At 35.6% G+C, this 72,089-nt stretch overlaps 3 protein-coding genes across 5 annotated transcripts in view; 2 read left to right on the top strand and 1 right to left on the bottom strand.

The window, feature by feature from the left end:
• The window catches only part of Vha100-1 (V-type ATPase subunit a family protein Vha100-1), a 91,160-nt gene extending 87,245 nt beyond the window's left edge, over positions 1-3,915 (top strand). For all 3 annotated transcript variants that reach the window (XM_089099343.1, XM_089099345.1, XM_089099344.1), the window contains exon 16: positions 3,612-3,915. In XM_089099343.1, coding sequence (XP_088955469.1) covers positions 3,612-3,705 — 94 coding nt within the window. In that variant the 3' untranslated portion in view covers positions 3,706-3,915. The remainder of the gene's footprint in view (positions 1-3,611) is intronic.
• Positions 3,916-9,558: 5,643 nt separating this feature from the next.
• Positions 9,559-50,232, bottom strand: LOC148945257 (RCC1-like G exchanging factor-like protein; the record flags this gene model as incomplete). Its single annotated transcript, XM_089098687.1, has 7 exons — positions 9,559-14,123; positions 16,763-16,924; positions 18,449-18,621; positions 21,816-22,107; positions 38,054-38,156; positions 39,184-39,356; positions 50,133-50,232. Coding segments are annotated over 7 exons (1,341 nt in total), but the record flags the coding sequence as incomplete, so codon positions are not given.
• Positions 50,233-64,672: 14,440 nt separating this feature from the next.
• Positions 64,673-69,536, top strand: LOC148945258 (uncharacterized). The gene is made up of 2 exons (XM_089098688.1): positions 64,673-64,772; positions 66,813-69,536. The coding sequence occupies exon 2, from the start codon at positions 67,103-67,105 to the stop codon at positions 67,541-67,543; it is 441 nt and encodes a 146-aa protein (XP_088954814.1). The 5' UTR covers positions 64,673-64,772; positions 66,813-67,102; the 3' UTR covers positions 67,544-69,536.
• The last annotated feature ends 2,553 nt before the right edge of the window (positions 69,537-72,089 follow it).

A 72,089-nucleotide genomic window follows, 5' to 3' on the forward strand; every position in this document is an offset into this window, starting at 1 on the left:
ATGACAAGCTATTCCATGCGAAGTGACCTTGTGAAAATAAAAATAATCACAGAAGACTTATTGCTCTTTACTCAGGCAGCGCTACTAGCGCCGATTTTGCATCGACAAAAGATACTTTTAACCTTCACACTGAAGTGCCTATGTGCAAAAAGCATCTTTTGAAATTTTGGATATCCTTTCAGAAAAAAAATCTAAATGCGCACTGTCATCGCGTATGTTCTAAAACTCACTTATCACTAATGATTTTCAACCGTTTGTTATAATTTGCATTCAAAGACAATACTACTACTAAAAACTCACTGAAAAATCAAGCCGCATTAGGCCAACATACCTACGCACGCTCCTCCTTCGTCTCAATCTATTCAAAGGCCCTCTCTTTACACCATGGGCGCCCATATGTGGGGGCTCTCGCCCCCCCCCCTGGCTGAATGATGCTATTTTTATATTTGTGTCCGGAGATTTCTATTATATAGCATTAAAAGTGCCAATTAGACGAGGTTTGCCCCCCCCCCTGGAATTCAGCTTATGGGCGCCCATGCTTTACACCGTCCCAAGAAATTCTCATTTCCCATGAATATTTTCTTACGAAATCCTCCCACCCCATTTGAGGACGACCTGTTTTTCATTTGACCCAAACGGTTGGCCGACTTGGACAATATGTCATCCTTCATCCGCACAACGTATCCTAGCCATCTCATCCTTTCTCTCATGATAGCCTTAGAAAGCGGGATTGGACCTCATTTTTAGAACAGCGTACTGTTTGAGATACGGTCAGTCAGTGGGGTACCCAAAACAATCTGTATTCAATTTCTCTAGAAAACATCTAACAAATCATCCTCCGTTTTAAGAGCGCCCACACTTCAGAACCATACTTGACCACTGTCATCACCTTAGCTTCCAATATTCTAATCTTGGTTCGCAGAATTACCTTCATATTCTTCCAAACCTGTTTCAACACTGAGAAAACACCCTGGGTCTTGGCTATTCTACTTTTAACGTCTTAAATACACCCACCGTTTTTACTAATAATGTTACCTAGGTAAGTGAACTTGTCCACTTGATCCATCTTCTTGTTTCCCAAATTCATCTCTTCCCTTTAATTTTTTTTAGTCTTAACGACTTAGTCTTTTTAACATTAATTGTTAAACCAATTCTTGCACTCTGAACTCGCAAAACCTCAAAAATTTATTCATTTTCATCTAGGACGCTCAAATCATCAACATAACCTAAATCTAAGTTTACTTCCCCATTTCATTCCGTTATAAGGACTCGGGGATAAGGACTGATAAAGGATCTTTCTCCGTCTAACGACAATAGATATCTAAAATGATGGACGATTTGGACGTATTACTATGAGTGCTGAAGTGACAACTATGTTAGCCCCTTGTATGTATTAAATAAAAAAAACAGGTTTTTTAAACTGAAAGTAAGGAGCGACATTAAAACTTAAAACGAACAGAAATTATTCCTTATATAAAGGGGGCTGTCCCCTCCTCAACGCCTCACTCTTTACGCTGAAGTTTGACTCTGTCTCACAACTTTGTTTTTTAAAACAATAAAAAACTTTAGACTAAAGAGTAAAGCGTTGAGGAGGGGACAGCCACTTTCATATACGGAATAATTTCTGTTCGTTTTATGTTTTGATGTCGCTCCTTACTTTCAGATTAAAAAACTTGTTTTTTTATTTAATTTCTGATCGTTTTTTAGTTAATGCAGCTTTTGTTTTGGCTCGCCGTCATTGAATAAGTAAACAAAATTTGCATAAAAATTTTACTTTTCTTTTGCTAAATGGCTGTCTCTAAATTAGGTTCTGACGTACAAAAAAAAAAATTAGGTTATTAGTAATAAATATACGTAACTTAGAATTAACTTACGTAACGAACTTCTATATTCATAAATTTTTAACACGTATATTAGGGGGTTCGCCCCTAGTCAATACCCTGCTCTTTAAACTATAGTTCGAATTTTTTTTTCCAGTTCTTTAAAAATGACCTCTTAATCACAATCAGTTGATCAGTTGAAAAACTTGTTTTTTTTTATTTAATTCCTGATCTTTCTCTTTAATAATGCTGGGCAATCCGGCGCCCCCGTCATAGCAATGTCCCGTCCCCCATGAAAACGTCCTTCATGGAAAGATCCTTCCATATAGCCCCCCACCCTCTCCTTCCCCCACCTACCAGAAAAAATCTCCTCTGAAAAAGTCTGTATTCTTCCCAATAACCTATACTATATTTTAACATTGAGTAAAGTTCATAACTTTCAGCCCTCCCCCTGGGGACTTTGGGGGATCAAGTCATCCTAAAAGACATTTTTATCATATTTTCGACCATGCTGAACAAAATGGCTATCTCAAAATTTTGATCGGGTGACTTTGGGAAAAAAATGAGCGTGGGAGGGGGCCTAGTTGCCCTCCATTTTTTTTGGTCACTTAAAAAGGGCACTAGAACTTTTAATTTCCCTTCCAATGAGCCCTCCCACGATATTCTAGGACCACTGGGTCGATACGATCACCCCTGGGAGAAAAAAAAAAAAAAAAAAAAAAAAACAAACAAACAAATAAAAACACGCATCCGGGATCTTTCTTCTGGCAAAAAATGGAAAATTCCACATTTTTGTAGATAGGAGCTTGAAACCTCTACAGGAGAGTTCTGTGATACGCTGAATATGATGGTGTGATTTTCATTAAGGTTCTATAACTGTTAGGGGGTCTTTCCCCCTTTTTTCGAAAATCAGCCAAATTTTCTCAGGCACGTAACTTTTGATGGGTAAGATTAAACTTAATGAAACTTATATATTTGAAATCAGAATTAAAATCTGATTCTTTTGATGTATCTATTGGTATCAAAATCCCGTTTTTTAGAGTTTCGGTTACCATTGAGCCGGGTCGCTCCTTACTTACAGTTCGTTACCACGAACTGTTTGATTATAGTAATTTTAGTAGCTAAACTTGTTGTTATCTTCCATTTTAGATTGAAGGTAATAATTATAAATGATCGGCCAATAAAGATAATTGAATTCTGGAACATACCTATATATATATATATATATATATATATATATATATATATATATATATATATATATATATATATATATATATATATATATATAATATATATATATATATATATATATATATATATATATATATATATATATATATATATATATATATATATATATATATATATATATATATAGTAGAGAATATATATATATAGATATATAGAAACATATATATATATATATATATATATATATATATATATATATATATATATATATATATATATATATATATATATATATATATATATATATATATATATATATATATATATATATATATATATATATATATATATATGTTCCCTCTACTGTTTAGTTACGCCACTGATGGCATGTCAACTCTAGGCATTTGTGTTATTCGATCACTCAGCCAAGCATCCAAGAGAGAGAGAGATGCCTCGTTGATTAGCATAATGTACATAAAAACATATAGAACTGCTTAGTAAGTCTTTCAAAAATAGTTATGGCTGTAACAAAGGAGGATACCTACAGCTTTAAATCTGTATTCAACAGCAAATTAATATACTTTGTTCTTGTTTCAGGGTGGAATTCCAGAGTAAATTTTACGAAGGCGCTGGCTATATTTTTACACCATTTTCATTCGATAAACTGGCTGAAAGTTCAGAAGCAGAATAAAGTAAACTACCACAATTTTTATTTTTAATTAGTTTCGCTTAGCGGCAATGTCCGTGGCTTCTAGACTAAAATTAGGATGAAATCTTTGCATCCAGTTTGTTTCTTTGCTAAGTTATTAATGACATTATAAATTTTTTGCTGTGGTGTCATAAACAGTTCCATTTTAATGTTGTCGTTTTTGTTTGTCGTAAATATAAAGAATGAAATGAGTTACTTCATTTTTGTTAGTTTTGATTTGACGAGACTGTGCTTGCTTAGGTAACAAAGCTTGTTGATAGGAACTTGTTGGAGTATCTTTAAAGTTCTTGATTTCATCTTCGAATTGTTAAGCATAGGTATTATTTTTTTTTATTTACATGTGTCAAAAAAAGAGAAAAAGTTTCATTTCATAGCCATAACAAGATCATAGTTGATTTTTATTGAGATTCGCTCCTCCCAATAAAATCCTTCTTTCTCTTGAAAAGAAGCCAATACAATTTTAGCTATGTGCATCATTGGCTTACAAGATTTATAAATGTTTAATAACAATTAGCCTTTATTCCAATCGAATAGAATGTTCGAAAAAGTGCATGATTGATCACGTTCATTTATAGATGCACGAATATTGTCCGTGACTGAGCATTGCAATTAGAGAAGCTCCAGGATACGAAAACTCCTTCTTTTGTGACGGGTAATGAGACTTGCCACTTTACATATGATTCTGAAACTAAACCTAAATTCTGAATTTAGGTTTAGTTTCACCAGATAACATAATAACAAAAAGTTTACGTACAGTTCACTTATAATTATCCATAAATGATAATTCTAGAAATAAGTTCAAAGGTCTAGAAATAATGTCTTTGAGGATGACAACCCCCAGCCCTCAGAGCAAAGGTTGTAAGTTATGCTCAGGGCATATAAGGTTTTTATGGAACGGGTAGTTGTATATAAACTTTGGATCGGATGGAGCTCATTTGATTTGAAGTCGGAAGTTTTAGTGCCCTTTTTAAGAGGCAGAAGTGAATAGAGGGATGTCTGCCTCTCCCTTTCCCTAAAACATATCCGATCTAAATTTTAAGAGAACTATTTCGTTCAGCATTGTTGAAAGGTCCAGTATTGGGGATGTCAACCTCCTAACAGTCCTCAGGACAAGGGCTGTAAGTTAGGCAATTCGTTCATTGTTTACATATAGTTTATGATATTGAGAAAGGTATGCATGTTTGAGCTTAACTTTTGAAGGAGACGAAGGGTATTCAGCTGATCCTTTTAGAGAATTTTGAGCGGATTGTTGAACTAAATCAAAACACGCTATGTGTATACGGATTGTCAAAAGGGTACAACACAGGAATAACTGAGTATATTAATTTGGAAAATTCAGGAAATGATAAGGGAGATGGTCAAAAAGGCAATATTTGCGTGCTATCAATACTATTACAACCACCACCAGTACTACTGCCACTCCATTTACAGTAGTAAGGGGTAATTTGAACTAAATCAAAAGTTGCTATGTCCAGGCACATTGTCAAAATAACGTATCTCAAGAATTGATTTGGATATTAAGCTAAAACTTTCAGAGAATACTTAAAGGGGAAGATCATCCCACCAAAAGGCAATATGTGCACACTACTGTTAGTACTACTGTTACTGCTACATTTACTACAATTACTACTACTTGTAGGGCTAAGAGCATTGAGATGAAAATTTCAAGAAGTATATGAAGATACAGGTTATCAACGGGACACATCAGGAATGTCATAGAAATGGCTAGTTGTATTAAGTTGAAACTTCCAGGATTTGATGAGAGGGATGTTCAACTGACCAAAAGGCAACATGTACTGCTGCTAGTAGTACCATCTACTAGCAGAAGGTGAAATTTTGAGCGGCGAAGATGAAATGAATTAGAACACGCCCTTTCAGTGTGCAGGATATCAAAAGGGTGTAAAAGCAATATCTTAGGACCAGTTTGGTGTGTGAAGTTAAAACTAACAGGACATGTTGTGAGGGATGTTGCACTAACCAAAAAAAATATTTGGATCTTAATGGTACTGCTTCTACTCATACTACTGCTACTGTTACTACTATTACTACTTCTATTACTAATACTGCCATTAAAACTTAGGCTACTACAAGTAATTCTACAGCTACTACTACTACTGCTATTAAAACTTGGGATATTAAAGGGGAAATTTGGGATATATAGAAACTGTACGGAACTAAATCGAAACACACTATGCCCACACAGGTTGTCAAGCGGACGCATTAGAAATGTATCAGGAACCGTTAATGGTATGTATTAAGCTGAAACTTTCAGCGTGCGTTGAAGGGGATGTTGAAGAAACCAAAGGTGCTATGCGCATACTGATACTAATGCTGCTACAACTGTTGATATTGCGCAAGCTAAGGGTATTAAAGTGAAGCTTTTAAGGAATGTTTAGGCGGATGTTGAATTAAATGAAAAAAAAACTATGAGCATATGGACTTTCAAAAAGGTGATAAAGCAATATCTGAAGAACAACTTATTATAAATTTAGACCTTTAAGGGTAAGCTGTGGGGGATTTTGGACTAACCAGAAGGCACTATATGTATATTTTTAATACTACCACTACACTTAATGTAACTAATGACGCTAATGGTATTAAACTGAAACTTTTAGGGAACGTTTAGGAGGAATTTCAATTAAACGAGATAACTGTATGCATACAGGTTTTCAAAAGGGCACATAGGGAATATTATAGGTAGCACCACTATATAATAGCTAGAAATATAATTGAAACTTTTAAAGGAGCTAATTCAATTCAAAATTAAAAGTTCTGGTGCCCTTTTTAAGAGTAACAAGAGATTGGAGGGCAAGCAGCCCTTCTCTCAAGCCCCTTCATTTTCCAAACGCATCCTGTCAAAATTTTGAGACAACCATTTTACAGCATAGTAGAACGGTCCAGGAACTATGTCTTAAGGGATATTAGGCATGTGAACCCCCCACAGTTATACAATTGGCCTATTATGCTTTAACACTAAATGTTATTTTAAAATACATCAAAAGGCATTGTGTTCATAGAATAGAATATGATTTATTGGCTAAAATAGCAAAAAAGGTAGCATAAGCACGTCAGAATTACAATATCAAAACAGATGTTAGGGGATAAACATAAAACAAAAGTTATATCAATTATTAAAATGGAAAACAAAATAGGGGACAAAAGATTTTTTGTATCTCATGGTCAACATTTGGGGATACAGGTCCAGTTGAGTATTTGGAGCTCTACGAGCAATGAGTCTTGTATTAGGAAGGATTGGGGATTTTCTTTAAAGGGAGGAAGAAAATGTCGATGATAGTCAGAACTAAGGCGTTTCTGACCAAAGTTCAGGGTAAGGATGTGACGTCGTGATTCCAATGTAATAAGTTCAAGTCTAGCCAAACCTTCATCGTATGTAGTATAGGCCGTCCCCAGAATAACCTTTATTGCTCTTTTTTTAATACTTTCAATTTTAGAACATTGGTCTTTGGTCAACCAAGGGTGCCAGACAGGGCAAGCATATTCCACACAGGGTCTTATATAAGAACAATAAATTATTTTAAGGTTTTGGATTGATATGGAGAACCGTTTGAGAAGGGAGAAAGATTTCAGGAGAAAACTACCAGACTTAAATAAGTGGGAAATGTGCGAGTTCCATTTAGGGTCATTGTCCAACTGCACACCAAGCAGTTTAACCGTGTTTAAATTTGGTATGCAAAGGTAATTATTGATAGGGGGTATATTTAAAAAAAAAGAAAATAGCATGAAACTGCTTTTGGGTATGCTTAAATTGAGTTTAACATTGTCAAGATCATTCTTTAAATTGTTAATGAGTGAATCGAGTGTAAAATTCAAAGTATTAGATGTTTGACAAAGGTTCAGTAATGTCAAATCATCCGCAAATTTAAAAGAGTTGTCATAGCTTGGTTATTAAAAACAATTAAAATTGCTAAAGGACCTAACTTAGTCCCTTGAGGTGCTCCACAGGAAATCGAGGAAAAACCTAATGAATCCCCGTTAGGAAGGAATACACATTGCTCAAGGCCAGACAAAAAACTAGCTACCATACGTAAAACAAAATCTCTTGCAACTAAAGCCCTTGCATTATCTGTAACTGTTTGATGATCCAAATTGTCAGATGCTTAGCTAATATCAGCAAAAACAGCCTCAACGTAGGAACTATTCAACTCAAGATGTTTGAAAATAGTGTCAAGTATATAAATTAAACAATGCGTGGTGCTATGATTCGGCCTAAAGCCAAACTGATTTGGGTTGATTTTATCATGAATATCGTCAAAAAGGAAATGGTAAATAAAACTTTCATAGATTTTAGAGAAAATGGAGGTTTTTGATATTGGTCTTAAGTCAGAGGGAACTTTTGGGGTCTTAGTTTTCGGTATAGGAGATATAATAGCTCGTTTAAACACACTGGAAAAATACCATCTACAAAACATTAGTTAAAAATACCAGTTAGAGGTACACTTAAATACTGGGCACATTCCACAATCAATTTTGGTATGGATATCACCTGGGTATACAGACTTATTTGTGTCAAGAGTTTCGAGTTTAAGTTGAATCAGATGAATTTCAATCACAGGAATGTCACTCACTTCACTGTTGGCCGGCATATGCTGGTTGGCGGGTGAATTTTACAAATTGAAGCAAAATGATCATTTATGACATCCGCACCCACTGGGTCACCGTTACTGTCCAGTAAGAAAACTTTGAAGAGACCTGTCCCATGAGATCTCGGACATTTTTGTGGAATTTCTTAGGGTCCGAATACAATAACTTATTGAGCACATGCGCACCATGCTCCTTTCTTGCTTTACGGATTTCGCTAACAACGATGTTTCTAAGTTTTCGAGATTCTTGGAAAAATCCTTTCTTAAAGAGTTTATCACGTGCATTTGTTATGCACAAATTTGTTGTATTAATCCATGGTTTTCACTTAGAATTGCGAGTGAAATTTTTTACTGGAAAAGTGCCACAATGTAACTGGAAGAGTTCAGCTGAAAACTTAGAAGCCCTTTCATTACCATTGGCAAGACTTAGGGTATTGGTCCAAGATTTGGAACTAAGTTTGGAACTAAGCTGATCAATCGCTTAGGGGGAAAGGAAGATAAAGGGGTCCAAAAGATGCATAGATGGTCACTAGTCCCTAATTGAGGGGCTCTTTTGGGGACACAGTAGTAATCCTCTGTTGGGGTTTCAACCCATGTTTCTTTTCCTTTCAGATAAATGACATGTTTTCGTTTTTTTAATTACATTTGCTTATAGTATAATTTCAAAAGACAGGTTAAATTCCGTTACTAAGCGATTGTGGTTTTGCAATAGGTAAGCTTTGAACCAAGTTTATTTTTGTACTTGTGGGTTTGGGAGTCCTTGAAAAATAAATCTAAGAAGTTGAATTGAGTTTGAATGAGGATGTAGCTGATTGGCTGGGCCAAGCGGAGGTCCACCCATATGAACAATGGTGTGTAAAATATTATTTTGTGCTAGTCTGCGTTTTGACCCCGTTTGGGGAAGGATATTTCTGTTGTTATATGTGACCCTTTTGGAAGAATACAAGTAAGGTATTTTCTACAACTTTGTACTAGTTTCCGTAACCCAGGCAGGGTAGGAATAGAGCTACGAGGTACCGTCATTATTAAATTGACAGGGAGGTTTGTTACCTCCAAGGAGAGAGAAGAGATTTTCTAGCCGTAACCCAAGGCGGGTACATTTGACTATAGAAAGTGGCTATTTGATCCTTCGACCGCATTATTATACCCTGGGACCGGGTATACTTTAAATAAGGTTGTACCAAACCCGATATTTGCAGAACCGTTGGGGTTAGAACGGGAATCCCACTAATATTTGGGCCGACAAGGGGTTCACCGCTTTGAGTAAGTGGCATAGCAACCTTTTTGCGCCATTTTTGCACCAATAAGTGGCGACTCCCTTACTTACACATCCAATATCCTCAATATTGGTAAAATTTCAGTATAGGGTTTTATCATCGCGTGTAGGCGACTTGACCACTTGATCAAGGCTAAGAGCAGAGCTAAGCCACTTTTGATCTAGCTCATTAAAATCACAACATAATATAATTGCAGCATAAGGATAGTTGCAGCGAATTCTGTCAGTATAAAGTTGCAGATATGCCGTCAGCTCCTTCTTAAATCCACCACGAGGAGGGTAATAAATAATACAAAAATCATGCAAGATACTTCTTTTGGGAGGTTTTTGGGTCTGGTCCATAGCCATTAACTTCAGTTTTGGATTTGTTCACTATTTCAGAACATGAAAGAATCCGATTAGGATGGGTAGACCTAAAAAAAAAAAGCCACTCCCCCACCATGAAATAGAGGGATACGATCTTTGATACGAACATGGAGGTCTTCTGAATGGGTTTGTTCGGTGCCGTTGATAATTCGGATTCATGTCGCTTTTGAGGGCTGGTGGGAACAGTGGGCTGGTGTGGCCTTAGCGATATATCGAGAACGACTGGGGGTATTAAGTTGAAACTTTTGGGGATACTACTACTTCTGCTCTTACAATTTAAAGATAAATAGAGTGTAAGTGCATCCAGGTTGTCAAAGAGCATAGACAGAATATTTTGAGTGTGATATTAAGTTTTTTTTTTCAGGCCAACTTCAGAAGCTATAAAATTAAATAAAAAATATTGTTTGTTTCAGGATAAAAAACTGTTGAAAAAGTTTCTCCAACACGCAAATAGCAACCCATACTATGGATTCTTATAGAAAGAAACTGAAGAGATATAAAATGTTATTTTTCCATGAAAAAGAGTATGCCAATAAAAAAAAACAGAAATTAATTGAATCTTCTTTTCCCCACAAAACAGTTTTTCAAAGAAAATTAAAGAGCTCCAGTAAGTCAAGAAGGAGCAAAAATAAAACCAAATAATCTTCCAAGCGTAGAACTACCAAAAATCACCAACAATAAATAAATGAAACTGAAGAATAGGGCTAATAACCCCCATTCCTTCTCAAGACCAAAATACAATTTGCGCTTTACTGAAAATAAAATACGTTTGAAATGTTTTCACTTTTCTTACTTTCTTACTTTTTTTTTGTCAGTAAAGCGCAAATTGTTTTCTGGTCGTAAGAAGGCATGAGGTTTATAAGCCCTACTCTTGTTAATTTTTGTTCGTTTTGAGTTTGACTCGGTTATTTATTGTAATTTCTGTCCGTTTCGAGTTTCATTTATTTATTGATGGTGATTTGTGGTAGTTCTATGCTTGGAAGATTATTTGACTTTAGATAGATAGATAATTTATCAGCCACTGGGTCATACACAAACATTACAATGATTATATAAGACAACAACCAGCATACACTTAAATAAATGGTATAACTACTAACAATAAACAAAAACATTAAACCCATTATTTACATCTTTTTAAACCCTCTTTTATAAATCCAGTCACTGCTATAATCGTCGTCCGGGATGAAGATTTAAGGATCCTAGGAAAAAAAACACTTCCCCATCACCTAAATACTTCAATCCCAAATCTGAAAGCCCCTGGCACACCGTAAAAATGGAGCAAATTTTCTTCCTCCATACCACATAAAGAGCAAGTATAACATGATCTCGGGCCCTGAGCATTTCGTTCAAATACTTTTAATCTACTTTTTAAGTGAAAACCATTCGCACAGACCTAGAACCACAGACGCAAGTTTTCCGGTGGCAAATTCAGCTTAAAATAATATTCTAGTCCAAAAGACTCTTTCATCTTAGAATACTGGCGCAAGGTTTCAGATTGTCGAATCTGCTCATCCCAGAGTTGGATCTCTTGATCCTTCTTAACATGTTTTACCTTCCGATAAATTTCCTCTGGATCGCTTGTTGGACCAAGACCTATTTGACTTTATTTTTGCTCATTCTTGGCTTATTGGAGCTCTTTACTTTTCTTTGAAAAAAATGTTTTGTGGAATTTTTTTCTTAATTAATGCAATCATAAGCTGAGCCACCTTGGGGATGAGATAAAACTGTTTTGTATTAAAAGAAAAAAATAACACTCGACGAGAATTGCAAACATTACTGCAATCAGCAAGGGGGCTCGACTTACCCTCCCCCATGTGGAAAATCCCGAAGAATTCTCTCCAAAGGTAACATTGAGCAGTCAAAGGGAAATTCAGACAAATAAAACGAAGAAAAGTGTATAATTGTACATAAGCTATTACGAAGGAGGGTTGACGGGCCCCTGTAACGGTGTGGGGATTATTCAAATATTTCGTCCGTAAAATTTCAAAGATTAACAATCTGGTGATTTTCGAAGACAACTAAACATTGTAAGGAAAGCTAAACCTTCTTCAGCTGTTTGGTGGGATATGTTCTTAACATATTTTTGGGTTGATTTTTCAATCAAGTTTTTTTTTTGTTACTTAGCATTTGCAACAACCAAAACTTGCACAACTGCATATGGAGATCTTTCCACTGAAAACTGAATTACGCATCTTTTACAATTTTTTAAGATACATATGCTTGTGTAATTTTCCACTTAACGAATTTAAACAACCGGATTTCATTTTCACTGTCCTTGATACTTTAAACTGATGTTAATGTCAAAAAATCTCGTTATCCGAACCCAATTGGTCAGAATTTCATACTTTTCTGATGCATTTTCCAAAGCAGGAGTAACACATGACAGCCCAATAAAAATATTTCATACGACCTATCAGTCTTTAGTCCTGCTTAAGAATATTACTTGAAATTACCTTAAAAATGCTAAATTGAAACTTCTTAGAATAGAATATTTTACGGTTACATAACCAGCATGATTTCTGGAGAAAACAGGGTCAATTCGTGGAGGAAAAGCCAGGGCGGTGGTGGTTAGTAAAAGTACTAGGGGGAGCGGGGGGGCTTGGGTTGGACATCGGTCTTCTGTACTAGATATAGACAAAGAATATCATTTTACTAAGTTCGGTCATGTCATTAAGGTTAATGTTTCTTCTGAAACGGGCATTTTTACAAGTTTGCAGCTGTAAAAGATAATTCTAGTTTGGTGCTTGGACAGATATAATACTAATTAGACTTTTTCTAAGAAAATGATGCAAGCTTGCTTCAAGAATATGAAAATATACCTATTTTGTACGTTTTCAGCATATGGTTCGATCTAAAAAAAAAGGAAAAATGAAAAACAAATTTCTAAAATGTATCTCACTATATGGACAAAGCTGAACCTCAGCAATCAAAATACAGAAAACCAAACATTGAGTTTTGAAACAATATTCAAGCCGCAGAATCGAAATACGAGGAAACCAAGAGAAAGGTACTAAAACTAAGCACTAAGCATATACAGAAAACAAAAACAGTTAGTTCACTACGCTAGAAACAAAACCAAGAGTAAATTTGAGTCGTATTTTGAGCCAAATTTGAGACCTAAATGACTAATTTTAACGTTTCACGAAACATGATATTCCCTAATTAATAATTCAGTAAAAAAATGTTTGGTTTTGAGACAAGGTCAATTTTCAGGTATATTGTATTCGACTGGTCTATTGGCCACTTTCATTTAAATTAACCACCGCTTTCATCTCAAATCAACAAATATAAAGGAAGTTCTACACACACTGATGTACTTTGCCTTATATTGGTTATACGGTATAGCCTACATGACCCATTTCAGAGACCCTGATATATATTCATTGAAAATGTCAAAAATATAGTGATACCCACTCACTTACGCAGACACTGCCGATATTTCTAACAGAAGTACTGCTTTAGACTCGAATTTTAGTCATTGACTGGTATCCAAAGAGCTGAGGGATTGGATACTGTTTTAAGAGGAACAGCTCCTCCTGCATTTTTGACAAAATTAAATGTGATGGCTAGATAGGAATCGGTTCTCTTGATTAAAGCCCAATATTCCTCCAGGAATTATTGGTCCAACAAGATACTATTCTCTTTTTGTCTCGAATGTTACGTCCTAAATCTGCTTCGGGTTTCGTCAACACTGTTTAAAAGTGCTCAAAGCGCCTTAGTTGTCCATTTTAATATGATTTATAGTGTCCATGGGTAGAAATTGGCGTTAATGCACAAACACACACAAAAAAGAGCAACGAAAAATGAAAGCCTTTATTAAGTATAAGATCTACAAATTGCAATGGCGTGGTCTACTCCAACACTCAGTTTCTGTACCCGACATGGCAAAGCTAATTTCAACGGAAAATACTGATTCTTATTATGATTTAGTCCTAAACTAAAGTCTTTGTTTCTACCCCAGGCATAAGCATCACCATTATCATTCACTGCGTAAAAATTGTTAATCCCAGCAAATACTTTCCGTACTTTTCTATTTGAATTCAGCTCTGATTTCCCAAAAAGAGTAGGAGGGATCTCTTCTGGATTGGTGGACTGATCGAATTTGGGGCCTTTTCCAAGCAAACCATATCCCCAAGTAAAGACACTACCTTGATCTAAAATAAGATATCATTATAGAAGAAAATATTATGCATAACAAATATAAATAAAAGTTTAAGAAAAGTATGTGGTTAAAGTATGGACGTAGAATCGAACATGTTTATTTTGCGGGGCTTATCAGGCATAGAGTAACGATTTTGATAATTAACTACAGGCTGGCACGTACAGAGAAATTTATTTCTAGAGGGAAAAAAGAAGGGCCGTATCCATGGGGGGATTACCCGGTTTGACCCCCCCCCCCCCCGAAATGTTTGTCTGACTCGTAAAAACGTAACAAAGATGGATAAAAAAAAAATTTGTATGCGTTTTAGAGTTTTATTTTGTGTAAAACCACCTCCCCCCCCCCCGACATTTTTTTTTAGTAAAACCCCCTCCGAAAAAAATCCTGGGTATGGCCTTGGAAAAAAGTGTATGTGCGAATTTAAAAATTAAAAAACAGACAATCATATGACAATTACAGGAAATAAGGGGGAACTCTTAAAAATCGCAGATTTTGGGCACTAACCTAAGGCTGAATACCTCGCTCTCTACATAATTGCCAGCTCAGATATTTTTTAAAGAAAATAGATAGGACGACAGAGTCCTCCCACCGATTAATCAACACACAGTTATTATCTTTTCCTGGGAGTTTTGAGTGTAACAACAACTCATTGAAAACAAACACTGCTTCGCTTGAGGACCATTATCCTATTCTGTAAAATGTGGATGCAGAATTAATCCACTTACTTTAAACAGTGGCCTTTTACGGTACAATGAAATTACCTGAGGATTTATCTTTATATTCAATCCATGGATTTGAGTAATTGATGTCATACCTAGAATAAATTCAAATAATTGAGTCGCGTTTGTGCCCTTTGAGGCACAAATGCGCCAGTGAGTATATTTTTTTTTTATATTCAATCCAAACGGTAGAATAAATTCAAATAATCGAGTCGCATTTGTGTCCTTTGAGGCACAAATGCGCCTACTGAATATATAAAAAAAATAATATTCAATCCAAGACGCTAGAATAAATTCAAATAATCGAGTCGCATTTGTGCCCTTTGAGGCACAAATGCACCAATTGAATATAGAAAAAAAAATTTATATTCAATCCAAGATGCTAGAATAAATTCAAATAATCGAGTCACATTTGTGCCCTTTGAGGCACAAATACGCCTATTGAATAAAAAAAAAATATATTCAATCCAAGATGCTAGAATAAATTCAAATAATCGAGTCGCATTTGTGCCCTTTGAGGCACAAATGCGCCTATTGAATATAAAAAAAATAAATCATATTCAATCCAAGACGCTAGAATAAATTCAAATAATCGAGTCGCATTTGTGCCCTTTGACAGCCGAAGCGATCAAATCAACTTTTTCTGCTTTCTGACACATTGACATCAAGCCACTAACAGACCATTGCCTTTTTTCTATTTTCTGTGAAATGCTCTAGGCCTTTGGAACTTGCAGAAAAATTGAGTTTTTTAATGGTTTTAGACTTTGCAAGTTAAGCCCAATCGTAGGTTCAATTATATCGAACTTCGGCTAAGAGAATCTTAGAAAAACTTTAAAAATAGAACTACGGTTCATTTTTCATGTCGAATATAAATCTATTAAGATTAATAGGGGTTTCTATTTGAAATTCTTTACCTGCTTCCTACACCCATAAAGGAGAAGATATTTCCCAATCTCCCACCTATGATTATATAGTTATTTTTTAAACTCTAAGGTGAATAAAATTCTGGTGTAAAAGAATCCCTCTAATATCCTTTTTTCAGATACTTAGCACTATTCTATGCAACCGACACGTATATTTCTTGCATTTAAAGAATTATAACTTTTGAAGGGAAGATCAAAATAAAACAAAAAATTATAACAATAATGATAATAAGAAATAAATAAAATAAGAAATTTTAAACATAAGATTATGTGAATTTTTGAAACTTTGAATCTGTTCCGAGTATCCCATGATGGCCTCTAAGAGTTCAGCAATCATTCTTCCCTCCAAAGCCGAAGAACACCCTTAAAAAAAGACAAAAAATGTATACCACATTTTCTTTCTTGTTTTGAAATATTGTCAAAATACGAGATCCTGCATGTGAAATCTTGACCCAGTATTGTTACGTTTGGATGGCAGAAAACATTAAAGTTCAACGATGTCTTCTACCAAAAGATAAACCTTATTCTCACATGTTACGTAGATAGCGCTGTTTTCATAAGACCTTAGAACACAGCGAATTACACAGAGAATTGCTTTTTGTCAATATAAAAAACAAATCACTATTAAGTGATTTCCATGTATCTTTCATTCGTAGGGAAAATGCATCAAATGGTCTTTACCTATATCTTTAAATTTACTTTTTATCATAATCTTTAAAGCAACAATAATGTTGCAGGATCAGGTCAGCCAACATCAACAACGGTGGAGACACTTTTTCTTGTCAGTGGCAAGTCAGGATTTTGGGTGGCGAGAGGAGGAGTGTCTGTTTAAAATGTCACTACCCTTTTTTCTTGACATGCTCGTATAAATGTATGCAATTACCCCACCCCCGGAACTACCACCGTTTCTTCTGAATGTTATATACTAGTTTAACATTTCAAACAGATCATAGATTGAACGAAACGAAAGTTAAAGAATAAAACATATTCACCATTTAATACTATACAGACTGTTCCACCGACTGCAATGTCAACGATTTTCCCTACATAAGGTGGTAGTTTTAATATTCGAGATACATTCAGTTGCATGTCTTCTGTAGCTGAATTCAGTTGGCCATACTCATTGTTTCCCCAGCCAAATAAGTCTCCGTTTCCTGAAAATCGAGGTTAATTTAAATCTACCAGTAACCGATTTTGTTTGGTTGAATGTTCAGTAAATATTTTGGATGTTGTTGTTGTTGCTGATAGTGCTACTAGGCTGCTGCCTACATGGGATAGATTATAATATCCAAAAAAAAACAGTTCGTAAATATTTACCACAAGAGTATCAAAAACTTGCTTTCGAGGAGGATTTCTTCGAAGACAGCGATTCTGAGATACGCCTATTTTTTGAAGAGAATAATCGAGCTTGTTTTTCAGCCTCTTTCAAAAATAATTTGATAGGGGGTTTTTAGAGTTGTTGCCGTGAATGTCCGAAATTGGTGAGTGTCGACATTCACTGGTGAATGTCCGAAATGTCTTTTTTTTTCTCCTTGGATTCGGTCAGCACTGCCAGTCAACTTTTTCAGTTTTATGCAAGATTTGATGGTGATAGATTAGGTTAGGTTTTTAACCATTTCTGAGATTTATAACCTAACTTAACCAAACTCTAACTTCAACTTTTACCATCAAAGTTTGCATAAGACTGGAAAAGCCGATTCTCAAGCTAATTAAATCCAAGCAGAGAAAAAGGAATTTCGGACATTCACCGGTGAACGTCGAGATTAACAATATTTCGGACATTCATAGTAACAGTTACTTCTGCACATCAATGAATCTTAACGTTTTGCGTTTTTTTTTTCAGGAAATCTTCATGTTAACTAAATTATTATTACCAACTTTAAAAATTTTAAATTGCTCCCTCCTCAAGATTTTCATAGTTAAGTGACTAAATATCCAGGGATTAAATGCTTCTATATAAAATGGCACTTCATATAATGGATCAGTGTTGTTTTGGTTTCTTAGTAATTTACTTGATCTTGACTAGGGTACAAATAACAGGCAACCATTCAAGGAAAAAATTATTTCGTTGGCAAGCAATATTAAAACCAATTACTGGAAAAACAGCAACCTTTTATGGTCACATTTTCCAGAAAAAGGAATGCACTTTTCAACTAAACCAGCTGATATAGGCTACAAGGAAAACAGGCTCTATTGTGATTCTTCTGAACTTTTGTTGGCTCAAATCTCTTTCAATTTTCAGTTATTATTGGATAATCTCAAAAATTCAGTTATTTCAGTATTATCAGTTCATTATGGCTAATTAAGATAGAAAATTACCTTTCTCTTGCAAAGAAGAAAATACCAAAACATTAAAAAAATTAAGTACATTTGATGTGCAAAATAATTTATGTAATACAAAATCACAGTTTAAATTGACATAAAAGCCATCATCATCTTTACTATTTGCATTCAGGCTATTATGCAAATTTAGAATCCTAATAAACATATCTATTTCGACCAAAAACACTACTTTTATCAATGCAATATTTTATATGTATTTTTTTCAATACTGTTTGTGCAGAAGCAACTACTCAAAAATTCTTTTTCTTTATAAAATGACGCCTAAAAATTTACATAGCGACTTTCATTGTGAAATCATCTTCTCCCCAATATCCAGTTAAATAAAGATGAAGTACCATTGATTGCGAGGACACAGTCTGCAGAAGTTGCTACCTTAACAATTTTTTCTCCTTGAATATCGCCCATGACTTCCGCCGGCTCTTCTTGGTTGTCATAATGACCAACTCCAGTCTGGCCGTCTGCACTCCAGCCACATGCAAGCACTTTACCAGTTTTGCACAAAAATAGTCTGGAATTAAAAACAACTATATACCCATACGAAATAGAATTTACAAAGCAATTAAGAAACTCCTAATTTTTACGGAATGTTCAATATTTTGTCAATCCCATGAGATGGCTACGGTAAATATTTCGTTGTTCATATTATTCACCTACAAATAAATTGAACATACCACTAGATGCCATTCTTTATCCTCTTTCTGAATATAATAATCGCTTTTCTTGCAAATTCAATTTTAAGCCCTTTTAGGACCCTTGAAAATAACAACTCCATTCTAGTTTTTTTTGTATATATATGAAAATGGGTTATTATAACATTTGTTTCAAACTTACTATTTCATTACAAATCCCTTTTGTAAAAGTTGTATAATTCAAAAACATTGATTTGTCAAGATTAAGTTGATTAAAAAATCAAAACAAATCCGCCATGTTTTCTTTTTGTTCTGTTAGGCCGCTTAAAAACTGCCGTTTCACCTAAATATCGAAAAATATCAAAGCCGACTGAAGAAACATGGCGGAGGGAACAATGGAGAAATTGATTTGAATATTTTATCCAACTTAATCGTGATAAATCAATGCCTGTGGATTATATATTATATACCCCAAAACTAGAAATTTTTTGGTCATTTTCAAGGTTTCAAAAAGCGCTTAAATTTGAATTTGCGAGAGAAGCGATTATTATATTCGTAAAGAAAATAAAAAAGGTATCGAGTTGTATATTTGCTTTATTCATAAGTTAATAATATGAACAGCAAAATTTATACCCTGGCTATTCATACTAACATAATCACACACTGAAAATAAGGTTTAAGCTTACAATAGGTATGGATTCCAGCGCAAGAATTCCAAGTAGATGTGCCAGATCACCATCAGGCTTGTTCGCTAGCCAGGACGACGAAAACGTACCGACATAAAATCACTAATATAAACAACTAATAACACTGAAATGTACGGAGTAATTTAACTTGAAATAATTTTGGAAAACAAATTCATGGTTGTCTTCCAGTGAGAATTTTCGCAGTACTTCCCATACTTCGCTTATTTCGACCTAACACGTGTCTCTATTAGGGTCAAAGCTATTGCTGTCAATCTTTATGGATTCTTTCAATTTTTATTTCATATATTGAGAAGCAGTAGACAGAAGTCCTACTATACAAAAGAGAATAAGATGGAAAGGAGAATCAAGCATATGGTATAATAGAGAAAAAGAATTATCGTCATCATTTAGTTTTTTTTTTCTTCTTCAAACAGACAGCTGAGCTAAGAAGGTGATCAGAATCCCAGGAAGATAACTGTGCTCTAAGTTCGAAGGTACACGCAGGTCCAGCCCTTAGGTAGGAGGACTAATAAATTTTTCTAGGCGAAGGGACCAAAACGTATAACAAAATTGATTTTAAGGTCACAACTTTTATCTCTCTTTTTTAGGGGAGGGGTCAGAGGATCTTCGAGCCGATGTCAGGGATCCCCCACCTTTGTGTAGGTTTTGACAGCTTCAGCTATGCTGATGATGGCTTTACCGTCACGGATTTGTTGAACAGTAACCCTAGAGTCTCAACATGGATCTTTGCATTTTAAACGGCTCCTGAATATTTCACGCGACTCTACACGGACAGTGTTTCAGGATAGCAGACTCCTGGCGATGAGCTAAACAAAAGATGGATTTTCTAAACTAAAGAAGGCATGCAAGCCAATTATTAAAATAGTAAGAAATCATCAACTGCAACAAATTTACTTTAGCAAGCATTTTCAAACCCGACTGTCAAGGCCCTGACCATACTGAATGAGGCGACCTGGCGAGAGAGACTTTAAAAAGAGTTGAGAACAGACAAAAACTGACAATAAGCGGAAATTTCGACACGATATCGAAAATAAAATTCTAATTTCAGAGATGTGACCACGAGATTACTTCCGAACGTTTTTCTACTATCATTACTGCAATTTTGATAATGTTATCAAGCCACTTAGTTTCCACATTGCAAGATTTCTCGAGACATGATTGTAACTTTTTAGTATTTATTTACAAAACCATGTTCAAGCTCTTACACCATTTTTCCTGCATTAAAAATATTTTATTGTTTGCAATACCTGCAATATCACAAGAACGAGCATGTACTGAACATTTAGTTCATTGGTTAACAACTGCTGCGGCGCTGCAAAATATTGAAGGACATGGAAAACATTCTATAATGCTTTCTGAACTTCAGTAAAGAACAGAAAATGATACCATCCATGAATTTAAATAAAGCATTTAAACGAATGCTATAAATTTCCTAATACGTTTATCATATGCTATAATGAACTTAAGAGAATTGTAATGAGTTTTTTGTTTTTCATTAGATGTATCATCCAAGGCACCACTTGAACGACTACAAGAATAAATTATATGGAATTGAATGCTTTCCTTTTTGCTTGACATGAAAAAAAAAACTATTACCTGTTTTCATTTTTAGCAAAAACTTTTTTAAGCTTTGTAATGATTTTGAAAAGAAGACATCGGACAACAGGAAAACTCCAGTTGTGGCAACCTCCATGTGCAAGGAAACCTCCCAAATTCAAATGACTTCTCTATAGCAAAAACAGGATAAAGCCACTAAAACTTTTGTAAAATGTATGTCAGTATTAAAGGCGTGACGAGGCCACACTGTCATAAAAGCCCCCTCCCCACCACCTAATAATTTAGTGATAGAAAATTTAAAATTAACTACTTGAAGCGACCATTCTCTTTGCCCATACATTTTTTCACAATAAAAAATTGTTTTGCCTCACGATTTGTCTTTGTCACAGCGGTATTGTCTTCAGCGTGAAAAGAAATAAAAGCCTTAAATTATACCTGAGTTAAGCTAATGTAAGTTAAATTTTTGTGCAGGTTTGGTTCATTTGTTGGAAAAGCGAGGGGGAGGCGTAATTTATGTGTGGGTTGATAGATCCATCAACTGCAAATTACATGTTTTCACTCGCCTTATTATCATTTCACAGTCCAAGCTGAAATGAGGGTATCTTTTAGGAAGATTTCTAATCTTTTTGCTTTTAAACAAATTTTAAAAAAATCTTGTAGTTGGAAAATTTCCTAAAGAATTTACAAAATTGAATATAAAAGCTCACACTTCTGAAATTTAAAATATATCTCTTGTAGCGGTTTGTAATTTATATAGACTGAAATTTTAACTATATTCTAGGCTAACGATACTGTTCTCAAGTACTTACGAATGATCTTGACCACAAACAACGTCGATTACATATGAGTCCTGCAGCTCAGGAACCTTGTGTACAATCTTACTGCCAAAATACTCTTCATCTGGAATTATCCGTCGTCCACATTGTCCATAGCCATTATGACCAAGTGTAAATACCCCTTCATCTGTTGCAACCACAGTATGGGCCCGTCCACACGCTACACTGCGAACCCTGGTTTCACTCGGGTTTATAAATGGTATCGATATTGGCACAGGTTCAAGAAGGACTTCTAAAGCTGCACCTTTTCTTGCCGACTGATAGCCTGGAATAATTCAGAGGAACAGATATAGTCTGTCTTCTATTTCTAACAGACATATGTGGGAGATGCTGATCCAGACCCTGCTATCTTCGAAATCTTATGATTTGTAGAAGCCTTATTTACTAGTTTCTCAGTGGATATTAACTGTAAAAACTGTCCCAGGAAAACAAATTTTCAAACATAAGTAAAGAACGATTTTAAAACCTAAAAGAACAAAATAAAATCATGAGATGTGTGAAACTTAAAACCAACAGAAAGTACAATGAATTAATAAATGAAAACCAAAACGAACAGAAATTAAATAAATAATCAAGTCAAACTAAAAAGAACAATAAGGCACCACAAGCAAGAGTGGGGCTATCAATCGCTTTTTTAGGGCCTAAAGTGGTTGGAGGGCAACCATCTCTTTCCCCTGCTCTTTTTTCCCCAGGCACCCTCGTAGCCTCTACGACGTCAGATCAAAAATTTGCAATAACCATTTTGTTTAGAATAGCTCTGTATTTCGGACCCTAACACGCCACAGCTCTTTGTATAACTCTGTGACGCTTGCAAAATCAGCCAATGGCTTATACCCAACGAATCATCTCAGGGTGGATAAAACCCTTTGCAACACATGCACCCTAGTCTTCGCGCAATGACATAGGTCAGTGAACACCAAAAAACAAAATTTTATATACGACAAGCAATTTCGACAGACGAAGTCCGCTCTCGTTGGAAAAGAGACCCAAGAAATTTCTGGACTCGTGTAAGTGAAGATTTTACCAATTTAGAGATCTGTAAAATACGAGATCTGCTAAATTACCAATTTAGAGATGCTCGTATTATTGAATACTTCAACAGCATTTAATTTCTTTGATTATTTAAACTTCCTGTCTTGTTTTTCTGTTTAGATTACTCTATTTTATTTTAATGTATTTTGGTCCCTCTTACTTCTTTTTGTGTTATTGACAATGGCAACCGTCTTTTTTTCCTTTTATTCATCCTTTTTTTTTGGTCCCTTTAAAATAGAGCTAGGTCTCTTTGTTTTGTTTCAATAAATGAAAATAATATTTAAAAACCTTACAAAGCTCCCCCAGAAAATAAATGAAGAAATACCTTTTTTTTTGTTTTAAATTGGATTGATAGGAGGGGGGCACAGGGAGCAGAATTATAATGTAATCCTTTTCCTCTGCTAGACTTATCTTATTCGTTACGTATTCAACATATTTATGCTATACCCAAAACTAAACCAAAAGTGAAAACTATTCTATTTTTTAGCATTACCTTTTAAGGGCATATTTAACTTTAAATTTTCAACTTTAATGTGTCAATAGTAAAGATTTGATATTTTAAAACTATTTACTTCAAGTTTCCTCCTCAATAATCTGAATTTATTTTCGTCATTATTTTGACTTGTCCCAGAGAAACACACAACCGAAACGAGGAAAAAAACAGAATTCCATTTCTTTTTTTTCATTTTTTACCGAAAAATAGTTTTTTTTTTATTTTCAATGGTCGTTTTAACAGATATTTACGTTTTTTAGGCTTATGAGAGTAAAATGAACATTGACAAACATTGATTAATAAAAAAGATCAAATATAAAAAAAGAACAAACATTTAAAATTGTCACATAAATCAAAACTTATCACTTTAAAACATTGGAAGTTCAAGTGACTTTGCAGTCATCCGTGAGCACTAATTTCGAGTATTGTACCCAGCAATACTAAATGTACTCTCACTTGGTATTGATGTTGCAGGTACTGCGAGATGCATACAAGCAATTTCACTTAACTCTTGGGCAAGTGTAGAAATAGTCAGTCCAAAATTCTAGCAGATCGGAATTATTTTTTCCCGATCTACGTCTCTCACTCAAGAACACTCGAACTCTCTGTTCAATGCCCTAATTATATTTGCTGCTGCACAGGCAGTGCTTATATTGTTAGCATTTTGATTTGAAGAGTTCTTCCGAAACAAATCCCGGATCTGTCATTGTTTGTGAGTTTTCCAAATGAGAAAAATACACCTTTTAGTGAAAAATTAGATAATTTCAGACTATAGGGAGGTGAAGATGTAGAGAATTCAATTATATTCGGTTCTCTTGTTCAACTGTATGGTAGCATGAAAAATAATTTCTTAGCTAACCTTTATCAGCCGATGGCTCTCCCAAAGATGAGCTTTCTGGCAGTAATTTTGAAAATTTTTCTTCTTTCTAGTTACTCTCAAATAATGGAAGAAAAAATTAAACGGTAGAATTAAATATATTTTTCTTCAAGTTTGAGTTCTTTTCTGTGTAAGTAAGGAATTAGCAGAGTGTCTGTTTAGTAAATGTGAATTTTATTGCCACAAATCAAAATACTTAAACTGGGATTGGCCGATTCTAAGTAAATATTAGTGAAGACGGAAGGTGCTAAGTGAAACGATGGGCTCAGAACCTTCTGATACAAACTTTTTAACTGATGCAAACCTAGTTATTTATGGTTTTCTTCAAAATGGGCAGCCTGTGTTCATTACTGCTCCATCATCAAAGATTGGAACCCAGAATCAGCCATCTCCAATGAATTATCCCTCATTCAATCCCTTGCCTAATGTGTCTCCAATTAGTATGAAAAACAGATTCCCCGAATCTTGGGCAAATGACCCAGAATTCCCCCCTCTTCCACAGATGAAAAATTGTGATGAAGATTTGAGTGACATCTACCCTCTGGTAGCTAAAGGTGTCACTTCAAACATTTACAACCATGGTACTTCAACAAGCCCAAATCAGTCCCCACAAATCTCACATCAAATCAGTCCCCACAAAATATTCAGGATAAAAGAAAACAAATGTGAAAATTGGTCATCAGCTTCTACAAAAAGAATATATCCCTGACTATGAAATTTTTCCTGTTGTAGTGAAAGTGACCCTAAATGAAAATGACAAGCAATTCCGTGAAGACTCAGAAGTTTTTAAATTCATTCCTGGGGTGGTTTGCCAAAATAGTTTCCACTTGAAGCATAAAGTAGAGTTCCAAAAATGGTCATACATGTGGATTCCATCAATACAGCAGAGAAGCTAATACCACTAAGCTCAATTTGTGACCTGAATGTATCTGTTGAACTCCAGGGGAATATTTCTAGAGGTGTCATGAAAGGCATACCAAAATACTTAACTGAAGAAGAAATGATAGGCAGCGCAATCGTGCTGCGTAAGTAAAGAACGATGTTGGCAAACAATGTATTATTATTATTTCTTTTCCATACAAGGGCACTTTGTATCGAAGGAGTTGTCGTAGAAACTTCGAAAAGGGCTCATTCGATTGGAAATCGGAGTGGCTTGTGCCATTTTTAATAGTCAAAAGTGATTGGAAGGCAACTAACATCCCTTCCACACCCCCCATTTCCCCAAAAACATCCAATTAAAATTTTGAGATAGCCATTTTGTTCAGCGTAATTGATTTCGACATAGAAATTATGTTTTTGAGGAGGACACTCCCCCACAGCCCTCAGGGCAAGGGTTGTAAGTTAAGCCCTGGGGGGCATATAAGGTTTTTATAGAAAGCTTTGTCGTAGAAACTTCAAAAAAGGCTCATTCGAATGGAAATTCAAAGGGCTAGTGCCCTATTTAATAGCCGAAAGTCATTGGAAGGCAACTAACCCCCTCCCCTCTCTCACGCATATCTTTTCCCCAAACACATCCAATCAAAATTTTGAGATTGCCATTTTGTTCATGCAGTTGAAAGCTCTGGACACTTGTTTTTTTAAGATGAGAACCCCCCCCCCCACAGGCTGCAGTGCAAGGGGTGTAAGCTTTACCCGTGGAACAAGTACGGTTTTTATACAACGCGTTGTCGTAGAAACTTTAAAAAGGGCTCATTCGATTGAAAATTGAAATGGCTAGTGTCCTTTTAAATAGTAGAAAGTGATAGGAAGGCAACTAAAACCCCTTCCAAGCCCACCATTTCCCCAAACACATCAAATCAAAATTTCGAGATAGTCATTTTGTTCCACGCAGTTTAAAGTTCAGGAAATTATACCTTTGATCAGGACACTCTCCCCACAGTCTTCAGGCCAAAGGTTTTAAGTTATGCCCTGGGTGCATTTAAGTTTTTATTGAAATCTTTGTCGTAGAAACTTGAAAAAGGGCTCATTCGATTGGAAATTCAAAGGTCTAGTGCCCGTTTTAATAGTCGAAAGTGAATTGAGGGCAACTAACCCCCCTCTCCCGTCCACCTTTTCCCCAAGCACATCCAATCAAAATATTTTCTTCAGCGTAGTTGATTTTCAGATATAAATTGGAGAACACTCCTCCACAGCCCTCACGGCAAGGGTTGTAAGTTATGCCCTGGAGCATAGAAGGTTTTTATAGAATGCGTTGTCATAGAAACTTTAAAAAAGGCTTATTCAATTGGAAATTCGAAGGGCTAGTGTCCTTTTTAATAGTCAAAATTGATTGGAGGGCAAATAAACCCCCTCTCAGGCCCACCTTTTCCCCAAACACATCCAATCAAAATTTTAAGATAGCCATTTTGTTCAACGTAGTTGAAAGTTCTGGATATTAGGTCTTTGAGGATGATAACCCCCCCGGAGCCCTCAGGGTAAGGGTTATAAGTTATGCCCTAGGAGCATATAATGTTTTTATAGAACGAGTTGTCGTAGAAACTTCAAAAAGGGCTCATTCGATTGGAAATTGAAATGGCTAGTGCCATTTTAAATAGTCGAAAGTGATTGGAAGACAACTAACACCCTTTACACGCCCACCATGTCCCTAAACACACTTAACAGAAATTTTGAGATAGCTAATTTGTTCCACGCAATTTAAAGTTTAGGAAATTATACCTTTGATTAGGACAATCCCCCTACAGTCTTCAGGCCAAGGGTTATTAGTTATGCCCTGGGGACATATAAGTTTTTATTGAAATCTTTGTCGTAGAAACTTGAAAAAGGGTTCATTCAATTGGAAATTCAAATGGCCAGTGCCCTTTTTTATAGTCGAAAGTGATTTGAGGGCAACTAACCCCCCTCTCACGCCCACCCTTTCCCCAACCCTTCCAATCAAAATGTTTAGATGGCCATTTTATTCAATGTAGTTGAGAGTTTTGGCAATTAGCTTTTTAGGGATGACAACCCCTCCCCCCCACAGCCCTCAAGGTAAGAGTTGTAATTATGCCCTGGGGGCATATAAGGTTTTATAGAAAGCAATGTTGAAGAAACTTCAAAAAGGGCTCATTCAATTGGAAATCGAAAGGGCTGGTGCCCTTTTAATAGTCGAAAGTTACTGAAGGGCAACTAACCCCCTCTCACGCCCACCATTTCCCCGAACACATCCAATCAAAATTTCGAGATATTCATTTTGTTCAACGTAGTCCAAAGTTCTGGAAATTAGGTCTTTTAGGATGATAACTCCATCAGAGCCCTCAGTGCAAGGGTTGTAAGTTATGCCCTGGGAGCATATAAGGTTTATATAGAAAGTTGTTGTAGAAATTTCAAAAAGGGCTCATTTGATTGGAAATTGAAATTGTCCTTTTTAATAGTCGAAAGTGAGTGGAGAGTAATTAACCCCCCTTTCATGCCCACCATTTCTTTCAAACACATTCAATCAAAGTTTAGAGATATCCATTTTATTCAACGCAGTTGAAAGTTCTGGAAATTATGTATCTAAGGATGACAAACCCCCCGGAGCCCCCAGGCCAAAGGTTGTAAGTTATGCCCTGGAGGCATATAAGGTTTTTATAGATAGAGTTGTAAAAACTTCAAAAGGGGCTTATTCAATTGAAAATTGAGAGGGCTAGTGCCCTTTTTAATATTCAAAAGTGATTGGAGGGTAACTAACCCCCTCTCGTGCCCACCATTCCCCCAAACACATCCAATCAAAATTTTCAGATAGCCATTTTGTTCAACGTAGCAGAAAGTTCTGGAAATTAGGTCTTTAAGAATGACAACCCCCTTCCCAGCCCTCCGAGAAAGGGTTGTAATTGGTGATTGGAAGTGATTGGAGAGCGACTAACCCTTTTCCCAAACACATCCAATCAAAAGTTCGAATAGCCATTTTGTTTAACGTAGTTGAACGTTCTGGAAATTAGGTCTTAGAGGATGACAACCACCCTCACAGCCCTTAGGGTAAGGGTTGTAATTTATGCCCTGGGGGTATATAAGGTGTTTATAGAAAGCGTTGTCGTAGAAACTCAAAGAGAGCTCATTCGATTGGAAATCGGAAGGCCTAGTGCCCTTTTTAATAGGCGAAAATGATTGGAAGGCTTGAATTGGAAGGCTTGGCAAAACATAATTTACACTTTACTGAAAAAAATACAAATGAATGTGCATTGTCAATTTAATATACATATACTAATATTTAGTAATCAAAATGTTAATACTATTTGATTTATTAAAGTTATAAAAGTAAAAACATTCCCTTAAATTATTATCCTGGAATGCAAGATCTCTAGTGAAAACAAATAAAGATATGCTTTTAAATTATTGTGTAATGAATGATGTAAAAATCTTTTGTTTACAAGAAACACATCTTAAACCGCCTATTAGTCCAGTTTTTAAAGGATATAACATTTTAAGGAAGGATAGAGTTGATGCAGATAAAGGAGGAATCTTAATTGGCATAAAGAGAAATATCCATTTTGTTCCAGTTGATACCCAACACCTAGATAAATCTGACAAAATTGAAGTTTTAGGCTGCCGAGTATTTTTGAGCAATAATATGACTGTTAATATTTTCAATGTGTATAACCCCAGAAGTGATTCTTCCCATTTTAGTGATGTTTTGTCTACAATTGTCACAAGTATTTCCCCAAAAGATATGTTTATCATTGCTGGGGATTTTAACTCTCATTCTAACGCAAGTGTAATTGTGGACTCACAAACAGAAGTGGACATCTTATAGAAGAACTTTTAATTAATAGTGATGATATTTGTCTATTAACTCCAAAGAAATTACCCACCAGACTAAACAGTCATACAGGCTCATATACCACAATTGACTTGATATTTTCTTCCCTGCACTTTTAAATAGGTCCAACATATCCTGTTGTGAAGATAGCTCATTATATAGTGACCATAAGCCTATCTTGCTAGAGTTAGATAACAATAATCCCCGGTCAACCCCTGATAGACATTGTGATAAAAACAGACTATCTATGTCTCAATTAAAGGGAATGGATTGGAATGTCTTTAGAAGTGTACTTAAAAAAATCTAGTGTGAATATTCAGTAAGAGCAAACAGCCACCATTGATGAAATAATTGTAATCTTTCAAAATTTATTAATACAAGCTGTAAAGGAAGCTACCCACACCAGGACAGCAGGGAAAAATCACAAAGTCACAATTTGGTGGAAAAAAAATGCTCTATTGTCAAGGGTAATTTAGGTACAGCCAAAAGACTACAATCAATACAGAACCTAACAACTATATATAGAAATGCAAAAAAGTAATGCAAGATTTAGGCAGACAATAGTCAGAGCTAAAAAAATTCATGGATTAATTTCTGAGACTCTTTAGATTTCCGTACACCAGTACACATATGCCACCATCAAGAAACTACTATCTAGAGACAGTCAAGAAAACACAAACCCGCCTTTAGTTTATACAAATAGGCTTTTACTATCAGACATTGAAAAAGCAAATGCTGCAGCAGAGCATCTTGCAAGCATTGTTGGTGCTAAGGACCCCTTTACCGAAAAAACCATTGCTTTAAAATCAAAGGTGAGGCGCTTGTCTCAGATAGAAAACAACAAAACATACAGCAGCCCCTTTTCTATCCATGAGTTGACTACTGTAATCAAGTAACTCCCACAAACATCGCCTGGGGATGACGGCGTATAGCCCAATTTCATTCAAAACCTGCCAATAGACTGGGTGCACATTTTACTAGACATTATCAATGAGATATGGAATCATGGCTTGTTCCCCAAAACAAAGATGGTACAGTACAGCTCAAACCAAAGCCAGGTAAAGACAAAAGTAAAATTGAAAACAAAAATAAGAGGTAGATTATTGTCTTTTTCCTTGTCTTTCCTTGAGGATAGAAATATCAAGATTGATTTTGGAAAAATTGCTTCACCAAACCTAGTGCACAGAAAAAGAGGGGTACCTCAAGGTTCAGTATTAGGTGCTGTGGATTACAATCTTAGTGAGTTTAATATCCCCATTGCAGATGAAAATGTAAGAGGAGGTATTTATGCAGATGATAATTGTGTATGGGCTGTTGGCAAATCAGTTGGAGATGTAGAATCAATGCTTCAAGATTCACTCAACCAGATCAGTCGTTGGGCTAAGGAAGCAGATATTTCATTCTCAGTAGAAAAAAACAAAGTAATGATAATTACTAGGAAAACAAAGATAATTAACACAAGACTCTTTCTCAATAATACTCTGCTGGATGTTGTAGATGATTAATTAAAAAAACTTTTTCCAAAAAATGAGTTTTTCAAAAAAAAGTAAAGAGCGCTAAAGAACCAAAGACTAGCAAGAATTAAATCACATAATGTACTAATCGTGAAACTACCACAAATCAGCATTAGTAAATAAAAGAAGCCCAAAACGAATAGAAATTACAATAAATAACCGAGTCAAACTCAAAACGAGCAGAAATTAACATAAGTCGGACGCAAAACCCCTATGCCTTCCCAAAGCCCAGAACAAAATTTGCACTTTACTGAAAAAAATATAAATATTTTTACTTTTATAACTTTGATAAATCAAATAATTTTAACATTTTGATAACTAAATATCAGTATATGTATATTAAACAGACAATGCACATTCATTTGTATTTTTTCAGCAGAGTGCAAATTTTGTTTTGGCCTTGGAAAGGCATAGAGGTTTTGCGCCCAACTTATGTTAATTTCTGTTCGTTTTCAGTTTGACTCAGTTATTTATTGTAATTTCTATTCGTTTTGGGTTTCATTTATTTATCGATGCTGATTTGTGGTAGTTTCACGCTTAGTAGATTATTTGATTTTATTTTTGCTCATTTTTGGTTTAATGGAGTTCTTTACTTTTCTTTGAAAAACTTGTTTTGTGGAAAAAGTTCTTTTTAATTAATTTCTGTTCGTTTTATACTGACATAGTCTTTTCAGCGATAAAAAATAACACTTTAAATCTTTTCGTTTTTTAAGACTTTATAGTTTGGCCTGCTATTTGTATGCTGGAGAAAAATTTTCAGCAATTTTTAACAACATACACCCTTTTAAAAATCTGGACACAAATAGTACTGTTTAATTTAGTTTCATACCTCCTCTAGTTGACCTGAAATGGAAAACTTGAAACAATTCGCAAAAAAACCTGTTTACTTTCTTAGATAACTTGGATACCCTTACGCTATTTTGATTGGGTTAAATTTTAAGAGCAGAAGTAGCCCCGAAAGTTTGAACATAATACCCTCAGTCGTTCTTGGGATACAGCTGAGATGCCTTATTGGGATTTAGCATTATCACAGTGCATTTTAATTTAATTTTAAGGTAACATTTAGTTTTTAAACATAATGGGCAAATGGGAGGGTGGGTGTGGAAGGGTAATTAGTTTCCCTCCAATCACTTTCGACTATTAAAAAGCGCATCAGCCCTTTCTATTTTCAATCGAATGAGACCCCTTCGAAGTTCCCACGATAACTCCTTCGATACGAAGTGCCCTGGTCTAAAAAACAACAAAAATATCACTAATCACTTTCGACTATTAAAAAGGGCACTAGCCCTTTGAATTTCAAATCAAATGAGCCCTTTTATGAAGTTTCTGCGACAACACCTTGGATAAAAACCTTATATGCCTCAAGGGTATAACTTAAAACCCTTGCCCTGAGGGCTATGGGGGAATATCCTCCTCAAAAACATATTTTCTATCTGTAAATCAACTACGCTGAACAAAATGACTATCTCAAAATTCTGATTGTATGTGTTTGGAGGAATGATGGGCATTGGGAGGGGGGGCTAGTTGCCCTCAAATACCTTTCGACTATTAAACAGGGCAGTAGCCCTTTGAATTTCTAATCGAATGAGCCTTTTTGAAGTTTCTACGAAAAGGCCTTCTATAAAAAAAAACCTTATATGCCCCCAGGACATAACTTAAAACCCTTGCCCTTAGGGTTGTGGGGGAGTGTCCTCCTCAAAAACATATTTTCTATCTGAAAATCAACTAAACTGAACAAAATGATTATCTCAGAATTTTGATTGGAGGTGTTTGGGGGAATGATGGGCATGGGGGGGGGGAATATTGTCCTCCAATCACTTTCGACTATTAAAAAAGGGCACTAGCCCTTTGAATTTCCAATCGAATGAGCCTGTTTCGAAGTTTCTACAACAACGCCTTCTATAAAAACCTTATATGCCCCCAGGGCATAACTTAAAACCCTTACCCTGAGGGTTGTGGGGGAGTGTCCTCCTCAAAAACATATTTTCTATCTGGAAATCCACTACGCTGAACAAAATGGCTATCTAAAATATTAATTGGATGTGTTTGGAGAAAAGATGGGCGTGAGAGGGGGGTTAGTTGCCCTCAAATCACTTTCGATCATTAAAAAGGGCACTAGCCCTTTGAATTTCCAATCGAATGAGCCCTTTTTCAAGATTCTAAGACAAAGATTTCAATAAAAACCTTATATAACCCCAGGGCATAACTTATAGCCCTTGCCCTGAAGACTGTGGAGGGAGTGTCCTGCTTAAAGGTATAATTTCCTGAACTTTGAACTGCGAGGAACAAAATGTCTATCTCAAAGTCTTTATTGGATGTATTTGGGGAAACGGTGGGCGTGGAAGGGGTGTTAGTTGCTTTCCAATCACTTTCAAGTATTAAAAAGGACACTAGACATTTCAATTTCCAATCGAATGAGCCCTTTTTGAAGTTTCTACAACAACGCGTTATATAAAAACATTATATGCCCCCCTGGGCATAATTTACAACCCTTGCCCTGAGGGCTGTGGGGTTGTCATCCTCAGAGAAATAATTTCAAGACCTTAAAACTACGTTGAATAAAATGGCTATCTCAAAGTTTTGATTAGATGTGTTTGGGGAAATGGTGGGCGTAAGAGGCGGGTTAGTTGCCCTCTGATCACTTTCGACTATTTAAAAGGGCACTAGCCCTTTGAATTTCCGATCGAATGAGCCTTTTTTAAAGTTTCTACGACAACGCCTTCTATAAAAAACCTTATATGCCCCCAGGGTAGAACTTACAACCATTGCCCTAAGGGGGACTGTCCTCAAAAACATAATTTCTATCTGGAAATCAACTACGCTGAACAAAATGGTTATTTCAAAATTTTGATTGGATGTGTTTGGGGAACTGGTGGGCATGGGAGGGGTGCTTATTGTCAACTCCAATCACTTTCGACTATTAAAAAAGGGCACTAGCCCTTTGAATTTCCAATCGAATGAGCGCTGTTTCGAAGTTTCTACGAACAAGCGCTCTTCATATAACAGAACTCTTTATATGCCCCCAGGGCATAACTTAAAACCCTTGCCCTGAGGGCTGTGGGGGAGTGTCCTCCTCACAAGAACATATATTTCTATCTAGGAAACTTCACACTACGCTGAACAAAATGGCTACACTGCAAAATACTTAATTGGATGTGTTTGGAGAAAATGATGGGCGTGAGAGGGGCGTTAGTCGCCCTCAAATCACTTTCGATCTATTAAAAAGGGCACTAGCCCTTTGAATTTCCAATGGAATGAGCCCTTTTGCAAGTTTCTACGACAACAGCTTTCAATAAAAACTTTATATAACCCCAGGGCATAACTTACAGCCCTTGCCCTGAAGACTGTGGAGGGAGTGTCCTGCTTAAAGGTATAATTTCCTGAACTTTGAACTGCGAGGAACAAAATGTCTATCTCAAAGTCTTTATTGGATGTATTTGGGGAAATGGTGGGGGTTTCAAGTTATGCCCTGGGGGTATATAAGGTTTTTATAGAAGGTGTTGTCGTGTAGTCAAATACGTGGAATAAAATGGCCATCTAAAAATTTTGATTGGATGTTTTTGGGGAAAAATGGGCGTGAGAGGGAGGTTAGTTGCCCTCAAAATCACTTTCGACTATTAAAAAGGGTTCTAGCCCTTTGAACTTCCAATTGAATTAGCCTGTTTTGAAGTTTCTACGACAAAGATTTCAATAAAAACCTTATGTGCCCCCAGGGCATAACTTAAAACCCTTGCCCTGAGGGTTGTGGGCGAGTGTCCTCCTCAAAAACATATTTTCTATCTGAAAATCAACTACGCTGAACAAAATGACTATCTCATAATTTTGATTGGATGTGTTTGGGGGACTGATGGGCATGGGGGGGGGGGGGCTAGTTGTCCTCCAATCACTTTCGACTATTAAAAAGGGCTTTTGAATTTCCAATCGAATGAGCCTGTTTTGAATTTTCTACGACAACACCTACTATAAAAAAACTTATACGCCCCCAGGGCAAAACTGAAAACCCGTGCCCTGAGGGTTGTGGAGAGTTTCCTCCTCAAAAAAATATTTTCTATCTGGAAATCAACTACGCTGAACAAAATGGCTATCTCAAAATTTTGATTAAATGTGTTTGGGGGAATGATGGGCGTGTGGGGGGCTAGTTGCCCTCCAATCACTTTCGACTATTAAAAAGGACACTAGCCCTTTGGATTTCCAATCAAATGAGCCTGTTTTGAAGTTTCTACGACAACGCCTTCTATAAAAACCTTATATGCCCCCAGGGCTTAACATAAAACTCTTGCCCTGAGGGTTGTGGGGGAGTGTCCTTCTCAAAAACAGATTTTCTATCTGGAAATCAACTACGCTGAACAAAATGGCTATCTCAAAATTTTTATTGGATGTGTTTGGGGGAATGATGGGCGTGAGGGGGATTGCTAGTTGCCCTCCAATCACTTTCGACTATTAAAAAGGGTACCAGCCACTCCAATTTCCAAGCGAATAAGCCCTTTTCGAAGTTTCTACGACGACTCCTTCGATACAAAGGGCCTGGGTATGAAAAAAAAAACACATGTGCCCACATCGTTCTTTACTTAGGCAGCGCTAGCGCGCTGCCTATGATACTGAGTGGCTAGGGTGTCCCTTTGAAAGGAGACTTACATTCCAGACTCATAAGCTAAACAAAAGCCGCAGGTATAAGAAGATTAAATATAATGAAGATGCTACCTGTCACATATTGGGGTCCCAAATGTGACTTCTTAATTGAATTGTATAAAAAGTACATCAGGCCAAAATTGGAATACAGCTCAATAATTTATCATGTAGCCAGCAAAACCACCCTCAAAAAACTAGAGGGGATTCAGAATTCTGCCCTTCGCATTGCATTCCGTGCTCGAAAAACCACGCCTGTGACATTCTTATTATCCGAAAGTGGCTTAGAAGACTTAGAAGTGCGACGCACTCTCAGTGGACTTAAACATCTCAAGAAAATAAGTCTCTCTTTAAGAAATCATCCTCTGAAATCTCGTCTGCTGAAAAATGGAAGACTGAGGATTTCAACAGTTAAAAATAATGGCTGGTCAGCCGGTATTAGTGCTCTAAGGAAAAACGGTATTAAGCCAAAGTTATGCGACATGCTTCACATAGAAAATATAATTTCTACTCTATTATGGGACTACAAGAGTATAGAGTTTTTTGAAGATATTGAAAAAATGTTTACCTTGCACATTCATTCAAGTACCTCACAGACGCAAGTTTTGCTGACCATATTGACATATATACTGATGCTTCAAAAAATGGAAATGGGGATGGAGCTACCTTTGTGGTTCCATCCAAATCTGTAGTCAAAAAATTCAACCTTGATGCATACTTGACTGTACTTGATGCTGAAGTAATGGCATTAAACAATGCTGCAAACATTGTATTTCTCTTCTTTAGCCCCGGGGCTAATGTAAAATCTGCTCTGACTCCAAGAGTGCTATTACAGCCCTCAAAAGCTTTTACCTGTCCAAGCTACCAGCCCGAGAAATCATCCTATGCAACACATCATTACAAGAAGTTGTCAATATGGGAATCCACTTAACCCTCCAATGGATACCTGGCCACATGGGCATACCAGGAAACGAACAAGCAGACTTGGAAGTCAAAGATGCAACTATCTCAGGGGAAGAAACATCTAATGCAATAACACCATCTATAGTATATGATATTAATTCAGTTATCCAGAACTTGAAACATGAATTTTTTATAAATAATCGATCTCAAAGTTCAAACTGTTTTTGTTACCAGAAAACAGAAACGGTACTTTGAAAAAGAGCTATACAGCAAATTATCAAGACATTATGGTAAAGTACTATTCAGGCTGCGATCAGAACACACAGGAAGAAATTCATCTATCCCGTTTCTTTGATGAAAGCCAAAAGTGTAGCTACTGCGATCAAGTAGAAACAGTAAATCTCCTTGTATTACAGCGCCCAGTAACTGAATGCCATTGAGAGAAACTCCATGATCTTATGCGTGTAAATAAGCTTAAAGACTATCATAATCTTCTTGGCAGTTCATCAAAAACTGATGAGAATATGACAGTGATTTCGGCAACAACGCAATTTTTACAGAAGATCTCAAGGGACAAGTGTTCATCCAAAGTGCATGGTCCTTAAGTCACGCCAGTGAGCAGGAGGATTAAATTTCATCATCATCATCATCATCATCATACTCTCAAATTAAAGCTGCATATTTCAAATCCCTGAAATTTTTACTAGGATCCACTCATATGGCATCTTTGAAAAATTATAGAATTAAAACCCCGCTTTACATAGGAAAAAAAAGTGTAAGCAAGTAGTTACAAAAGCAGTAAACTATCTGTTTAATGGAAATTTATTCCTTTCTTTTTCTTATAATTTTGTTAGTGAATATTTTAATAGAAATCTATTCTATTTTCTGAAAAGATCTGAAATAATTTTTCGACTCTTTGACTGGAAACCCTGAAGTTAAAAAATAATTCTTGCTTCATAATATGCAGAATAATTGTAGCAAATACATTACTCGCTACACTTTGCCACCACCACCCCCTACCCCCTAACGTGAAATTATATGGCCCGAATTTATTAGCATTAACTAGATTTATTAGGATTTATTAGGAGAGGTATATTTTATTAGGATTAACCTAATTTTACTTCTTGAGTGAGGTGGTTGTAAGAGATAAGTATATATATAGCACAAATTGTATACATCTCATGCGTTTTGTCAGCATTAATTTAATTTTACAGGAACACGGGTTGAAACAAGAGTGACGCAGGGCAGAATGCTTTGAAAACATATAATTTGGGCTATAATTCACAACCAAATCACGGAAAATGAAGAAAAACGGGTTTAAGAAAATCAGAAACGGCAAAAACGATAAGAAGAAAAACGAAACAGAAACAAAATGGTAATAAAAAAACGGCTAACTGTTTTCTGTTTTTCCGTTTACTAAAAAAAAAACAGAACACAAAACGGGGGAAGAAAAACAGAAACGGAAGCGGTGCCGACTCCTAATACACACCCAATTCTCTAGATCAAGTTTAATTTTCAAAGGAATTTGAAGAACTTTGTTGCTTATAGAGACAACATGGTTACAGATGCAGACACCTCCAGAAATCTTTTCAAGAGGAGGGCACAGGTGTGGATCTACAAAGGTATTCCAGCGTAGGGGTGAAAAATAAAAGTCCTGTCAGAAAACCTTTATATTTTTAAATATTAAAAAACTTTACATTCTCGGTACATTTTTTTTGTCTTCGGCCGAACTTAGATAATATATGTTTTTAGGTCTAAAACAAAACTCTTATTTTAGGGGATATCGTACATTATCCAAATCTTGGCATAATAGATACATTTTACGATATCGTTTAAGGCAGAAACTGTGAATTTTTTCTCTTGTAGCTATCAATTACAACTATTATAGGGAGGTGGGCACTTAAACACACTGTTTTTTCATTTCAAGGAAAAAAAAAGATAAGAACGAGTAAAAAAAAGAATCCTTACACTAATGAGAATATACATATACATTACAAATTGTAGAATACATTTCTATAGGTTCTATAAAAAAAAAAGTTTATTTTTTACCTATCTGGGATGTAGCATTCAACCCGCAACCAAATACTTTGTTAGTGTCTTTGGCTTTAACTGCAAATACAGAGAAACCATAGCCACAAGACACATCTTTGACCTAAAAGAAGGAGCTTCGTTAATTCTTCGGATGGTAATTTTACTGAGCCTCCACTCTTTGCACTAATGTCTAATTAGTGCTTAACTGAAAACATTTTAGAATGTTAAAACCACAGCCAGTTCGTGATTGGATGTGTTTTATTTACCAAATAAAATGTATTTATTCCCCGACAAATGCCGTGATGACGACAGGCAGGGTATAAAAAGCTGGAGCTGTTCTGATGCTGTGCGAGGATTTGAAGTCTCCACTCTGCCGTACACTCCTTACACCATCCCTATCCCTGAAAGGGAAATCCTGCTTGCAGGTTCGCATAGTGGCGTCAGCGTGGACCTTCCGCGACATTGCATAACAAGAACCGCGACTGTAAACAGTGCTGCAGGGTCACCTCGAGGAGTGGTGTCCTTCAAGGAAATTATACCCTAGAAAACGACCCAGTATTGCACTGTATCTTGATTAATGGAATTTAAATTAAAAAAAAAGCTCTCTCAAATGAAAGTAAAAAGCGACATTAAAACTTAAAACGAACAGAAATTATCCTGTTTATAAGACGGTTGCCCCCTCCCCCCCCCTTCCACTCTCTACGCTAAATTGTATAGTGGTTTAAAAATATTTCTTATTCCACGTCTACAGCCCGTGTGTTTGAGCAGTTGTTCTTAAAGAACTGATACGATCACACCTGGTGAGAAAAAAAAACAAAAACAATTAAATATGCGCCCTTAACACAAAAAATACGGAATTTTCTATTTTCGGACTTAGGACCTTGAAGATCCTGTGAGGAGATTCTTGGTCATTCAGAATGGCTTGATATCAGGCAACTTTTGGAGGGTGTATCTCTCCATTTTAGGAAATATTGCAGATTTATAAATTCTAATAAATCTTGATGACTCCATTTAAACTTTTGGAAATAGCATAAAATAGAAATACTTTGATGCAAACATTATCACCAACTTCTGTTTTTTAGTTTCAGTTGCTATTGGCACGTGTCGCTCTTTACTTATCTAATAAAAAATAAAAGTACATCACTTACGTCATGAAACTCACCAAATTCCAATCGATGTGGCCGTTTAACAGCTAGTTTTGGCTGTATAGATCTATTCTTTGACCTAACAAACTCTCTATCTCCTTGAGCCCCATGAGCTGCCACTCCCCATGTATAAATCCTTTTGTGAGTTTTCGGCTCGGAACTTGCATACTGAAAAACTGAATAATAAATAAATAAGCCATAATTTACAATAATCCTTATATCTTTTCTCTGACATAGGCATTTTTTATGCCGTTTCAGAACAATTTAAGTTGATTCTAGGAAAAAATCTATTTTGTAAAGTAATTTGTCTGGCCCTAAAATACCAAGCCTCAATTACAATATTTGTTCCCTAAATAGCAGGCAGCCAAGATTTGAGATAAGTCAATACTATAAAAGCACTATATAAATTGTCTATAAGCTAATTTATTTTGAAATAGAACTAAAAAAAAACTGTTGAAGAAGACACGAGATTAAAATTTGTTGGCACCATTTTTCAATTTTCTTTACTAAAAACTGTAAAATATGCATCAGGAAGTGCTGCCCTGTACATTCTAGACATAGAAGAATAAGCGTAGCCTATCTTATATCCTAGATCATAACCTGAAATTAGCAGAAACAGAGTAATAAAATAAGTCAAACTTAAAACAAACAGAAACTAGATTTACATTGCTATGACAATGTGAAACTTTGCAGTAACTTCAGTCGGCTTCACTGACAAGTAATGCAGGGGCAGCATCTTGATTTTGTTTCTTTGCCATTGATTGAATGCTGTAGTTGTCAACCCTTCAAAATTTTAAAAATGATTTTTCCAAGAAACAACTATTTCTTACAAATATTTCTTACAAAAAAAAAATAAAAACAGATGATGACAAGTTCCTTAAAAATGGTCTCACAATACGCTGTATTCTTAAAACTAACTTAATTCTCTATTTTCTGACACCGAATCAATGTTGTTAGTATCAGCCAATGCTTTATTACTAAGCTCCAAGACTTAAAAACTAATACAGTTTAAGATGTTATTTCTAAATTTGCAGCTTATTCAATCTGAGGCTAAGTTACTTTGCCTCAAAATATAAAGCACGTCAATTGTTTCAATAGGCCTACTTGAAATAAAGGGAAATAGAAGAGCAGACGAGATCACAATCTCTGATGGCAGTAAAAGTTTACCTTAAACTGAAAAGAAATAAAAAACCCAAAAAGGTTCCGTCAAACTCAGTCTTCAGCTTGGAGAAATCACAGGCGAGAGAATGCAACCAGAATATTAGGCTGGAGAAACGATATAGATTTGTAAGCCTTGTCTCTACTAGATAACCTTGATAGCAAACAAACCTGAAAAAAAAACAAAAAGCTGTGCTTCCACAATGCCACGATAGCCACCATTGGATACCGCAAGAGCCCAGAGGACCAGTGGCTGTCTGACCAAACATGGGATCTCATAGGGAAAAGAAAAAATTACGAGCATCACTTACCCTGATCACCAGATATTCAAAAAAAAGAATATATAGCCACAAATAAAGCAGTAAGAGTACCAAAAAACCTAGACAAAAAAGAACAGCTGTTTATAAAATCACCAATGAGATTGTTGGCAAGAGATTCTCTATTCAATATGGACCGATAAAGGACCCCTCAGGCATCCAGATAACCAAATAGGCTGCTGTGAATAATGTACAGACCAGCCAATTTGAAGAGCTGTTAAATAGACTTCCCCCAAACAACCCACCAGAGATTTCATCAACGCCATTTTTGCCTTAAATATCAATACAAATCAGCTGTCATCCTCCAAAATTACAACAACAGAAAAGAATTTGAAAATGGGAAGTAACCTGGCAAAGACTGAATATCCAAAGAAATAATTAAAACGAAAGTTTTGACTCGCCTCAAGTTCTAAACTGCATTGTTTGCAGCAGTCTGGATGACAACCGAAATGCGTTTTGACTGGAAACACAGTACCCTTGTTAGGATCTTAAAGAAAGGTGATGTGACTCTCTTGGGCAACTGGCAAGGATTATGCCTGTTTTCTATACTCAACAAATTGCTGTCACACATTTTCACTGTCAACCATTCATGTACAGACTTGATATTTACTTTGCATTTACAGACAGAAGAATACAGAAAGTGACGATCAAAAATCTATACAATATTCATTGATTTTGGGGTGACATTTGACTCAGTGGATAGCCAAAGTCTGTGGAAGATCTTACAACACTAAGGAATTCCTGTAAAGATACTTTCACTGAGTGTTGTGCTCTATGAACATAGTGAGGGCTGTGTAAAGACACCAGATAGCCAAATACATTTTTCCTTGTCCTATCAGGAGTTAAACAAGGTTTCGTCATGTCAGAGAGACTCTTCATAAACGTCATTGACTAGATACTATGAAGTACCAACAGACAGCATTCAGTTGAATTCAGAAGCCCATCTCAGTGATATAGACTTCGCCAACGACATTGCCGTCCTGGAATCATGCAAGCAACAACTTCAAGAATTCCTAAAGCAGGTAATAAAGAAAGGAAGCCAAATCACTCTGAAAATAAATACTGAGAAAACAAAATATATGACCTCCAAAGACTCACCCTTAAGGATCAAATGTGGAGAGCAGCATATACAGCAAGTCCTTCATTTCAAATACCTTGGAAGCATAACTAACAAAATTATATTGACTCCAAAAGAATTATTCAAAGGTGGATGCCCCTGAAATACATCCACTCTTATCCCTCAGCCCAAAACGACTTGCCCCTTAATTTTCAAGCAGATTCTAGGTTAGAGAAGGAAATATGCCTCTGAAAGTCATCATTATTGTGTCCCATTTGCCCCATAAACTTCGGATCAAAAAGAGCAAAAAAGCTTCTACTACAAAGTTGGCAATAGGTGTTGGTCTTGGAGGGTTCAAGGGTTCACTTTGTACCTTGGACCATAGAGATAGAAAAATCTTGTATTGAGAGGGGGGGGGTATATCAAGAGACCAGGCACCCATTATGTGCTGTAGAGATTGAAGATAATCAGTGATACTTTCAAGTTGGTGATTTTGTTTTTTCAAGATTCACCTCTAAGACAGTCAAATTGAGTTTTGTGCTCAGTATCGTAATGTCGATTCAAGTTGTATTCCTTTACTAGGGAAATGCTCTTTTGACAGATTAATCACAAAGGTTTTTCTTTACTTTAATAAAAAAGATATAAATTTATCCATGCTTTGTTAAAAATCCGTCTTTCATCAACAGTCTTTCTTTTTTTAGAAACTGTCTTGAGTGTACAAATCTGCAAAAATAAGAAATAAAATATAGGCATAGGTCTATATATATATATATATTTTTTTTTATGAAGCCAACCAGCCAGTCTAACCCTACCTCTTTGGTATTGCTCACTGGGGGATTGTCTCGTTGTTTGCTATAGCAATGCAGTTGAAGCAGTCAAAGCCACATTCACTGGCAATTGTAGTTATAAGTAGTTGGAATTTCAGTTGCAATCAGTCACATTCACAAGTATTTGCAGTTGCAAGTAGTCACAACTTCAAACAGTTAAAAGCAGTCATAGCTTGAAAAAATCACAATAGCAGTAGTACTACTTGCATAAGTAGTAGTTGTAGTAGCACTTAAAGGTTTAATTTATTGCTTTCAGCTATCCCTCAGATATTGTTCATATGCCCTTTTGACAACCTTCATGAACAGATTTTGATTTTGTTCAATATACACTGCAATATCCCCTACTAGTTTCATCTTAATGGTCTTAGCCATCCCAGATATATTGCAGATAGGCCATTTGACGTCCATATGTAATTATGAATCCCCTCAACAGGTCCTGAAATTTCACCTTTATCTGTTCCTAAAATTTTGTAATGTGCCCTTATTACAAACTTGGATGGACATAAAATCTTTTGATTTAGTTCAACATCCCCAACAATATGCTCTGAAAGTTCAATTTTACCTCCCCCCCCCCTCCTCCTTATTCTTTTCCTAGGATATTGCACATACATCAAAATCTGGATATGTATTGTACCTGTTGAATTAGCTTTACTCCCCCTCTAGTTTCTCTGAAAGGTCAAACTTAATACCTTATATTGTTCCTGAAACTTTGTATCTATGCTCCTTTGATAACCTGGATGTACTTTACCAATTTTACCTTGTAAATTGCCTACAGTAGTCAATCCTTGGGTTAACGCCACTGCTACTGTTGATGCTTGATGTTTTGTGCTGGTTGCTTTAGTCCTTTTGATGAAAATTGCCCTTAGAAGGAAAAAAAAATACCCTTGATTTTGTAGATGGGTGTCATCTGGTACATATGGGGATATCCCAGTGTCTGCCCTTTTTTCCTGTCCCACTGTATATCAGATGACACCTATCTACAAAATCAAGTGTTATTTTTTTTCTGAATATTTTGCCACAAGACGGCCACATAACATGACCAGATAATTTGGCTTTCATTTGGCACCACATGGACTAAATTTTACTGAACTAAAGAAAAAGGCAAAAAGACAAAATGTTTTGGGGGGTATTTCCCAAACTTTGGGGAAGGTTTACTCAAAAACGAAAATTGTAACATAGCAAAATAATTGGTCTGGATGGTTGAATGTCAAACTGAGTATGCTATATGGTGTTTACAGATTTTTTTTGAGAATGTTGGATAGCACTACCTTTCACTCTGCTGTGTAATGGTATGGTGTGTAATATGGTCTGTCAGTTGCATTGCAGTGAGGATCTTGCATGCTGCACCAAGATGCCTTGCTGGCTGCATGCAAACCATGGGGTGCAGGTTGCCAACCCGCGGGCTAGTTTAATATTATAGCTAATCTGTCTAGAGACTTTACTCATCTGCCTAGCTGAGTATATATCAAAAGGGATGGAGCACAAAGTGGATAAAGCATTATCCAAATAGTTGGATGTTAATACTATATCTAAGAGAAATAATTATCTAGCTAGTTGGATATTATCACCAAATTACTTAGAGAAGTTACTTAACTGCCTAGTTGGACAATATAAGACACACTAAACCAAAGAATTATCCATCTAGTTAAATGTTCATGCATCGCCAAATAGAATTAATTATCTAGCTGGTTGGGTACTATCTCTAATTTTGCAAAGATAATTTACTTATCTGCCTAGTTGGATAATATAAGAAAGGCTAGGACAAAGTATTGCCCCCCTAGTTAGATATTCTGGCTAGTTGGATATTATTACTGAATTACTTAGAGAATTTACTTGTCAGCCTAGTTGGATATTATAAGAAAAGCTAGAACAAAGTGTTATGTACCTAGTCAATACATAAGAGAAATAAATATCTGGCTAGTTGGATAGTATTATCAAATTGCTTTGAGAATTTACTGATCTACCAAGATGGATATACATAGGAAATTCTAAGATATGCTATTATCCACCTAGTTAGATATTCAGGCTGTGAACTAAGTTCAATCCTTATTAAACTAGTAGATATTTAGTATGTAACATAGACTATCAAATATTCAGCTAGAAAGGTGTAAGATTCTTGGAAATAGTATTATCTGTCTAGTTGGATATTTTATTTTGATACTAAGTATAGTTGGATATTATTTTCCCATTCTAAAGAATGGATTTTTTTTCCAAGAATATCCATTGGACACCTTCCCTAAAAAAAAAAAAGATCTAATGGTAGCCTACTACTATTATTGTTACTAATGTTACTAATAGTAACTATTATAGTTACTAAGATGTGGATGTTGAAAAGGAAACATTACAAAAATCCTGAAAACAAATTTTTAAAATCTGGTAAAATCCTAGTATTATACTGGTTGGTCACAAGTACCACCAGTGTTATACTGGTAGGTTATGATGCCACCAATATTGGTGTGGTAAGGTATGGGTGCCACCACTTATTGGTGCAAAAATGGTGCTATACCACTTACTAGAGGAGGAAGCCCCTGGCAGCACCAAATATTAATGGGATGCCCATGCTTACCACAATGGTTCTGTAAATATAGGGTTTGTTAGCACCCAATTAACAGTATACCCTGCCCTAGGGTACAATAATGTGATCGAGTGGTCAAATGGCCAAATTCTAAGGCCAAGTGTGTACCCAACCCAGGGTCACCACTAAAAATCTCCAACTATCTCCTTGGAGGTAACAAACCCCCCTGTCAATATAAGAATGATGGTATCTTGTAACTCTGTTCCTACCCTGTCTGAGTTCCTGGAAAAATAATCTCACACGGCTATAGAAAACAGCTTACTTGTATTCTTCCAAAAGGTCACAACAACCACATCTAGCCTATAAACTCTCATTACAGACTCCCTATAAAGGGTCTCAAAGTAGACTCCAAAATAATATTCATTCTGTACACAAACTTTACATAGGGGTGGACCTTCGCTTGGCCCTGGCCAATCCTCTAAATCCCCATTCAAAGTCCATTCTACTTTTTCTCACTTTTGCCTTTCAATGACTCAAACCAGGAAGTCCAAAATAGCATTTAGTTCAAAGCTTACTTATTGCAAAAGAATCTAGCTTAGCAACCAGATTTCAACTTAGGATTAAAAATTATCTTATAGGCAAATGTAATTACAGAAAAGAAAATGGGTCATTTATCTGAAAAGAAAAGAAACAGGGGTGGAACCCTAACACCTCCCCCCGTAAGATAAATGACCACCCACGCGCCACGCTGGTCCACCCTTACAAATATAAAACTTAACTTCAACTATACAAAATCCCTTTGTCTTCTTTCTTCCACCCGTACCTGTACTTCCACTGCTTGGCTCAAGATTTGTCACTATCCACATGTCTCTACTGTAGAACCACCATGGTCTCTACTGTATAGCATCTGCATTAGGTTTTGAAAGTTGAAGTCCCCAAGATTTGTAGAAAATGATTGTGCACAGCACAATCAAAAACACAAATTTTCTTGCTCTTATGAATTTACATTTGAGAGGAGCAGAGAATCAATTTCTGGCACATTTGATGATGCCGGCCATCATGAAAAATTGGCTTCACTAGCCTCTTAATTTCCATCTGTGGAAACAACCCCACATCTCAATAAAAAAGTAAATTACCCCTTGGCATAATTTCAAATAATCCAAGGCCAAAAATGCAAAGGCCTGTGAAAACAATAGGGGAACAGGGAATGAAGTAAAATTTTGAGTGAACCATGAATTGCTTTTTTTCTTGGTTTCCTCCCCTGGGATAATCAAATAAAGAACATGCATTGATGCTAATTGAAGATGAAACTTAGATACTGAATATGGTTTTCTGGAAATAATTGTTGATTCCCATGAAGAATAACAACTATAAATAGGGTTACTGGACAAAGGTTTGGGTGAAATGCAAAGTGACTGGGAGAGAGTATCCCCCAAGGACTCCAGATCAGAGAGGCAAAACCTTGGTAAAGGGATGTAACTTCTGGTTTCTAGCAAAAAATTGCTGTGTGTCAATTAGCCTGTTATTTTTGCACACTAATTAGTTGCATGATATATTGATTTGTAAATTTTTTATTATAGTCTGATTAGGCACAGCCCATTCAGATCTTCATAATTTTATTAGTTGATTCAGTATTTTTTTCTATTTACATTTAATCACAATAGGCTACTCTGTAGGCCAAATTAACATGTCTCTTTGAAAACACAAAATTCTTTTACTATCAGTGCTGTTGATAGCTCCTTTTCTTGCTGCCGTCAATATTATACTGGTTGGTCACAACTGACAGCAGTGTTATACTGGTAGATTACAATGCCACCAGTATTGGTGTGGTAATGTACAGGTGTCACCACTTATTGGTGCAAAAATGGTGCTATACCACTTACTAGAGGGGGAAGCCCCTGGTGGCACCAAATATTAGTGTGATGCCCATGCTTACCACAACAGTTCTGTAAATATAGGGTTTGTTAGCACCCAATTTACAGTATACCCTGCCCTAGGGTACAATAACATGATTGAGCAGTCAAATGGCCAAATTCTAAGGCCAAGTGTGTACCCAACCCAGAGTCACCACTAAAAATCTCTAACTATCTCCTTGGAGGTAACGCACCCCCCTGTCAATATAATAATGATGGTATCTTGTAGCTCTGTTCCTACCCTGTCTGGGTTCCTGGAAAAATAATCTCACATGGCTGTAGAAAATAGATTACTTGTATTCTTCCAAAAAGTCACTACAAACACATCTATAAACTCTCATTACAGACTCCCTATATGGGGTCCCAAAGTAGACTAACTCCAAAATAATATTCATTCTGTACACAAACTTTGCAATTTTATTTTGGACATTTGCTTGGCCCTGGACAATCCTCTAAATCCCCATTCAAAATCTATTCTACTTTTTCTTACTTTTACCTTTCAATGACTCAAACCAGGAAGTCCAAAATAGAATTTAGTTCAAAGCTTACTTATTGCAAAAGAATCTAAATTAGCCACCAGAATTTAACTTAGGATTAAAAATTATCTTATAGGCAAATGTAATTACAGAAAAAAAATGGGTCATTTATCTGGAAAGAAAAGAAAACAGGGGTGGAACCCCAACACCTAGTTTAGCTACTTTTCATTATCTTGGAAAGGGGTTAGATCAGGAAAATGAAACTTCCAGAGATGGATCTACAGACTAAAATATGGCCTGGGAAGGTATTTTGAAGAACCTACTTCTACTCCTTCTCTCTCTAGAGTGTCATGACCTTTAAAAATCTGTGGGTTATCAAAGTGAAATCTTGCAAAACAAATCTTCTCCTTAAATGGAGTAAAAAAAAACAGTTTTGAGCTTCACAACTTTGCTCAATCTCAATTTATAAGTTTTCAAAGATATGCAAATATATTTCCTAAATTTAGAGGAAAAACTGTTTATATGGCTTGAAATTGTACTCAAATAATAGCAATTGTATTTTCAGAAGTAAAACAAGAGAAAAAGAAACTAATAACTAAAATTAAGGTAAAATGTTGTTTTGCCCAAATTTTTATAGGTCAAGCAGGCAAATTTCTAAGACTTTGAAATCAAAAGAGTGTAAACATGGAAGCTTGGCAATACCTTCCCAGAGTATGTTTTGGTCCTGGATTCATTACTGATAGTTTCATTTTCCTAGCCAAACCCTATTCCAAGATAGAAAAAAGTAGCTAAACAGAAATTTAACCAAAAATCCTAAAATACTTTCTTAGCTGACATCATTCCTAAAAGCACTTCACTTTCCTGTATCATCAACCCTGCCCTCTCCTCCTTTATCTGCAAATATAGAACTCAAATTATATTATCCCATGCATTTCTTCAGCTCTTATTTTTATAAATCTTTTATTCAAACAGACCTAGACTTAATTGCAAAGAAGCAGTATTAATAAAATCAAGAAATTGACAAATGTATGGAACATATATAGCCTAATTTGGGCTATGTTTGCACATTAAGGGGCTTGGGGGTAAAATAAAGTGAATCACTTATAGATATGATATAAGTATTTTAGGATTTTTAAAAGTTATTTTCATAATTTTATAGTGTTTCTTTTTTCCTTCTCAACAGCCGAATATGTATTCTAGTCTACACTGATACCCTATTATTTATTATAATTATTTTTCTTTTAGAAGTAGTAAACCACAAAATTAAAACTGTAATATTCTACTTTAGTTAATTTTGGCTATCTTGGAAAGGGGTTAGGTTAGGAAAATGAAACTTTATACAGGCTACAGGCTAAGGTATGTCCTGGTAAGGTATTTTGAAGTAACTACCTCTACTCCTCTCTGTAGATGGTCCTGACATTTAAAATTCTATGTGTTATAAAAGTGAAACCATGCAAAATACATCTTCTGCTTGAATGAAGTACAACAATATTGTTTTCAGCTTCACAACTCTGCTCATTCCCAATTAATAAGGTTTTAAAGATAGGCTATGCAAATACATTTCCTAAATTAAAAAAAAACAAAAACAATGATATGGCTTAGAATTCTACTCAAATAACAGGAATTGCATTTTCAGAAATAAAGCCAGAGAAAAAGAAACTGATAGCCTAACTGAAAATTAAAGTAGGCTAAAATGTTGTTTTATCAAAATTACAATAAATAGGTAGGCCAATAGACCTGTAATAGCCAATTGGCAAATTTCAGGACTTTCTAGAGGGAAAAGGAGTGGAGGTGGGCACTTCAAAATACCATCCGGTAAAATTCTACTTTAGCTACTTTTGGCTATCTTGGAAAGGAGTTTGGTTAGGAAAATGAAACTTTCAGGGATAGATTTAAAGGCTAAAGTATGTCCCGGGAAGGTATTTTGAAGTACCTACCTCCACTCCTTCTCCCTCTAGAGGGTCCTGACCTTTGATGACCTTTTTAAAAATCTGTGTGTTATAAAAGTGAAACCTTTTAAAATAGATCTTCTGCTTAAAATGAAGTCTAACAATATTGTTTTCAGCCTCACAACTTTGTTCAATCCTGATTTAGGCTATATTTATATATGCAAAGACATTTCTTAAATTTTGAAAATTAACATTGATATGGCTTAAAATACTACTCAAATAACAGGAATTGCATTTTCAGAACTAAAGCCAGAGAAAAAGAATCTTATAACTGAAAACTAAGGTAATATTGTTTTGTCAAAATTTCAATAGGTATAGACTTGTCATGTAGTCAAATTTCAGGATCCTCTAGAGGGAGAAAGAAAGGAGAGAAGTACTTCAAAATACCTTCCCAGGACATATTTTAGCCTGTAGACCCATTCCTGAAAGTTTCATTTTCCTAACCTCACCCCTTTCCAAGATAGGTAAAAGTAACTAAAGTAGAATTTTACCTACCATCCTGTAACTTACTTTAGCCTGTAGACCCATCCCTGAAAGTTTCATTTTCCTAACCTAACCCCTTACCAAGATAGGCAAGCCAAAAGTAGCCAAATTAGACCTTTACCATTTAAACCACAAATTCTTCAAGGAAAACGATAATTTAACAACAAAGGAGATAACCATTCCAATTAATCAGTCTGCTGTAGGCTAGGCCTATATTTGGGAGTTTCAGATAGATCTAGGTTAAACCAAAAACATACTTGGCACTTCATTTACATGCGCAGGATCGACTGCTTTCTTAGACTTATTTCTAAGAATTTGTGCTATGCACAAGTATGACTGATAAGAACTATTCCTATATTTCAATCAACTGTAGTGAATCGAGGCGTGCGTCCTGAACATCAGATCATTTGCACCTCTTCTTTCTGGGTTGGGTTGACAATGTATCCCAATCTTTGAATATTTCTTCTTTTCTCAGGATAAATTCATATCCTTCTTCTTGGGACAATTCACTTGCGGCTGAACAGAATGTTGCCTTTTTATGTAAATTCACTAGTCGCAAAAATTATGTTACTATTAAAATAAACTACATAATTGTAAGCACTGCTTATAAATATTCGAAATATGGATGAATATGTAAACATGTAGATTAGCTAATTAGGTAAAAAATGTGGTATAATCGTAGTAGGGTTTACCCAAGTCAATAAGTCAGCATAAATTGATTGCTATATATAGTGTTGTAGGTTTAGATCCATTAACAGTTTGAAAGCATGTATGAAAAAATCTCTTTTTGAAGATTGGGTCAAAGTTTTTACATCTGTCAGAGGGTTTGAATTCAGTCCTAGTTTAACTTTCAAATTAAGGGGATTCACTTATTTTCTTTCAAATATCATACATTTCAGTAGTATGTGCTCAGGAGTTTCTTCTTTGGTCTTACAGTACCTACAAAATGGACTTCTGGTAACTTCTCTATTTGGCTGCCTAATTTTATAGGCCTATGAAAAAGAATGGTGTTTGAAGTTAGCTGTATTTGTACACAGGCAGTGAAACCAGACTGATTACATCCTGGTTGGAAAGGGGGATAGATTTGATGGCTTTAATTTGGGTAGTGTTTTCAGTCGCAAATCTAGTTATGTCCCTTATAGTTAGAGGTTTCACTGGTTCCATTTGGCTTTTTGCTCCTTGCTTTGCTATATTGTCTGCTTTTTCATTACCTTCTATACCAAGGTGACTAGGTATACATTGAAATTTAATATAACAGCCTAATCTTCCAAGGTACGTATGGTTTTCGTTAGTTTAATTTAAATCAATGTCCAGTGTATCAAAGTTAGTGTTCGTTAGGATGTTCAGAGCAGTTTTGTATTCAAAGACAAATACCATATATGTATTGGTCTATTTCAGTTTAATGAGCATATCTAAGCCCAAATTGATGGCAGCTACATCGGCTTTTAGTATGCTGACCCCTGCCTGATGTTTTTTCATAATCTAGTAGTTGTGCTCTCTTAGAAAACACACACATCCACATCCATCATCACTTAACGATTTATCAGCATATAGTTGGTTATATCCATCATATTCCTATTTTAAGAACTGTCTAAAATGTTGGATTGTAGTTTGAGATTCAATGTCTCCCTTTTTTGGGGGGAAGACTCCTAGTTTAACATCTGGGGTGATGGATATCCATGGTGGATCTTTTGCTATTTTAGTTTTAACATGGTCTAGTTTGATGGGGTATTGTGTCCTGGCCATAATTGCTGACATCAGTGGGTGATTTTTTGGCTCTAGTTGGCTAGCTCTGGCTTCTGGAAATAAGAAATGATGAGGGGTTGTTTCCAGTTTTGTCAGGTATCTTATGGTTAAAAGTTTGTATCTATTTTCAATAGGTGGAAGCCCTCCTTCTTGTAGAAGGTTTCATTTTCCTAACCTAACCCCTTACCAAGATAGGCAAGCCAAAAGTAGCCAAATTAGAGCTTTACCATTTAAACCACAAATTCTTCAAGGAAAACGATAATTTAACAACAAAGGAGATAACCATTCCAATTAATCAGTCTGCTGTAGGCTAGGCCTATATTTGGGAGTTTCAGATAGATCTAGGTTAAACCAAAAACATACTTGGCACTTCATTTACATGCGCAGGATCGACTGCTTTCTTAGACTTATTTCTAAGAATTTGTGCTATGCACAAGTATGACTGATAAGAACTATTCCTATATTTGCAATTAAACATCATTTCCTTTGGTTTTCTTCTTCCTCATTATTTTATTAGGCTTCCAACCAGTGTTGCCAGAAAGTGAAAAAAACATGCCCGAGTCTTTGAAAAACAAGCCAAAATACACCTGTCCCTTTGAAAACCAAGACTACCATCATGGTTAGCTTCTAAAGTGCTAAAATTGTCCAAATTTGTGTGTTTCACACGGATTTTAAGTGCTGAAGTCTAAAAACATTGACATGTGTCGCAGCTTACGCCGCGACACGCGCTTGGCCCGGTAAGTGTAGTTAGACTATTTTTAGATTAGTTTTTTTTTCGGTTATTTCAAACTTAGCACCAATCTGTTGAAGCGAACCCGGCAAAAAGGTGGTCCTTGTTAAAAAAAAACTTCGCACAAACCTTTTGAAACAAATACGGAAAAATGCGGTCCACACTTTTTTGTTAATACCTTAGCCTTGCTTGCTTACCTATGGTTCATCCTGCTCTGCTCTCATGAAAGAACAACCATTTTGCATCATCTTCCAAAATTCATATGCTTTTAGCTGCAGCTCTGAACTCTTTTTATTAACTTTAGAACTTAATAAGACTTACTCCTATGGATACGCGGCTCTATATTAGTAACAACCACAGGCCAAAGACATACAATATCTTTGGTTTAGTATTAAATAAGTTTTTTGGTACAGTTGCAAAACATTATTTAAAGACAACTTTATAAATAAAGTAAGGCCTGGAAAAGAAACGTTCAGTAAGGCCTGAAAAAGAAACGTATAATGGGGTTAATATAAAAGTTTTAATAATCCCAAAAGGAAATAATACGGGCAGCTAAAAACCGATCATTAAGATGAAAAAAGAAAAGGGCAAGGCAGGGCTAACCGAGAGAACACTTACGACAAATCAACACAATTTTTTATCGTTCAAGTAAAAACACAAAAACCAAAAAAGAAAGGCACTTAGATTCATAAGCCACTGAGGGAATTAAGACTCAAAGGAGGCTAGGATATTATATAGATCAACTACATCAATTGTTTGATCAGTTTCTTCGACTTAACAAACATTACAAATATCACTATTGAAAAGCAGCATACACTTTGTAGGCTCAAACATTGAGCAACAAGAGCCATATATATATATATATATATATATATATATATATATATATATATATATATATATATATATATATATATATATATATATATATCTGAATGAACACAAGTATTGAGTTCAACATGGGCCAGAGCATACCGTTTCAGACTTTGCTTTTAATGATATTCATCATAGGCAACGCAATCGCGCTGCCAAAGTAAAAAACGATGTTGGCACAATGTATTATTTATTTCTTTTTTTTCCTTTAGACCAGGGCACTTCGTATTAAAAGAGTTGTCGTAGAAACTTCGAAAAGGTCTCATTCGATTGGAAATTGGAGTGGCATTTGCCCTTTTTAATAGTCGAAAATGATTGGAAGGCAACTAAAACCCCTTCCACGGCCATCATTTTCCCCAACACATCCAATAAAAATTTTGAGATAGCCATTTTGTTCAGCGTAGTGGATTTCCAGATAGAATGTATGATTTTGAGGAGGACACTTCCCCAGAGCCCTCAAGGCAAGGGTTTAAGTTATGCCCTGGGGGCATTGAGGGTTTTTATAGAAAGCATTGTCGTAGAAACTTCAAAAAAGGCTCATTCGATTATAAATTCAAAGGGCTAGTGGCATTTTAATAGTCGAAAGTGATTGGAGGGCAATTAACCCCCCTCTCAAGCCTCTCATCCAATCAAAATTTTGAGATAGCCATTTTGTTCAACGTAGTTGAAAGGTCAGGAAATTATATCTTTGAGGATGACACTCCACCCATAGCTCTAAGGATAAGGGTTGTAAGTTATGTCCTGGGGGCATATAAGGTTTTTATTCAAAGCTTTGTCGTAGAAACTTGAAAAAGGGCTGAATTGATTGGAAATTCAAAGGGCTAGTGCCCTTTTTATAGTCGAAAGTGATTTAACGGCAACTAACCCCCCTCTCAAGCCAACCTTTTCCCCAAACACATCCAATCACAATTTTTAGATAGCCATTTTGTGCAACGTAGTTAAAAGTTTTAGAAACTACGTCTTTGAGGATGATAAACCCCTCAAAGCTCTCGGGGCAAGGGTTGTAAGTTATGTCCTCGGGTCATAGAAGGTTTTTATAGATAGTGATGTTGTAGAAACTTCAAAAAGGGCTCATTCAATTGGAAATTAGAAGTGCTTGTGCCCTTTTTAATAGTCAAATGTGATTGGAGGATAACTAACACCCCTCTCACACCCACCATTTCCCCAAAACACTTCCATTCAAAATTTTTAGATAGCCATTTTGTTTGACGTAGTTAAAAATTCCGGAAAGTATGTTTTTGAGGTTGACACTCCCCTAACAACCCTCAGGGCAAGGATTGTAAGTTATGCCCAGTGGCCTTATAAGGCTTTTTGTATAGAAAGCGTTGTAGTAGAAAATTCAAAAAGGAGTTATTCGATTGGAAATTGAAACGGCTTGTGCTTTTTTTAATAGTCGAAAGTGATTGGAAGGCAAGTAACCCCCTCTCACGTCCATCATTTCCAATCAAAATTTTTAGATAGCCATTTTGTTTAACGTAGTTGAAAGGTCCGGAAATTATGTCTTTGAGGATGACAACCCCCTCACAGCCCTCAGGGCTAGGGTTGTAGGTTATGCCCAAGGGCTTGTAAGGTTTCTATAGAAAGTGTTGTCGCAGACACTTCAAAACGGGCTCCTTTGAGTGGAAATTGAAAGGGCTAGTGCTCTTTTGAATAGTCGGAAGTAATTGGAGGGCAACTAACCCCCCTCTCACACCCACTCTTTCACCAAACACATCCAATCAAAATTTTGAGATAGCCGTTTTGCTTAACGTAGTTGAAAGTTCTGGAAATTAGGTCTTTGAGGATGACGACCCCCCTCACAGCCGGCAGGGCAAGGGTTATAATTTATGCCTTGGGGGCATATAAGGCGTTTTTAGAAAGCGTTGTCGTAGAAACTAAAAAGTGCTCATTTAGCTGGATTGAAATGGCTTGTGCCCTTTTTAATAGGTAAAAGGGATTTGAAGGCTTGGTATATTTTTAGGGATGATCCATGTGGGTACAATGTATTATTATTATTATTTTTTTGTTTAGACCAAGGCACTTCTTATCGAAGGAGTTGTCGTAGGAACTTCGGAAAGGGCTCATTCAATTGACAATAGAAAGGGTTAATGCCCTTTTTAATAGTCAAAAGTGATTGCAGGGAAACTAGTCCCCCTCCCACGCCCACCCTCCCGTTTGTCCATTATGTTTAAAACCTAAATGTTGCCTTAGGATTAAACCAAAATGCACTGTGTTAATGCTAATTCCCCATAAGTCATCTCACCAGTATCCCAAGAACGAGTAAGGGTATTATGTTCAAACTTTTGGGGCTACTTAAGCTATTAAAATTTAACCAAATCAAAATAGCGTATGTGTACCCACGCTATCAAAGAAAGTAAACAGATTTTTTTTGCGAATGGTAATTTTTCTATTTCGAGTCAACTAGAGGAGGTATGAAGCTAAATTAAACGCTACTACTTGTGTCCAGGTTTTTAAAAGGGTGTGGGCTGTTAAAAATTGCTGAAAATTTTTCTCCAGCATACAAAAAGCAGGCCGAACTATCAAGTCTTAAAAAAACGAAAAGATTTAAAGTATTATTTTCTTTTTCCCTGAAAAGACTATGTCAATATAAAACGAACAGAAATTAAATTAAAAATTTTTTTCCGAAAAATAAGTTTTTAAAAGAAAAGTATAGAACTCCATTAAACCCAAAATGAGCAAAAATAAAATCAACTAAGCTATCAAACATAAAACTACCTCAAATCCGAATAGATAAATAAATGAAATCCAAAACGAACAGAAATTACAATAAATAACCGAGTCAAACTCAAAACGAGCAGAAATTAACATGCATAGGGCTCAAAACCCGTATGCCTTCCCAAGACCAGAACATAATTTAAGCTTTACTGAAAAATACTAATGAATTTGGATCGTCAGTTTAATATACATATTTTGATATTTAGTCATCAAAATGTTAATATTATTTGATTTATTAAAGTTATAAAAGTAAAAACATTTATATTTTTTCAGTAAACTGTAAATTATGTTTTTGCCTTGGGAAGGCAACGTTTTTGAGCCCTCCCCGTGTTAATTTCTGCTCGTTTTGAGTTTGACTCGGTTATTTATTGTAATTTGTATTCGTTTTTGGTTTCCTTTATTTATCGATGCTGATTTGTGATAGTTTTGAGCAAATTTGGATTGAGCAAAGTTGTAAGGCTGAAAACACGTTTTTTTTCCTTTTTTTAAGCAAAAGATCGGTTCTGCAAGGTTTCACTTTTATAAAAAAGATTTTTTTAAGGTCACCAAAGGTCAGTGCCCTCAATAGGAAAAAAGAGTAGGGATGGATTGGCTACTTCGAAATATTTTCCCAAGACACACTTTAGTCTGTAAGCCCATCCCACAAAGTTTCATTTTCGTAACCTAACCTTTTCCCAAGATAGTAAAAAGTAGCTTGTCTAGAAGTTTACCATACATAATTCAGACTATATATTTTCGCATTATGGGGAGCGGGGAAAGATAAAGTGTAGTAAACTTGCAGTTAAAAAGTAACAATTACAATAGTGTAGAGAAGGACATGCTGAGAAGGAAACGTGTCAAAAAAACAATTCATAATATGCAGAATAATTGTAGCTAAAACATATCGCGTACATCCCGGATATGCTTTACCCCTTACTCCCCCCCCCTAATGTGCAAATATATAGCCAAATTATATATTCTTAATGCATTCTGCCACCCATTACTTGTTTTTCTGGTTCTTGTTTTGTCACAGTTGATTAAATTTACTGGTAAACTGGACGGATTTCAGCTGTGTATTTGCACATTAAGAGGGAGGGCCTTGGGGTAATGTATAGCAGGGCCAAAAGCAAGATATTGGCAACAATTATTTCTGTATATTATCAAACATGAATTGTTTTCTTAACATATTTTCTTCTCTAGGTATATATCATTACAACTAGGCTAATCTGCATATTACAAAGTATAAATTGTTTTCTAACCTGATTTTTTGCAACAGCCCAAATTCTAGACTTAGGCTAGTTTAGGTCACAAAAAAATTGGGCCAGGAGATCTGTGAAATATATATAAAAAAAAGGATAGATCTGTATTAAATTGAAGTCTTGCCTCAATCCATGCAGCAATGAAATTCCTTGTAGCAATTTCGATAAGAAAGTCTCTTTTTAAGGCAAGGTGCCTTTATTTCACTATTACTGGTAGTTGTAGCAGTAGAAGTAGTAGGAGTATTAGCGTGTAAATTTTCCCTTTCTGGTCAATTCATCATCTCCCTTTTCATTTCCTGACAGTTCCGACTAATATACTCAGTCATTCCTGAGTTACGCCCTGCTGACAACCCGTATGCACATAAAGTGTTTCGATTTGGTTTAATACTCCCCTCAACTTTCTCTGAAGGCTCACCTGAATGCCCTTCGTCTTTTCGGAAAATAAATATCAAACATTCCCATCTTTCTCAATAACATTTACTATATTTCAATAATGGACGAATTACATAACTTACAGCCTGAAGGCAGAGGGTGGGGGGGGGGCTGACATCTCCAAATACGCAGCTAGTGGGCCTTACAACCATGTTGAACAAAATGGCTATCTCAGTCATTTTGTGGATGTAAAAGGTTGATTGGATATGTTAGGAAATTGTTGGCATGGGAGTGGGGCTCGTTGCCCTCCAATCACTTTTGCCTGTTAAAACGGGTGCTAGAACTTTTGAGATTCGTTAAAACTTGGTCTTAAAGTCCTAAATTATACTGAATCATTCGGCAGAGCAATAGCGTTGCCTAGGTAAAGAATGGTGTTGGCACAATGCAACATTTACTTAATTTCTTGGGTATTTCGCTTTTTTTAGACCATGACACTGCCTAGAGAAGGATTTGTCGTAGTGACTTCGAAAAGGGCCTCAATTAATTAAAAATTAAAAGTTCAATGTCCTTTTTAATAGTAAAAAAGGATTGGAGGGTAAACAGTCCCCAACGTTCATCATTTCCTCAAAATAACCAATCAAAATTTTGAGATAGCCATTTGGTCTAGCATATATGAAAAGTCCAGTGAATATGTCGTTGGGCATGACCCCTCCTCCATGGCCCTCAGGGCAAGGGCTATAAGTTATATTTATTGTTCATTGTTAACATTTAATGTTTTTGTGGAGGGGGTGGTCGGATAAACTTCAAAGATGGCTCATTCAATTGGAAATCGGAAGTCCTAGCCTCCTTTTTGAGAGTCAAAAGTGATGCGAGGGCAAATAGCCCCCCCACACACACATTCTGTTTTACCAAATGCATTTAAAAGAAATTTTGATATAGCAATTTTGTTCAAAATAGTCTAAATAGTCTTCGGGGTTGAAACAACCCCTTAGATCCTGGGGGCAAGGGTTATAAGTTATGCCACGAAGGCATATAAGTTTTTATGGAAGGGGTAGTTGTATAGACATAGTCGTATAGAGGGGGCTTATTTAATTGGAAATTGAAATTTCTTGTTCTTTTTCTAGAGTAAAAATGATGGAGGGTAAATAACCCCCGAACGCCCTCTTTCTCCAAACGTATTTGATTGAAATTGCGATATAGACATTTTTTTTAAATTAATCAAAGAATTGTTCCGATAAAGAAGTTTTTCAAAGAAAAGTAAAGGCTATATCAAACTTAAGGTCAGCAGAAATAAAAATATATAATAATTTAAACTCATAACGACCTGAAATAAGTATTAAATAACAAATAAAACCCCAAACGAACAGAAATCAAAATAAGGAGACGTTTCAAGCTCCTGTATACAAGAATATGGAATTTGCAGTTTTTGTAAGAAGAAAGATAACAGGTGCGTGTTATTTGTTTTTGTTTTACTTTTTCCCCGGTTCGATCGTATCAGACTGGTGGTCTCATAAAATATGAAGAAGGTGTATTTGAACAGACATTAAAAGTTGCATTGCCCTTTTAAGTGACCAAAAAGATTGGAGGGCAACTAGCCCCCTCCCATGCACCTTGTTTCCCCAAAATTGCCCGATCAAAATTTGGAGATAGCAATTTTGTTCAGCGTATTTTAAAAATTCAATGGCTACACCTTTAGAGGTAACATGAATCCCTCCGCCCGTGGGAAAAGGGCTGTAAGTTATGAAATTTGCCCATTGCTTGCGTACAGTATTTGTTATTGCGAATATTATAGACATATTACGGATGATTTTTCTGCTTGGGTTGGGTTTCCGTGGTGAGAATTTTCCGTAGGGAGGGATATTTCTGGGTGAACTTTCCATGGTAAATTTTATACTCGGGGATTTGACAAAATTTGTATATAAAATTGTTTTTTATTTGTCTTACTTTCTCTTTGTCCGCTAACTTTTGCATGTGGAGGTGTTCCTGGGAAACGGTCCAAACGATATTTTCAGCAAGTTTTTAGCGAGGGTGGAATTTTTCGGAGGGAATTCTATAGGTGGTGAATTCTACTTGGGGTGAACTTTCTACAGAAGAAATTCCCGTGAGGAGAGGGAATTTTCTATGGTGAGTTGGCTGGATTTACCAGTGTTATTTGAAAAATTATCAGAAATGAAATACAGAAAACACTTTTTTTTTCAATTCAAAGTAAGGAGCGAAATTAAAACTCAAGTCGAACAGACATTATTCTCTGTATGAAGGGGTTGCTCCTCTCCTCAATGCTCTTCACGATAAAGTTTGATTATTTGTCTCATTTTTTAAGAAAGACTCCTGAAACACAAGAGTTGCGTTTTTGATCACCGTTCAGTAAGCAGTTGAACTTATAACGCTTGGCGATCAAGTGCTTAGTTTTCGTTTTTACTACAAGGTTGACTTTTACGAAGCCGTTCGACGTTCTTTAGTATATACAGGAATTAAGCATGGATGGCTAAAGTAGCGTGGGTTTTTCAATTTACAGTCGATGTGATTGTGCCACTTACAACTTAAATTGTCAATATTGTCATATTTCCTGTGCTCAATACGTGCAGAATAGCCTATAAATTTATAACAGAGTTGATTATATGGTTCCAAGAGTGAGGTTGAACTTGCTCAAGCTGGGAGATTTATTCCTCATGTGTATTTAAAGAAAACGGATGCATAATTGGAGCTTTGTTCATTTTTATTTTAAATTTAATAGGTGTAATTGGTTCTAATTTTTTGCTAATAAAAGGACATCTCAATTCTAATATAAAACATTATTCAACCATTTGAGTGAAGACAAGACGGCTATTAGTTTTCCCACCTATAACATGAATGACAGGCATTATATTAAGATTGTAGTTCTATTTCTTTGTGTTTTTGTAGATAGCCTTGCTAAGAAATGACTGAAATAATTATTTACAACAATGCTAAAATTTTCACGCATTAGTGTATCTACGTCAAACAAAACGTAATAACAATCTACCCAATAGCCTCCACCCTAAACCAGTAGGCAGAAAAACCGACGACATTATATTCATAGATGTTATTTAGAAAGATTAATTGTGAGACACAAATTAATAAAGTTCCAGCAGGGTTTGAATTTCTTAGAAGATACAAACAAGCGCATTGAATGATTAACCTTGGTATATTTTAATGAATGGAAAAAAGCGGTGAAAATAAATTGAATATTTACTATATAATGACATTAATCCCTGAAAACTGGGGAAAATTACATTTTGAAAATAACTGCAGCTAGGCCTACAGCCAAGCCACGTATTATTGGTCAATAAGGGCACCTGTTCTAACTTTGAATTTTGGATCAATTTGGAATATAGGAGGATAATTAAGTAGCCCAGAATAAAATATACAATTCGATTAGGAATTCAATACAGTATCCAAATATAACAATACATTTTTTCTTTAAATTCCGATACCAAATTTCTCGAATTGGTATAGCTTTTCCTCAGCTTATACAACTTCAGGTGTCACAAGGCTCCTTGTGTAGACCAGAGAATAGGGTGGTCCGGTTTCTTGGTATCCTGCTTGACGAGAACCTTTCATTTAGAAACCATATAGCCATGATTATGGTTAAGGTCTCAAATAGCTTGGGTATCATTCGTAAACTTGGACACCCATTTTCTGGATCTATTCTGAAGCTTCTTTTTGTCTGCCTTGTCCAGTCATATGTTTCCTATTGCCCCATTGTATGGATGTCTACTTTTCCTTCTACACTGCAGTCACTCTCTGCCATGCATAATAAAGGACGGCGTCTGGTTATGGACACTGACCGTTCCTCACCAACACCGCTCTTAATTCTACAGTCTATTTACATTCTTTCTTGGGCTTCTTTTGTCTTTCATCAGCTCCATGGCAATCTTCCAAAATCTCTTTAAAAACTCCTGTTTTTATCTCTGATTCAGCTTCATATAGCCTTCGTTCTTTATTTAATACTCACATTCCTCCTACCCCTACTATGCGATCAGATTTCAATCCTCTTATTGCTTGTCAACATGTCTGGAATTCCCTACCTTCTTCAGTACAGAGATACCACTCGTTTGGGACTTTAAAGAGGATTCTTAAGAACCATTTAGTTAAGAATCAAACAGAACAGCATTACATTTTTATTTATTTATTTTATTTAAAAAAAACTTTTTTTTTCTTTTCTTCTGAGGAGTTGATGTCCCCTGAGTGTTTATTTCATGTTGTATGGTTGTCTTCTTTGCGCTTTGACTCCCAGGCCTCAGGTATGTTCTATTTTTAATCTTGTATGTTATTTGGCTATTGTTGTCTTGTTTTTTTTTAATTGTGTGTTCCGTGTGGTTGTTGCGTATATTGTGTTTGTTTTTTATCCGCCTTGTGTCCCTGACCTTGGAGCCTTTCGAGGGGAATAAAGGTATTGTATTTCCATTTTGTATTTATTGGTGAATAAAGTCTCTGAACTCTGATCCTATAAACCAAGCTTTTTTGGGTGATAAAGGGATTTTTTTCAAGCTGAAGGGTTGTGGTTAGGGCGGCCAAAACCATGAGAATGGCTAAATCTAAACAAAACGAGGTTTTTGAGATTCCAGAATCTGGAAATTGGACTTTTCTAAATATAGTAAAGAAATTTCCTGATCACATGGTTGTTGTAATCCGCTACAGGATTGAATTCTGAATTGCCTTACATACTTATTTCCCAGCTGTCTTATTATGGTTCTATATTCAAAATTTAGAAAATTGTAGTAATGATATAAAAATTCAGTTATAATTAAGGAGTCTGAATTTAAGGTATTAGCTATATTGATTGTGTTAACATACAATTTTAGGGTTGCATAGACGAATGTGTCATCTAGCATAGCATCAAAACTTAACAAATGGATCCTGGGTAAAGGCGTAGATTAGCTATCCCTGATAAAAACAACTTATTTTTCAACGTGGGAAAACCTCCACCACATATTCTAAATTCTGGGTTTTCTGGACAGTGAAGCTAGTCCAAGGATTAAGCTTCCAAAAGCTTTTGTTCACCTCAACTTCTCAGCACTTTTTACAACTTTTGTGACATTTTGCTTAATCAGTCATTTCTGCTTTGAAACTACAAAGGTATTGTCCAATAAAAGCTAAATGGAAGTAACCAACTTCTTAGGATAAAAGACTTCTTTTTCGGAAAGACCTCTTTTCTTCTGTATTCTAGAGAAAAAGAGACGCGCTTTTGGGCTGCCCCTATTTTACTACAGCGTGAAACAACGTGAGTGTAGTAATAAGATCCCCACTTTTATTCACCTTCTTGGTGAAATTTTAACCAACAATTCGTCATCATAATTCAAAATGTGTGCCTATTTCGACAAGCAATTCAAAAGAAAATTATATTTAATATTTGTGATTTAGAGAATAAATCACAATCACTAAAAGTCATATTTGTAGAATTAGAAGATAACTAGCTTTCTGTTAATGTGTGAATAAAACCGAAACACTGAAAGATTGTACATAAAATAGAATAATTGGTATTTCTGGAAAAAAGGTCCTTCTAGCTAAATCAATAAATTAATAATTTCACGTTTTTAATCTTAGATAGTTTTAATAATAACCATATTGATGCATAGCTTAGATTTTTAGCTATTCATTAATATATACAGTTCTTCTCAATTTTTATTGTGTAACCAGATGTGAGGGTTTGAGTTCTAAATAATTTTGCTCAATTGCATACTCGTTTTTTAACCCTTATCTATATCCTGGTTCTTTTACCAGGCATTTGTACCATACATCTGCACTTTTACCAAAATTCGCTCCTGCTAACAGCTGAAAATAATTCATCATCTGCCATTGTGAGATATTAAATAGCATATTTTCATCAGAAGTAGCCTATCCCTAATTTATTTAGCTTAACTGTCCCTAAAAAGGGTGAATCCTTTTTTTTCTCTTGCACCTAATATTTTATAGGCTGAAAACTATCTTTAAACCTTTGCCTTTTACTCGGAAGTAGTCTCTTTCATAGTATATAACTACTAGCTAGAACCTGTCCTTTTGATTGTCTCAAAAGATTCTATCCAACTGCCTCCACGGTGAACTTCTAACGTCCAACTAATCAAAGTCAAATGTTCTGTCACGTTCGTCGTTAAAGTTTGACATCACCCCTCAGCGGTCGGAGTTTCACGCGAGATAAAATGCAAATAAGCACAACAGTGAACGTGCCGGCCATCAAAAACAGATTTTAAGAAAAATGGCGATTAAAAATCCAGTTAAGGGCTATTAAATTAGAATTGGAAACTTTATCAATAGTGCTAGAAACTTTAGCGTGAAAAGCAAGGTATTGAGGAACAAGACAATCCCTTCATAAACGAAATAAATTTCCTTGTTTCCACTTTAAATATTACTCTTTAATCTCAATTAGAAAAACTTTTTTCTTTATAGATGCATAAAATCAAAATAAGATCTGTAAAGGGGAAATTTTTATTGCTGTGAGCCACTTCAAATAAATTATCGTCAGCAAGCCGCTGGAATTTTTTTTTCATCCAGATAAATGGACACCGCGTTGGGGTCTAGTTGAAACATTTTCACTCATCTGTCAGTATATTGATAATACTGGTTTGAGTTTGAATTTCAGTAAATGTCACTTTATGTATTATGACAAGAAATTTTTAACATTTTTCAATTCTATCTTTTACTTTTTCAAGTGAAAATATGCACTCTATTCCAGAGCACCTTAGTACATGAGGCTTAGATGATGATGACACTAACGTTAGTGTCTGGTACAATATAATCTGCTACATATCCAAAAAGGGAAAGAATACGGCATTGGATTTCACAGTCCCTACTGGTTGTGCTGATCTCCGTTTCATAGCCATTTAGCCATTAAGTACAATGGAGGGTCTGGGACCGGTCATCCTAAGCTGTTTGACATTCTTCCTATTTACCTTTCTCAGACTTCTTCAGGCACCCATTATATTCTGGTTAAGCTTACGAACAGATTCACACCACTGACTCCTGTTCAAACCAAACATTAACCAGCGACACCAGGGTCATATTCAGTATACAAAAGTTTTTGCCTCTATTTTGGCTTTTTGCATTTTTTCCTAGGGAAAATCATGATTTTTCGACAGCAACCCTGCTACTGGAACTGTTTGAAAATTAACGAGAGAGTTTAAAGGTAAAGTTAGTCATGTACAGTAAGTATGTGACTTTCTGATGAAATTAAAATCTACTCTTGCCAAAAAAAAATCATATACAAGGTAAGTATTTTGTTCAAGATACCTTTCCTGCACTAAATACTAGGCTAACAGCCTAGGCCTAACAAAATTTTCATTCCATTCAGAAAATTTCTATAGGCTAATGTGATTGGATTTTTTTGTGCTGCTTGCAGTTTAGCTGCATTCCAGTCCTGGTAAAATTCTAGCCCTGGTATAATTTACTATGGGATAGGAGGGTCAAAGGCCCCCACATCTCAGTCTGCCCCTTCCCCCTTCCAAGCTGAAATCTAGGTCTAATTTGGTATTTGTCTAGAGAACTGCCTGGAGAGAAGGACACGTCTTAGGAAAGCAAATTATACTTCATAATATGCAGAAAAATCACAGGCCTAGTTTACACACTTTGTATGCAGCTAACCTTTATCTTCACTTAATCCAGTGTTTATCCAATCTTTCTATTTTTAAATAGCTTTTCTTCAATTTTGAATCATCCCTGAAACAGAGTATTCTGTACAAAATTCGTTTATAGAGGACATTAAATAAATGGTATAATCCTAGGAGACCAGCCATAAATTATGGAGCAAGATAATTCATAAATTCTAAATTAATAATCTTTTTAATAATACTATGTTACACATTTTTCAGGAGAGAACCTTTATCCTCCCTTCTTTCAGTGTTATATAATTTTTTTAGCTAATTTCTGAAAAATAAACATGTTCACTATTTGACCAGACTTATCCATTTTCAAATATTCTATATATCTAATTAAGCACCATCAGTGCCATCTAATTATTTCTCACAAAAACATGTATATAGACAAATAGTGATAAAATGGGTTTGGTTAGGCTAGGTTAGATAGCATTTGGGTGTTTGTTTATAAATGCTTTTCAAGACTTTGGGAATAGAAATGTCATAGAAAAATTCAAAATACAAGGAAAGAAGTGAAGATAAAGGTTTTTCCTTTGGGAAATATGTTAAGTAGGACTATTCTGCATATTATTAAATAAGAATTTTTTTAAACATGTTTCCTTATGTATGGCTGGTCTCTGAAGCTTACACCAAGTAATTGCAGTGGCATTTACACAAAATTCTTGAAAAATTTCTAATGACTAAAGATAAAAAAAATAGATAGCACTTTGTTTCAGAAAAACAGAATCTTCAGCCAGAATACTCATTGGCAGTGCTGCATTTTGCAGACTTCGAAATTACACAAAGTTTATTTTGAAAAAATGATGAATTTGTTAGAAAAAGTTGAAAAACACTGAAATAATTCAAGACAAAGGTTGGCTACATGCAAAATGTGTTAACTAAGATTGTTCTGCATATTATGAAGTAAGGATTGCTTTCCTAAAATATTTCCTTTTCTCCAGGTAGTGCTCTAGGCAAATACCTTTAATTTTTTTTTCAAAATCTTGTCAAACACAAGAGCAACTGTGAGTTCTTAATGCAACACAATGGCAACAAAGGGTTATAGAAAAGTATTATATATATTGTGTTAGTTCCCAGTGACAGACTTAATAGCTGTTGCTCAAATTTGGACAGTTTGAGGCTAAAAATATATATTTTTAATTGATGTTGGAAGTTAGAGGAGAATTTCAGCTGCTGAAGAGTTTCAGGGTACTTCAGTTATCATACAGTCCTGCCATCTATCAACTAGAGCTCCTCAGTCAGTCTTAATTGGATAGGGAGCATTGTGGACAGCTTTTTTTTCTTCAGCATATGATTAATAGTACCACCACAATTGTCATTGTGTATATAAATAAGAAAAGCAGTCAATAACAACAATAGCCTATATTTAAGAAGAATAGCCTACCATGTTGAGTCTACCTAATAATCAAAACCAATTTGTTGACAATTGGCTAAGGTTTATTGTTCTTGCATTTTGATTAGTTTCATGAGTTTCAGTTTCATTTGATTGGTTTCATGCAGCATAGGCTACATTAAACCAGAGGCTAGGTCAGGACAGCAATCCAACACCCACTAAGCCAAAGAGAGTCCATTTTGTTTTTCAACTTAAAGTTGCAGATTTCAGCAAGTTTTTGAAATTTTTGAACTTTGATCCTTGATTTTTTTTTTTAATTATAGGTTGTGAGCCTAGTACCAACCTTACTATTAAGGCCAGTATTTGGTTGAAGCCATAGTGTGCTATTTGTCCTATATTTGAAAAAATACCACCAAAACAACCTTGCAGAAGTCCAAAAAAAGGAACTGATCTGTCTGAAGCCTGTGATTGTCATTTAGATGAAGAATCAAGTGCAATGAATTGTGATGGTTGCAGTAAGTGGCTATGTGTAGATTGCCTTGAAATGAATGAGCCAGAGTAGGATCTTTTAACAAAGATCACAAGGCATATTGGATGTGAGTGGCATTGTCCCATGTGTAAGGGAGGCAAGCAGGCAAGACTAAATGTATTGGATATCCAAGATGCCATAACCAAATTCCTTGAACCACTTCAACCAGCCCTATCTGTCATCCAGGATTTTGATGTAAAAATTAAGGAAGCTGTGAAAATGTCTTTTAATGAATTTAAGCATGAAGTAACTGAAGATATGGATTGTACATTTCAAGCCATTGAAACATGGATGGATACCCTTGAACAAACATATGATGCTGCTATCAACCAGGACTTGCTGAATAGTCTTCTAATCTCTCAGGTACAGGTTTTGAAAATTGATCTTAATAACCATTTAGAGAACAAAATGAAGCAGTTGATAATTGAAGATAGAGACAGGCAGAGATGCAAGCTGAACCTTGTTGTCTTTGGAGTGCCAGAAAAACCAGATGATTGTCAGTTTATCCAGCAGTATTTGTCCTAAGATTATAACCTGCCAAACATTTTGAACAGATCCAAGCTCTGCAAGCAAATGGTGAAACAGAAATTGTGATTTGGGTTGGCAAAATAGTATAAAAAACTTTCTACCTCCTTCCCCTCCAGCTCAGATGGAATTTAAGGTGGACAGTAAAAACTTGTACATAGTTTCTGTTCTAGTGCATTATTAAATGTAAATGATACTTTTGCTAGCAGGGAGCTGGACAACAGTTTTTACAGTGCTAAATCTGAACAATCTAATGGGGAGTTCAACAACAGCTTTTATAGTGCTAAACCTGAACAAACCATTGAGTTACCAAGTTCTAAAAGATCATCAGCCCCCTCTGATAGTAAAAGCTGTGAGAACATTGGTTGCCTTAGTATTATCTTCAGCAATGTTGACTGTCTAACTTCTAAGTTTCAAGAAAATGAATGTGTTGTTGCATCAGGCAGTTCAGACACTTATACATTCTGTGAAGTGAAACCCAAAATGACTACTATTCCTCTGACAGGTACAGATACCAGGATACAAAATTGTTAGCAGCCTATTGAAGCAGGAAGGAAAGGGAATTGTCCTATACATCTCAGGACATTTCAAGGTAGGAAATATGTACTCTGATTATGAGCCTTATCTAGAACAAGTGTGGATATCAATAAACCTCCCTAGTGAACCAATTCATATTGGTACAACTTACAGAAGTCCAAGTTCCCCTGATTTAGAGAAGTCCAAGCTCACCTAATTTAGAGAAGTCCCTCTATGAAGTTGTAAAATCAGTTGAAAGAAAAGTTGCACTGACAGGAAACCTTCTCATAGTTGGGGATTTTAACCTACCTTCCATTCAATGGACAGATGGCTGTGGTTACTTTGGACAGAAATCAGTTGAACCATTTCTTGAGTGCCTAGCAAACAATTCACTTTACCAAGCTGTAAACTTTCCAACTATTTACCAGGATGGTCAACCACCATCATTATTGGACCTTGTAATAGTAAGCAATCATGAAGCATTATTAAATCTAGCCCCACTACCACCCTTTGGGGCAAGCAACCACGCTGCTATACAATGCTCCCTTAGACTGAACCCTGAAAAATCTGTTTTTACAAAATATGTGTATGGAGATTACCATCCAATGAGGCAAGAGTTGGCAGGGTGTGATTGGTCCTTTATCTTGAAGAATGATGTTGATGAATCATGGAACATGATAAAGAAAATACTGCTAGAGGCCTCAGAGAAAAACACTACAGTAAGATGGACTCAAAAAGCTAAAACATTTTCATTCATCACCAAAGAAATAAGGAGAGCAAGAAATAAAAAGAAAAAGTTTTGGAAACTATAGAAGCAGAATATACATAATAAAAATAACTACAAAAATATACCAAGGCACAAAATCAAGTCAGAAACCTCTCCAGTAGTCCCCAAAGCCGCGCCACGCCGACATGACGGCTGCGAATGTGTGATTTAGTATCAGCGGCAGCGGGCACGAAATTTTTTTGGCGGCGCGCCAACGATTTCTGACCGGTGGCGCGCCACGGCGCTCCGATTTTTCTGATTAAAAATAATAATAAAAATTCCACTTCACCAAGCACATTCAACCTCAACTTGATTTTAGTAAGGATTTTTAAATGGTTGGCTAAAAACATACAAGAACAATATGACAAAACAGGAATTTGTTGGGCCGTGCAGAAAGTGTTTATGTTCAATGTCAATCAGACCAAGTAGAATTCTAATTTTTAGCCACTAGACCCAGGGAAACCTATGTTGTGTTTATGTTTAACATCGCATTGTTCCTATAAAATCCTGTGTTTAGTCATTTTCTTCTTGTTAATGATTTCGGCTAATGTGTGTATAACTTCCAAAGTTTGAAGTTCAAACATCTCCTGTTCATCAAATACATACGAAAAGGAAGTGAAAATAACAAATAACAACATCGAAAAAACACTGTATGCAAGTCAGATACCATGGCTTAACAACACCAACAATTTTAAATCAGCAGTTGCATCACTTCAGTTACAATTGATGTAACAAAAGTGAGTTTATTCACTCTGCTTATAGCCATAGAGAATCGATAAATACATGAAACCAAAAACGAACAGAAATTACAATAAATAACCGAGTCGAACTCAAAACGAGCAGAAATTAACGAAAGTTGGGCTCAAAATCCCTATGCCTTCCCAAGGCCAGAGCATAATTTGCACTTTACTAAAAAAATATAAATGTTTTTACTTTTATAACTTTAATAAATCAAATAATATTAACATTTTGATTACTAAATATCAGTATGTGTATATTAAACTGGTTTAAATTGATAGCACATTCATTTGTATTTTTTTCAGTAAAGTGCAAATTATATTCTGGCCTTGGGAAGGCATAGGGTTTTGAGCCCAACTTATGTTAATTTCTGCTCGTTTTGAGTTTGACTAGGTTATTTATTGTAATTTCTGTTCGTTTTAGGTTTCATTTATTTATCAATGCTGATTTGTGGTAGTTTCACGCTTGGTAGATTATTTGATTTTATTTTTGCTCATTTTGGTTTAATGGAGTTCTTTACTTTTCTTTGAAAAACTTATTTTGTGGAAACAGTTTTTTTAATTAATTTCTGTTTGTTTTATATTGACATAGTCTTTTCAGGGAAAAGGAAAATAATACCTTAAATCTTTTCGTTTTATTAAGAATTTATAGCTTGGCCTGCTATTTGTATGCTGGAAAAAAATTTTCAGCAATTTTTAACAACACAGACCCTTTTAAAAATCTGGTTACAAATAATAGTGTTTAGTTTAGTTTCATACCTCCTCTAGTTGACCTGAAATGGAAAACTTGATACCATTCGCAAAAAAATCTGTTTACTTTCTTTGATAGCTTGGATACACTTACGCTATTTTGATTTGGTTAAATTTTAAGTAGCCCCAAAAGTTTGAACATAATACCCTCAGTAGTCCCCAAAGCCGTGCCACGCCGAAATGACGGCGGCGAATGTGTGATTCAGTATCGGCGGCGGTGCACCGCCAGGTGCGCCGAAATTTTTTTGGCGGCGCGCCGATTTATCTGATTAAAAATAATAATAAAAGTTCCACTTCACCAAGCACGTTCAACCTCGATTTTAGTAAGGATTTTTAAATGGTTGGCTAAAAACATACAAGAAATATGACAACACAGGAATTTGTTGGGCCATGCGGAAATTGTTTATGTTCACCGTCAATCAGACCAAGTAGAATTCTCATTTTTAGCCACTAGACCCTGGAAAACCAATGTTGTGTTTATGTTTAACATCGTATTGTTCCTATAAAATCCCGTGTTTAGTCATCTCTTTCTTGTTAATGATTTGGGCTAATGCGTGTATAACTTTCAAAGTTTGAAGTTCAAACATCTCCTGTTCATCAAATACATACAAAAAGGAAGTGAAAAAAAAACAAACAAATAACAACATCGAAAAAACACTGTATACAAATCAGATACCATGGTTTAACAACACAAACAATTTTAAATCAGCGGTTACATCACTTCATTTGCAATTGATGTAACAAAAGTGAGTTTGTTCACTCTGCCTGGAGCCATTGATCTTTTTGCAGTCACTATCAGTCCTGTCGTGCTAGAAAGCTGTTTAGCTGGGGCACATGTGGCCGGTACAGCCAGAACTTGATGAGCGTAAACTGCCACTCGCGGGATCTGATACTAGTATTGGACCTTGGGGTCCCACAGAATGCTGCAAATGGGCTTCTTTGTATCTGCTGAAATAAGTTGTTTTATAAGGGAGAACAAACCTGCACCTTCACCATAGGGCTCCTGCGCCCTACACTACAGGAGGAAGTAAACTGCACCTTTACCCTCTTTTCTTATCAACATGGAATAACCGTCCGAAATTCTTTTCTGAAAGAAGTGGTCAAGCTATAACATTTCAAGTCAAAGTTTAAGGCTACTTCAACTTCAGTGTGCTCTGCTAACTGTGTAAAAAAAAAAATTGTAATTCGTTTCTATAGATATATTTCTATACTAGCTCTAGATAATCTACCAAGCGGGAAACTACCGCAAATCAGCATTGATAAATACATGAAACCCAAAACCAACAAAAATAACAATAAATAACTGAGTCAAACACAAAACGAGCAGAAATTAACATAAGTTGGGCTCAAAACCCCTATGCCTTCCCAAGCCCAGAACATAATTTTCACTTTACTGAAAAAATATAAATGTTTTTACTTTTATAACTTTAATAAATCAAATAATATTAACATTTTGATTACTAAATATCAGTATATGGTCTTTATCTAGGTCTAGATATATGTTAAGTTGATAATGATTTTTTTCGCCAACGCCACCCTCTACCGTCACATACATTAACTTTTATTGATGATGGTTAGAGATATCGTTTTTCCTCCTGGGAACAGCAATGTCCTGCAACTTGAAAGTCGAAGGGTTGATTTTTCCAGCCAGTTTAATGAAAGGATAAATAGAAATTTAGATATTAATGCCACTGAGATTTTCACAAATGAACCATCAAGGTATATTTTTAAAGAAGGGGCACTACCCTTGTATTGGGATAGGGGCCATTTTGGCCTT

The sequence above is a fragment of the Artemia sp. Qi Xiang Cuo genome, chromosome 13, assembly GCF_049724085.1.
Source record: "Artemia sp. Qi Xiang Cuo chromosome 13, ASM4972408v1, whole genome shotgun sequence".
NCBI lineage: Eukaryota > Metazoa > Arthropoda > Branchiopoda > Anostraca > Artemiidae > Artemia > Artemia sp. Qi Xiang Cuo.

What these genes read in the sequence shown, in the direction of transcription:
- LOC148945258 (XM_089098688.1), top strand. Translation starts at nt 67,103, where the DNA reads ATGTGTAAGGGAGGCAAGCAGGCAAGACTAAATGTATTGGATATCCAA.